Source organism: Theropithecus gelada, chromosome 13, assembly GCF_003255815.1.
Source record: "Theropithecus gelada isolate Dixy chromosome 13, Tgel_1.0, whole genome shotgun sequence".
Taxonomy (NCBI): domain Eukaryota; kingdom Metazoa; phylum Chordata; class Mammalia; order Primates; family Cercopithecidae; genus Theropithecus; species Theropithecus gelada.
This window is the reverse complement of record NC_037681.1, coordinates 88,051,259-88,123,347: the sequence shown is the minus strand read 5'-3', so window position 1 is coordinate 88,123,347 and position 72,089 is coordinate 88,051,259. Positions and strand designations below refer to the sequence as shown.

At 36.0% G+C, this 72,089-nt stretch overlaps 1 protein-coding gene across 1 annotated transcript; it reads right to left on the bottom strand.

Annotated features, from left to right (window-relative positions):
- Positions 1-37,042: 37,042 nt before the first annotated feature.
- ETAA1 (ETAA1, ATR kinase activator) lies at positions 37,043-50,287 on the bottom strand. Its single transcript, XM_025354931.1, has 6 exons — positions 49,955-50,287; positions 48,019-48,147; positions 47,689-47,765; positions 44,402-44,514; positions 42,122-44,148; positions 37,043-37,531 (listed from the first exon to the last, which is right to left on the bottom strand). The coding sequence occupies exons 1-6, from the start codon at positions 50,175-50,177 to the stop codon at positions 37,404-37,406; spliced, it is 2,697 nt and encodes an 898-aa protein (XP_025210716.1). The 5' UTR covers positions 50,178-50,287; the 3' UTR covers positions 37,043-37,403.
- Positions 50,288-72,089: the final 21,802 nt, after the last annotated feature.

Genomic DNA, 72,089 nt, shown 5'->3' with positions numbered 1-72,089 from the left:
CGCTCTGTCACCCAGGCTGGAGTGCAGTGGCACGATCTCGGCTCACTGCAAGCTCAGCCTCCCGGGTTTACGCCATTCTCCTGCCTCAGTCTCCCGAGTAGCTGGGACTACAGGTGCCCACCACCGCGCCCGGCTAATTTTTTGTATATTTAGTAGAGACGGGGTTTCACCGTGTTAGCCAGGATGGTCTCGATCTCCTGACTTGCGATCCGCCCGTCTCGGCCTCCCAAAGTGCTGGGATTACAGGCGTGAGCCACGACGCCCGGCCTGCAGAATATTTTAAAACTGGCCAACTGAGATGGTTTGCCAAGCCTTGGCATTCAAGAGGCAGATTTAGAAAGAAAACTCTTGGGACAGCCCAGAACTGACCCAGAAAACAACTCAGTGAAACTCAAATGCTGTTAAAACCTCACCATCCTATGATTGAGAGTAAGGTCACATTTAACAGTAACGACCAGTATTGCTGGAGTAAAGAAGGATTTTCTTAAAACAACATTACATAATCTAGTTCCTACAATTTTCTAACTTTTATATAACTAAAGGCAATATTAACAGTTGAGGTGAGTGAAAAATGAAAAAATACTAAAATATAGTTTAAACCTAAACAAAAAGGTTATTATCTTAATATAAAAGGCTACTATCTTCATCTATAGAAGTCCTTGCAAAAAAAGAAAACATTGATAATTGCAGGAATAAATGGACTACTGATAAAAATAAAACAGCTGTTTAACTAGCAATACAAAAGAAAACATTGAAGTAGTATGCCCTACCTCTTATGAAAATAAGTTGTTAGTACTCTGAACTGGGCAAGATACAGAGGGAATGGCAAACTCTCTTAGTTGAAAGATGAGAAATGAGATTTTAAATTGGAATGTTTCTAGAGGGCAATTTGGTAAGGTAAATAAAAAAATTTTAATGTGTATATTTTGCTGAGCAATTCCACTCCAGGGAATATATTCCAGTGAAGGAGTTGGATAAGACTATGTGTACATGTGTAATAATTTTACAACAATAAAATAATACAGGAAGGTTGAAAATAACTTTAATGTTTATTAGTAAAGTTTCATAAATAAAGTATGCTAGTTCCATAAAATGAAATACTATAAAGACATCAAAAGTATGAAGTGATTATTATGTAGAGTTTTAAAAATATAGGGGTGGTTCAACACTAAGAAATTGAGTAGTATAATTTGCTATGTTAACATTATACAAGAGTATATGAGCATACATATAAATATTTATGATAGACCCAATAATGGTCCTCCAAAGGAAATCCAGGCCATGTGAACATGGAGGCAGAGATTTAAATTATGCAGCCAAAAACCAAGGAATGCCAGCAGCCACCAGAAGCTAGAAGAGGCCAGGAACAGACCTTCCCCCGGGCACTCCAGAGGAATGCAACCCTGTCCACACCTTGTTGTCAACCCAGTGGATCTGGACTTCTGACCTCCAGGACTGTGAGATAATAAATTTCTATTGCTTTAAGTCACCAAGTTTCTGGTAATTTGTGAAAGGCACAGGACACCAAAATGGATTGTGGTAATGAAAATGTGATGCTGCTGTAATACATAAAAATGTGGAAGTGGCTTTGGAATTCGATAATGGGCAGAATATGGAAGAATTTTGAGGGGCATGACAGATAAAGCCTAGATTGTTGTAAACAGGCTATTGGTAGAAAAATGGATGCTGAAGATGCTGTTGGTGAGGACTAATAAGGAAGTGAGGAGCATGATAGAGAAAGCCTATATTATCCTAGAGAATACATATATTGTCATAAAGAGGATGTTAATAGAAAGATGAATGTTAAAGCTGATGCTGGTGCAGGCTTAGCAGGAAATGAGAAATATGATTTTGTAAACTCTGGGAAAGGGGATTCTTACTATGTAGTGGCAAAAAGTCTAACTGAATTGTGTTCTACAGTTTTGTATGGAAAGCAGAACTTAGAAGTAATGTCCTTTGATATTTAGCTGAGGGTATTTCCAAGAAAAATATTGATGGTAAAGCCAGGTTTCTTCTTGCTTCTTGTAGTAAAATGTGAGAAGAGATAAACTGACAAGAAAACTGTCAAATAAAGAGGGACCAGGGCTTGATTATATTGGAAATTCTCAACCTATCAGACTGCAAAGGACAGAAAAATTAGTATATTCACTATAGGGAAGGTGTGCTCTGGAGAGAAGGCCCAGGGTGTGACTGGACAACATTTTGCTGAAGAGATTATGTGTGTGACTCATGATTACCCTCAACTATCTCTGCAGAAGTGAAGAATGGAGATGGGGTGACCCAGAAAAGATATATGGGAGACCTTCTTGTCTAACAGTGTGAATCTTGTGATATATATAGGAGACCCACAGGTTTTTGAGAATGCTGTATCAACATTACCAGTTTTATAAACACCACCAGCTTGAATCAAAAGGAATAAAGGATGAATGGAGGAAGACTGCTTTATTCCCCAAATTCTACAAGCAAGAAACTGGCTGATGAAACTACTCAGCTGCAAATCTGTGTTACCCTTCAAGAAAAAGAAAGTATGACCCTTAGAGTAGAAACTTGGGCCCAGAGGGTGGAACCATAGAAATGTCTATTGTATAAAATGTGTAGATATTTTTACATAAATACTATTTTACATAGTTCATAAATAATATTTTACATAAAACAATACTTATGTAAAGATATCTGTTTTATTGAAAATTTTATCTCATTTTATTTCTTTTATTTAATTCAACACTGTGATTTAAAAATTCAAATGTATTAATATGAATGCATCTAATCTGATGTTCCCAGCTCCCAATACTTCTTAGATGTATATGTCCTTTATGCTGGTCAGAGAGAGTAGCACTCAATGGCAGCAAATGGTAGGATTGTAATTTCTGACCCCCTATTGTCAGGTGGACCATGTGCCTGGTTTGGGCCAATGAATTTTATAAGGAGCAACATATGTCATTTCTGGGCTAGAACATTTAGTTGCCCATGGAGGACCCCCACAAGTACATGCTTTTCCCCCTGGTACAGGGATGAGTCATGTTCAAAAAGGGCCTGCTTTACCAGCATAGTTCTAAAGAGACTGGACAAGCAGAGAGGCCTCTGCCAATGTGTAATGGAACGTGGTGTGAACAAGAAATTAACTTGTATTGTTCCAAACTATTGAGATTTGGGATTCTTTGTCTCACAACACAACTGAACTTATCCTGACAGATATATCTTCTAAGACACTTTTGAGGAATATATTTGGGATATATACTGAGGAGTGGAATTGCTATGTATATTTCTAGTTTACTGACAGATTGCTCTGCAGGATGGCTAGCCCAGCCTATACTTTCTATATCCCCTATGCCTGCCAACACTGGGCATTTTCCAGCTTCTAGTTTGTCAGTCTAATGAGTATAAATGGATATTTCAATGTTTATTTCTTTGTTTTTCCCTGATAAAAATTAAGTTAAGCAATTATTATGCTCATTAGCCTTTGGGGTTTTGTTGCCTGTGATTTTTAAAATTTATATCCCTTGTCCATTTTTCTATCAAATTTGCTGGGTTTTTATTGATTTGAAGGACTTCCTTTTATTTTATAGATTAAAAAATCCCTCCTCAGATTTAGAAATGACAAATATCTTTATTTCTGCCATATGTCATTAGAAATGACAAAGATTCTGTCATTCTGCCATATGTCTACTTATGATAACCTCAACTGAACAGAAATCTTTAATACTGATGTAATCCAATGCATCCATTTTCTGTCTCATTTTTTTTGCACTTCTGCAATTTTATTTAACCTCAATTGAACAGAAATCTTTAATACTAATGTAATCCAATGCATCCATTTTCTGTCTCATTTTTTTTGCACTTCTGCAATTTTATTTAAGGACTCCTTTCCCACTGTTAGGTCACAAAAATATGTATTTATATATTCCGTATTCTAAAGCCTAGTACACTAACATGTTAAAGTAGTAAGTGTTTGAGTGATATGATTTCTGGTAGTCTTGTTTTTTTATATATATTTTTTCAGCACTCACTATGTGTCAGATACTGTGCAAAATATTTATTTTATTTAATTCTTACAGGATTCCTTTAAGGAAGGTGCCATTAGAAATCCCATTTTGCAGAGAAGGAAATTGAGCCTCACAGAGCCGTGTAAAATTTTGCAATCATACAGCTAATAAGTGACAGAACTGGGATTCCAATCAGGTGGACTGACTTCAGAATCCAGCCTCTGAGCCATCACACTCAAGTGTGCTGTTCTCAACTATCCCATTCCCAATAGACACACCTTACTCCCTTGAGACCCCTCACGATTTCTGTGTGTGGCGTGCTCTGCTGAGTCAATGTGTCTTTGATATTTTTAGGGGCAGGGAAGTGCTTAAGCATGTCCTTTCCTCCCTACTTCTTGAGATAATTCCTTCTCATTCTTCAGTGAAGCCTACCCGAAATGACACTTCACTTAGAACCTTCCTTCCCCGGTCCCCCAACACCAGACAAAGTTAGTAGCTTGTGCATGGCTCCATGATAGCATTTTCTACAGTGTTGTTACAACTTCCACTTCTACAGGGCTTCCAGTACACCTCAAGTTCCTTGATATCCTGGAGAGAATATAAAACTTGTCTCGCTAAAATTTGTTTTCCCAACATCTACTATAAAACATCTATAAAAACAGGTAACTCTTTGTTGAGAACGCCACACACAACTGTGTTTGATGTCATTGTTCATAGATGTAGACAACAAAAAATACAGATGATAATTACAGGTTGTGATGAAAGCCACAGAGGAAATAAGCCAGGGGATGAGATTACCAATTAATAAAGAGGCCCCCTTGGGCAGGAGAGACAGAGCCTTCTCTAGAAGGCAGAGTTTGAACTGAGGTCTATAGGAGAGTAATAAGCCAGCCATTAAGAGGATGGGAGACAAAACATCTCATGTACCCCATAAATACGTCTATCTACTATATATTTAAAATTAAAAATAAAAAATTTTAAATTGAAAATTAAAAATAAATTAAAAATTTAAAAGTTTTAATAAGTAAATAAATAAATTTAAAAAAAGAATGAGAGACAGAACAGTGCAGGCTGAGAGAAGAGTGAGTGCCTGGAGAAAGGGTTGATGTTGATAAGGAACTAAAATGTGGTCATCGTGGCTGAACATAATAAGCAAGCAAGGAGGAAAGTGGAATAAGATGAAGTGAGTAAGGGAGACAGGAGTCAAATTAAGCCAGACCCTGAAGGTCGTGGGACTGAGTTTGGTTTTATTCTAAAAACAAAGAGAAACAGAGGACAGTTTACAAGTGCCCCCACTTGATAGGATTTGTAACTTTATAAGTTAGCTCTGGCTGCAGTTTGGAGAGTGGACTAGAGAGGAAGGAGACTGGAAGCTGGGACCTGTGAGAGGCTGATGCCATCAGCCAGAAAGGATAATGGTGCCCTGGGTATCAGCAGTTACAGTGGAGTCGGAGAGAAGAATATGGATTTAGGATTTATTTTAAAATTAAGAAAGACAGGACTTTGTCACAGATGTGCTGTGGTGATGAGAGGAAAGGTAGGGTTAAAGACGCCCCTCCACATCTTTGGCTTGAGTATCTGAGAACATTGTGGTAGCCAGCCCTTATTTAATCACCTGTATATGTTACAGTAATGGTTCATATTTATCCAGAGTTTAATGCGTGCCATGTATGTGCTTCACATGTATTATGCCATTCTTCACAACATCCCTATGTGAGGTAGGTCCTGTTATTATCTCTGTCTTAAGGATGAGGAAAGTACAGCTGAGCATTGTTAACTTCCCCAAGTTCCAAGGACTTGTTTGCAAGTGGTGGAACCAGAGTTTAAATGCAACTACTCTGAACCTGGAGCCTCCTTGGAAAGACAGTGAATAATCATACTTCAGGAACCTATTATTCCGTATTTGAATTGCCAAAATTTGTAATCCTAGCTTCTTTTTTGTCCTCAAGTTGATTCGGATGGTGACCATTTTGCTGCAGTCTGTATCCTCATCCGAGTCATAGAAGAACAAGAGCAGTATTGACAAGTTATTGTTCTATTTGTGCTAAAAAAAAAAAAAAAAAAAAAAAAAAAGTAGTGCAGATGAATTGGAATTAGAAGTGGAAATAAAATTTGAGGATTATGGTTGAATTGTATACATATATCTCTAATTAATGTAAATAAGATGTTTAATCATATATAAATTTAATCTACATTACAATAATTTTAGAGATCAGCACTTTGGGTGTAGTTTCTTTTTACCCATTACTAATTAGAGTTAGGAGAACACTGTTGACACGAATCAGAGTATATTATTTTTCTTTTTTTGAGACAGAGTCTTACTGTCTTGCCCAGTCGGGAGTGCAGTGGCACAATCTCGACTTACAGCAACCTCTCCCTCCCAGGCTCAAGCGATTCTCCCCACTCAGCCTCCCGAATAGCTGGGATTACAGGCACCCACCACCACACCCAGATAATTTTTGTATTTTTAGTAGAGACGGGGTTTCACCATGTTTTCTAGGCTGGTCTCAAACTCCTGACCTCAAGTGATCCACCTGCCTTGGCCTTCCAAAGTGCTGGGATTACAGGAGTGAGCCACCACACCTGACCCAGAGTGTATTATTAAATACAACATTACTCCTACTTAATTGGATTGTTTCTTTTCTGACACTTCTGGAACTTCTCCTTCTCCCCACTCAGCAACCCATGACCCTGCTTTCTCCACATTCGCTCCTGATTATCACCTGTTGTGTGACTTCAATTCTCTCCACCTACCGGGTCCTGACACCCTTTTTGCCTTGAGCTCTCTCAGAGTTCTGTGCTGCATTTCTTGTCCACTTAGCTCCAGGCAAGGGAAGGGGAAGAGAAAGAGTGCGCTTTAGGGAGGGAGGAGAGTAGGCATGGTGAGAGATGACAATGACAATGGTGATGAGGATGATGATGTTTATTAGCCATAAGAGGAGGAGAGCCAAGTCCAAATCCTATTTAAGATATTTAAGGAAAGTTTTGCCTGCAGTCTTTGTGCAGGCCCTGTGAGACAAATGAACATTCAGACTCTGAACACTGATCTGTTACTGGTACTGTTTGTAGATAGAGTTCACTGTTCTGTGCTCAATTTAATATTTGTAATTGAGCATGCATTGCTTAGGGACCATAATCCCTGTATCTACCTCTCTAAGTCTAAGTCCTATCCTTTGTATATAAAGAGAATAAAACATAATCTAGTCAGGTGCAGTACTGGAAAGGCCAGTACAAGTCACAGAGGTATGCTTGGCTGTGAGGATTTATAGGATAAAAGGGGGAAGAAAGTCTTAACTGAACACTCACAATTAAGAAGACCTCTAAACAAAATGGAGGTCAGATTAATGCCTAAAGGAAAGAAAAAAATTTTTTACACTATCTCCAATTCTCCTGACTCCCACCCCCTATACCAAGATGTCCCTTTTAGAGAATAAAACAGGTAGCAGGAACACAGAGCTAGAATACAGAGAGAATTAAAAAACAGAAGAGGGGGAGGAGTGAAAGCCACTGACTAATTAATCCTCCATTTCTCACACCAGGGAAAACCTTGGCATACGCTGATGATGAATCAATGCTGCTGACAGATGCATCGTGTTGGGATCCCAATCATCTAATTCCATCAACAGAAATGACAGGTAATTACCAGATTATCAGAAGGTTTAAAAAATGCAGGAGAGAATACCACACAAGTACTAGTACCATTGCTTGACTCATCCTGTTTAAAGATTTAGGACTATGTTCTGAACTGATCCACACCACCAGAGAGGGCTAGGAAGAGGGTGGAAGGAGTTGGTTAAATACTGCAGGTCAGTTCCTCTTAGGAAAGAACTCTTTTTTGATTAGCAAAACCAATACAAGCCAAAAAACCTCTGAAGGGTCATGGCAGTTGGGGAAAGATAGGTCTTAAGATGTGGCCAGTTATGAGATAAGGGTAAACAAGGACAGCACTGAATTGCTCTGCGTAAGACATTGGGAAGAACTTTTAGTTTCCAGGGACAGGCATAAGAGAGGGGCTGGGGAAGCCTAGAGATGAAAGAAGATGGAAGACCACCATCAAAAAGAAGTCACAAAATGAGAAATTCTCAATAGTACAAATAGCCAAGGAACTTTTTTTTTTTTTTTTTTTTTTTTTTTGAGACAGAGTCTTGTTCTGTCCCCCAGGCTGGAGTGCAGTGGCGTGATCTCAGCTCATTGCAAGCTCCACCTCGTGGGTTCACGCCATTCTCCTGCCTCAGTCTCCCAAGTAGCTGGGAGTATAGGCGCCTGCCACCACGCCCGGCTAATATTTTTGTATTTTTTTAGTAGAGACGGAGTTTCACTGTATTAGCCAGGATGGTCTCGATCTCCTGACCTCATGATCTGCCCGCCTCGGCCTCCCAAAGTGCTGGGATTACAGGCGTGAGCCACTGGAAACTCTTAAGAACATCAATGTCTAATATTAATCTTATCTGTAGTGTTATTACTCAGTGTGACTACTCACCAAATCAACAGTAAAAGTCTATTACGCATAGCTACCTTTGATAACTGTCTTGTTTGGACTATATTTTGAAGAATTAAAAACAGAGGGTTCTGTTCTATGTTGGGCCAACAAGAGAAAGAAAAGAGAGGTCAGAGACGAATAAGTTAAAAAAATCAGTTGAACCCAAAAATTCAAACCAGATATAATTATAAGAAATAAGTATAGGATCCTTAAAGATACTAGGTTGCACACTGCATTTTCCTCCACAGTGAGATGGAAACTCAGATTGTCTAAAACTTAAATGTTAAAAACCCTTTAAGCCTACAGGAAAAAAAAAAAATATAGAAGTAAAGAAAGAAAAATGTAGTAGTGATATGTTCTGTTTGTTGGTGTTACAATACACTGTTAAAAATAACTTATTTTTTTTGGTTTTCTGAAATGTATATACTAACTGTTCATTGCTTTAAAATGGAAACAATTGTTTTGACTTAAGAAGATGCTCTATCTTGTTTTCTGAATAAATGTGGAAAAGAAAAAGTAAATTATTCCCCAAAGGTGGTTTATGCAGACCCTGTACTGTGGGCACAGTTTCCTTAATGTTCACCCTAGACCCAACTGTTGATTTTGAGTTTTACTTGCAAAATAAACAGTGGGCCAAAAGCAAAACATTGATAAAATTGAGGTTGATCTGATTTATTCTAAAAGCAGAGACTTGCCTAAGGCAAAATTCCTTAGGAAAACATTCCAACAGCAAAAAGACGGCTATGAGCTTGTACTTAAACCAGGTGAATTTTCATTCATAAAATTCTTTCCTGCTCCTATTACAACATCATAAAAAAATGAAAAACTACTCCCTTGGACTTTCAATTTACTATTTATATGCTTTGTAGGAAATAAGTGACTGTGTGAAAAATGTATAAGACACCCAATTAATTTTTGTTCATGTGATAAGTTTTAATATATTTGAAATCACATTGAGCCAACATTGGAAATGAAGTCTTAATTTTAAAAAACAGATTTTGCTCTCTATCTCATACATATTTAGATATGTTTAGATGGAAGGTCAGGTTATTATTGATCTATGGTATATAAATTTGTTGTTGGTTTCAGTGTTTACTAGTGATGGATAAATTTCATCTCATATATCAAATCTCTCCTTTTCTATTCCAACCCTTTGCTCCAAGGAGGTCAGTCCACCAAAACATTTTTTCACAAGAGTAGTGCTCGTCTATTTCTATACAAATCAATGGTCTGGTTTTCCTCTTGCTAATTTATAGACAATATTTTTCTGTATTTGAATTATGGTGTTTTCAAAAAATAAGTTTCCAAACTTTTGAGAGAGAAAATAAAACAAATGCCCAATGGCTCCTTATCGCCTCTCACATTAAGTGCTTAGTACATTTTTCAATAACCTCGATATTCTACGTTCCCCACACTCCTCCACGCCACACTTCTTAGCCAACATACCTGTGTTTCCAGCCAGAATATGACAACATAGCGTTTCAGCCCCACTTCATTCCTTTGCTCATGGTGGTCTTCCCAACGCCTTGTTTTCCTTTCTTGGCCTGAATTTTCATTCCATCTCTCATGAGGTGGCAGGCAAGCTGGGAGCTGATGCTATAGTCATCTCTAGCCTTGACTGGTGTTAAGGAATCCCCTTAAAGCTCACTCACATGGTTACTGGCTGTTGGCCAAGGCCTCCATTCCTCACCACATGGCCTCTCCATAAGCTTCCCAAGTGTCCTCACATCTGGCTTCCTCCAGACTTATTAATGAGAGAGAGAGATGGAGAGAGAAAGGGGAGGAAAGAGTAAGGGAGAGAAAATAATTTTTAATGAGAGAGGAAAAAAAGAGAGTGAGAGAGAGGATAAGAGAAAAGTCACACAAGAAAGTGAATACCAGGAGGTGGGGCTTCCTAGGAGTCATCTTGGGGGCTGGCTACCATAGCTACCACACTTAGAAGCCCAGACTGAGGCCTGGCTTCTTGTAGTTCTTTAATCATTACTCTTCCATGATTTCTTTCTTCTCAGGACATCTTTAGAACAAATTCTCTGCCACAGTTATTTTTTAATGATGTCACTTTCTGAAATTTTAATATTTGTTTCACTTTAATCTTTTCTAGTGCAATATAAGCTCCTTAAGTACAGTAACTAAGGCTTACTTCAATTATGGAATACACTTATATCATAATTCCTATCTCATTTTTAGCCATATCAGGCTTAATAAATATTTAGATGAGTCTACTTAAGGGTAGCCTTCTTCAGTGGTTGTGAACACTGGATGGCCATTAAAGTTATCTGGGGAGCTTTTGAAAAATACTGATGCACAGGTGAAATTCCCAAATGGATATTGGTATTTGCTTAAATGCCTCCAGCATGATTCCAGTGGGCAGTCAGTGGTTTAGAATAAATACTTCCTGCTTCAATCATAAGATTAAAAGGAACCTATTTTCAATTATGTCTTTTTGTTCATTATCCTGAAATCTCACTAAACAAAATATTTGAAACTTTTTATGCAGTTCTCTTAATTAAAATAATTGAGATACTAAGTTTGCTTAAGCCCATTTGTGAAACCAGTTTCATTCAGATATATAGTTTTTTCTTCATATTATGTCAGAAATAGAAATTTGCATAATTACTTTGCTAAAATGTGCAATTACCATGTCATCTAATAGAAAAAGCAAATCACCAAATATAATTAAGAAACAATTGCCCAAAAAACAGAATCAACAAAAATGGCTATAGCTGCAGTTCAAAAATTATTTCCCATAGACAAAATTAAAATTAATAGTTTGAAGATTGCTTTCAACCCAGTCATTCAGGATCTGTCAAGAGAGAAAGTGTAAATTTCAGCTGAACTTCTCGGTTTTTTGGAGACAGAGTCTTGCTCTGTCGCCCAGGCTGGAGTGCAGTGGGGCGATCTCGGCTCACTGCAAGCTCCGCCTCCCGGGTTCACTCCATTCTCTTGCCTCTGCCTCCCAAGTAGCTGGGACTACAGGCACCCGCCACCAGGCTCAGCTAATTTTTTTGTTTTTTTTTTGTTTTTTTTTTTTTTTGAGATGGAGTCTCGCTCTGTCACACAGGCTGGAGTGCAGTGGCCGGATCTCAGCTCACTGCAAGCTCCTCCTCTTAGAGACGGGTTTTCACCGTCTTAGCCAATATGGTCTCGATCTCCTGACCTCGTGATCCGCCCGCCTCGGCCTCCCAAAGTACTGTTCTTACAGGCGTGAGCCACTGCGCCCGGCCCCAGTTGAAGTTCTTAAATGTCTTCCTTACTTTTACATTTTCCATAAGGCTTTTAAATTTCCCATCAATTCTGCATCCAAAAGCTCAAAGTCCACCTTCCCCAACCACAATCCGCAATCCTGAAAAGGATGAAGTAAAAGGAGCGGAGTCCTTCTGATACAAAAGAGTTTTTCAAAGACATGGCTTCTGTGGCTTGAGACCCCACAAGAAAAAGAGATTCTTTACTGCCTGGTTAGAAAAATCAGCTGTTTTCAATTGCTTATTTAATGGTGTTAGCCTTAGTTCTTTCACCACTCTAATTCTCATCCCCTAATTTGAAGAAATAAGTCATGAGCTCATTTACCTCTTAAGAATAAGATGTTTCTGGGCTAGAAGGAGTTCCTTTGAAACTGTTAACTAATTCAAGTCAGAGGCTAAGTTTTAAATCAATGATTCTCAAATGCGGTTCACATTCTTTACATTTTTTGTAAAGTATTTATCTAGGATCTACACCAGACCTAATCAGCATCTTATAAAGTTCGCACCTATGGGCACTGAGAGATTTTAAGACAGAACTAAGCTTTTCTCAGCATCTCGGCACCCAGGGTATTTCTGGAATCCTCTCCCTGTTCAGCATAAATAGATCAGACTAACAAAAACTGCATGACTGTTGAAAGCAAATCGAGACAAAGCAAAATTACAACTCTTAAACATAAAATAGAAATTCTGATTATCATTGGTGTTTCTGATTAGTAGATGAAATAATGCAGAATTATAGAGAGTTTATAATAGTGCTTAATAGTAGATCTAAACAGAACTCACCCAGAAAATTTTCTCCCGTATTACTAAAGGAATCCAAAAAATCTCCCTCATGCTAAAATGCTTAAAAGCCAAATTTCTGAACCACAGACAAAAATGAACAGGAATTGACATCATACATTTTGCCTTCTTTCTTACCTTATTTTTAGCCTCATGTCAAACTGTATCTCAGTTTCCTCTCATTTAGGCCAGATTCTTTTGGTCTCAAGTTATTGAAAGCTTAATTTTTAAATAGGGACTTTATGTATTACCTCTAAAGTCACTAGTTTAGCACTTTAATTCTTCTGTTTCTTGTTGGATTTTATAAAATAGAACAAAATGCAGTAAGTTGTTTACACAATTGTCAAAACATTCCTGCATAAGATGGCAATGCTGTCAAAATAAACTATTAGCCTGCAAGCAGATCCAGAAAATGAGTACCTCAGTTGTCCATTCAACTGATGAATGAAAATCTGTTGGGCAATTGTAGGAGTATTAATGTGTAATACATGAAAGTACAGGTTTTAAATATGCACCCTGCAGAGAAATTTTCCCACAATAGTTGAGATATAATTTGTTACAATTAAATGTAGTTAACCTGTTAACTAAATTCACTTATTATATATTTTATTCTAAATATTTGACTGGTTAAGAAAACCAAAAAGCAATTGTGACTTAAGAAAACTAAAAAACAGTAGTGAGATATCAGAGATATAACTAACTGAGAGTTTCTTAAACAGGCAAAAACAAATAGAAATTCAAATGGAATTGTGTTTGAAAAGTATATTTCCTGAAATATGTTTTAATAGTCTCAACTGGAGAGGTAACTTCTACAGTGTTAATATAATATCTCAAATGAATTGACATAAAAAATACAAGTGATATTGTAAAGTCAGTATTTTCTCATTTTCTTCCTGGAAATGACCAGAGAAAGAGATGTAATAAACTCTCTTTTTGGGGCAAAAGTAGTACCTAAAACCATAAACTAAAAAGTAAGCGTAGGGTTCCTGTAAGAGTGGCGATCAAGTAGAGATGCATGCAGAAGGGATAGGAGACAAAACATTACAGCTTCAGATCTAAGAAAGAGTCAACAAAATACACCTCTTAAAAGACAAGGACACTCTCTGGGGTGCAAAATCCAAATGCTTTGTTGAAAACAATGGGAATAGGATTCATGTACTGGAGACAGGAACTCCCCTGGACCTGGTTTACTTCTGAGAATAAAAAAGATGGCAATAAACCAGGAATTATGCACATTAACTGTATTTGCAGAAGGAAGTAGTGGGAGACGAAATTTGGCACTGTGAAAAACTTCCATAGTGCCTATTTTCATTGTCTTGAGAAAATTAAGGATTAGACAAATTCATATACAAAATTCTGGGTCAGACCCCAGGATAATTCTGCTAACATGGAATATAGCCCTGAAATCTCATACACAAAACTCCTGAAGATAAACCTACCTTGGATAAATTCATCCACTTTAATCATAAATAATGAAACAAGGAAGCATCACCAGAGCCACACAAATATATTGCAAGGAAAAGGAGGAAACAAATAAGAGAAATATCTTACAAATGAAGAATATTCAAAAAAAGAAGTTCTATTGTAGCAGAAAAATTGGGACCAAATTATCTACCAGAAATTTTAGAAGTTCAATCAAGCAATATCTCCTATGAAGAAAGAGGATGAAAAAGATATTTAAAAACTCAAGGAAGAGATCATAAGACAATAGGAAGAGATAAAATATAAATTCAGCTATAAGGTGAAAGAGAAAAACAACAAAACCATCAAGAAAACAAAGGCAAAATCAGAAGAAGCACAATGGAGAAAAAATGCAGAAAACACAATAAAACACATAAAAGAAATAAGAAAAGTAAGGAAATGAAATGGAAATTAAAAAGTAAAATGAACTAGAGGCAAACTGACCCAAGATTTGAACAGAGTGCTCTCTAAAAAAAGTTTTTTAAAACAAGTAATTTACAGTAGTTTAAGAATATTTTACTGAAATAAAAGATTTGGATTCATACAGTGAAAGAGCAAGCTTTGTCAAAAAAATATGTATTCAAAATAATAGGCCAGGCTCGGTGGCTCATGCCTGCAATCTTAGCACTTGGGGAGGCCGAGGCAGGTGGATTGTCTAAGCTTAGGAGTTCGAGACTAGGCTGGGCAACACAGTGAAACCCCATCTCTACTAAAATACAAGAAAAATTACCCAGGTGTGGTAGAGCGCTCCCATAGTCCCAGCTACTCAGGAGGTTGAGGCAGGAGAATTGCTTGAACCTGGGAGGTGGAGGTTGCAGTGAGTCAAGACTGCACCACTGCACTCCAGCCTGGTAACAGAGCCAGACTCCATTTCTAAAAAATCTTAATAATAATAATAATAAACAAGACACGTCCTAGAAAGCTTACAGAATTCTAATGAAAATGAAATGAAGATTTGGATAAAAAAACATCAAGGGATGGAGTGGGGTATCACAGTGTACTCAGGCTTTTCCACAGAGAAATTCAAAGCTAGACATTGCATAGGAATCCTACAACATCCTTAGGAAAAGAAAGTGGGTGGAAGGTGGGGAACCTAAGAATTTTATACCCAGTCAAAGTATGATTTTAAAAATAAAGCGATCTACTAAAACTGTAAGAACTCAGAAAATATTGTCCCCATGGGTCCTTCTTGAGTAATCACAAGAATAAGAACAGTTATAGAAAAGATGATTGAAGACAGCATTTGCTCTCTTAACATTGAGGACTAAGAGGTTAAAAAAATATGTAGGATTAGAGTTATAGGGAAGTACAAGCATCATAAGCTCTTACAGTATAGAAATATGTAACTAACAAAAATGGAAAAGGCAGGGAGAAAGAAGATGAGAAGTAGTATAAGCTTTCCTATTTCCTCGTCTTTAATAGCTGCAGATCAAAGCACATCACTGAAAGCTAACAAATCATTAGTAAAGATATAATTATAGAGACAGTGGTTAATAGCTTGAAAGATAAGATAATCAACCCAAGTCAAATGATACAGGAGAGGGAACGGAGAAGCAAAAAAGAAACATCTTTATCATTGCTTATGATAACAACTTAGCTATGTTTAAAGAAATGGGGAAATAGAAGATTAGTGAATTATATGATGTTATTGTCATAAAGATACTCATTAGAACAAAAATTAAAACGTTCTAATTATTAGGAGAAATAAATAAACATATGTATAAAGGGGAGCCTACATGAAAGATTTTTAACAGGCATAAAAGCAAAGAGTAAAACTTAACATGACAACTAAGACTACATCTATCATTCATCATAAGTATAAACAAGTTAACTCAGCCATTAAGAGAAAGTGATACCTAACTCTGTAGTGTAAAAAAGGAGACACCTGAAATAAAGAAGTTCAGAGGGAAAAATAGAAGGATGAGCAAAAGTTTTCCAGGTGAATACATGTAAAGAGAAAGCAAAGGTCACAATTTTCATATGAGACAGGATTGAATTTAGGTTCCAAATCACTGAATAAGTAGAGAAGTTTATTTTCTAAAACCAGAGGGTAAAATTCAAAATGGAAGTATAATAGCAATGTCTGTAAACCAAATAATATCATAAGTAGACTGTTCAAAAGACAGAAACTATTGCAACTATTCCACTTTTCTTTAGGATATAGGAAGTCACAAGAGCAAGTTTCTCTCATACTAAACATGAGATACAGCTGGATAATCTAAAAAAATACTTTTCTTGAACCTATCAGAGAGCTGAGGTTACAAGGCAACCTACTGAGTTGAATAAAAAACGTGACAAGTTCCTCACACACAAACTGCCTCACGTTTGGCACAGCAGGATAGGAGGAGGTGGCCTCCATTTTGCTATACTCTCTTTTTGTTATCTGTTCTTTCAATTTTTTTCTTTATCCGCCTTCTTTTGGATTGAGTATTTTTATGATGTTAATCTACCTCCAGTATTAGCTTTTCAGTTTTGCCTTTTTTATTTGAAAAAAAAAAAAAGTATTAGAGTCGGGCATGGTGGCTCACATCTGTAATCTCAACCGTTTGGGAGGCCAAGACAGAAGGATCGCTTGAGACCAGGAGTTTGAAATTGGCCTGAGCATCAAAGCCAGTCCTCATCTCTACAAAAAATGTTTAAAATATTAGCCACCCATGGTGGTGCTGCTTGTAATCCCAGTTTCTTGGGAGGCTGAGGCAGGAGGATTACTTAAATACAGGAGGTCAAGATTGCAGTGAGCTATGATGGCACCACTGCACTACAGCCTGGGTGACAGAGCAAGATCCTGTCTCTAAAAAAAAAAACATATTTTTATTTTTAGTTTTTCTTCTAGGTTTTTCAAGAGATATCTTTAACATCATATTTTGCTTAAATAATTTTGTATTATGTATATTATAAGAAACTTAAAACAGCATACTTTGATTTTCTCTTTTATACTTTATAAATTATATTTGAATTCTACATATTTTATAATCTCACAATACCTTGTTAATATTTTGCTTAAGATAGTCAATTATCTTTTCATGAATTTACCTAAAATGATTTGAGAAGACATAGAAATTCTGAACAAAGCAATTACCATATGATGAATAAAATTATTAAATAGTATTTAATAGTATTATTAAATACTCCAAAAGTACCAGACCATACAGTTTCAAAAATGAATTCTGTGAGGAACAAATTGTCTCATGCTATTTAAATTATTTTAGCATATAGTAAAGAAAGAAAGTCTTCTAACTCCTTTATAAAGTGTTCATATAATTGACGCCAATGTTTAAAATAGATTCCACACACGCAAAAACTAGTGACCAATGTCACCCAAAGAATCCCAAATAACATATTAGAAAACAGAATCCATCAAGGCATGACAAAAATATATCAGAGTACGATTGAGGGGGGTTGGATTATCTAGTACAGTAGGTTCTCATTTAGCATAATCAATCGGGTCTTGGAAACCATGACTTTAAGCAAAAGGACTTAGAACAACCAATTTAACCACAGGCTAATTGAGATAAACAAGAGTTAAGTTCTTACTACATATTTCTGTTCAAAAAACAGCACCAAACTTCTAAAACAAGATCCAAAACACTTCTAGTATTAAACATTAATATAAAAATGAGCTAGACATATATTTAAAAAAGATTAATACAAACAACTGAGATCATTTTTTACCCACTTACTCCAGTTCAAGGTGGCGAGTGGCCAGAGCCTATCTCAGCAGCTCAGGGTGCAAGGCGGGAACCAGCCCTGACCAGGACCCTCTCCTACGGCAGGGCACACTCACACCCACACACACACTCACTCCTCTGGAATCATGTAGACACGCAGATTCACCTAAGCTGCACATCTTTGGGATGTGGGAGGAAGCTGAGTAGAAAACCTGTGCAGCCATGGGGAGAACGTGCAGACTCCACACAGACAGTGGCCACTACTGGGAACTATTTTTTTTTCCTATTAGTGTTATAATGAAACAACGATGAACAAAATGACATTATTCCAGGACCTTCTATACTATAAGGATGTTTTAATGTTCAAAAATCTAATAATATAAATATAAAACTGAAAACAGAAAAGAAGAGATGACTCACAAAAACTTCACTTGTTGGTAATAAAAACTTTAAATAACAGTGGCTTACATAAAATAAGTTTACTTCTCTCTCCTAAAATAGATTAAGCATAAGCAATCGCTTAGTAAACAGTGGTACCTTAGTTTTGAAGAAATTATGGCACCAACTAAAATTAGTGGATGCTAGCAATAAAGGTAAAAAGAGATGATAGATATCGGGAGCATCAAATAGTATCTGCTGTAGTTATCTCCACTAACGAGGATAATAAGACATTTGAGAAAAGCAATATTTGCTTTTGAAGAAAAACTCAACGAGGTAAATAGTATAACAAAAGCTATTAGCAGTATAAAAGCCTGAGATGTAATTAAAAAGAAAACTGAAAGCATCTTCATTAAAGTCAGGAATAAGTGGCCAGGCGCAGTGGCTCATGCCTGTAATCCCAGCACTTTGGGAGGCTGAGGCGGGTGGATCATGAAGTCAGGAGTTCAAGACCAGCCTGACCAACATGGTGAAACCCTGTCTCTACTAAAAATACAAACATTAGCCGGGCGTGGTGGCGGGTGCCTGTAATCCCAGCTGCTCAGGAGGCTGAGACAGGAGAATCACTTGACCCTGGGAGGCAGAGGTTGAGCGAGCCAAGATCACGTCACTGCACTCCAGTCTGGGTGACAGAGCGAGACTCCATCTGAAAAAAAAAAAAAAAAAAAAAAAGGAATAAGTAGGATACCTGCAACAACCATACTTATTCAAGAATTTTCTTGCCAGTACTAGCCAATAAAAATAAAAATACATAAGTGAGAGAAATCAAATTTGTTAAGGAGGAAAATACTTTTAAGTTGTTTTTGGTTATCTATTGATGCATACAGCACCCAACTAAAAACTATGAACTTAAAATAACATGTATTATCTCTCATGATTATATGGGTTAACTAGGCAGTTCTGCTTTCCCCTCCAGAGCAATTTAAAGTTTCTATTCTAAATCGTCCAAATAGACAAAAACTCTAATATAAAATTATAATATTAGAAAATGTTTATTTAGAGAAACATTTTCAATGCAGGGTACATTTTACCTGTAGGTCTTTGAAGGTTTATGCTCTCACGTTCCCTTTTAAAAATTTTATAAAGTGAAGAAGTAACACAATATTTAGCTTATCCTCTTTTAACTAAATGATAGATAGGTTTCAAACCCAAGATTTCCATGGTTAAGTTTATAAACTGACTTTTTCAACTGGGTTCACAGTATTGCGACACATACATGGATTATTCTAGACACAGAACAGAAGCAGAAACTTGATCAAGAATCCAGCATTAGAGAAATGAAAACGGCATAAGTGCATAACTAAGACTGCCATGGCATGAGAAATGTGTGTTCTAAATATGTGAGCTTTCATGGGGAGGTTCTGAATGCATTTTAATATTTTCTGGCTGTCATGTGACACAATTTCAATTGATTATTTGTTATTTTAAGCTTAACGAACCAATTTTAGAACTTTTCCCAGACACATAGAACTATTCCTATGTTTTATCTCATAGGTTGCTTAAAGTATTTAGTTCTCCTTAATTTGGAATATATACAACTTCAAAGCAAAAATATGAGAATTATGTGAGATTTCAATAATACTTTCCTAAGGTAATCCACCCCTTTGATCAGCAGTATTGTCTTCTCTCAAATATAAAGACCACATCCAGCATTTCAAAAGAGGCAAACGTGTTTGTGATATGACATAGTTGCCTGGTGTTGAAAGGAACTGTGTTGTTTCTTGCTATCTCAGAAAACAAACAGTAAGTCTAGAATAATGGTAAACAGCTTTTTTTTTTTTTTTTTTTTTGGACAAGAGCTAATTCAAGAAAATAAAAATGTTACTTTTTTGTCAGTCCGTATTTCTTCTTTTTAGAAACTGCCTCTCTTTTAGGTCCATGATTCTGGTAGTGTTGTCAATTAAGAGGTCACTTCCCTGCCCCAAGGGTTGCATGTGAGGGAGCAGGAATAATCAAGGTTCTTGCTTAGTGAGGGAGATGGGAATAGAGTGGGGTCTGTCTTTTTGTAAGGGGTTGAGCTTGAAAATCAGGTAAACGTGGAGATGTTAGGATCCATCTTTCTCATTATATGGAGAGAACTTGGCTAAGATAAAGTCAACAGAGAAACAGATATGTGAGAGATAGAAGTACAGAGAGACAGATGGAGAAACTGACCCCGGGACATTATTTGAGCATTTAGATCAAGGTATACCTAAAGCATGGATTATAATAAAATAATTTAAATAATATGACAAAATGTTTAATTTCATTAAACTATTCTCAACTATTTTAGAAACAAAATACAGCTTTAAACTTAAATTTTTAATATGTAAATGCCACACATCAATAGGCCTATGACTTTTAGTATGCCACACTCATTAAAATTATACATATGTACCTTGTGAAAGCATAAGTCCTGTTTTGTCAGCATTACCATCCTTGCAATGTGGTGTTTGTGCAACTATTTGAATATTTTAATATATTTTGCCCATATTTGACAAAATTGAATGGAAAACTTAATAAAGAATGTGCTAATATCAATAGGTTTAGATCATTTTAAAATTTGAAAACAAAACCTCTTTTTATTTATTTTATTTTTTTTTGTTCTTTTTTTTAAGATGGAGTCTCTCTGTCACCCAGGGTGGAGTGCAGTGGCATAATTTTGTCTCACTGCAACCTCTGCCTCCCAGGTTCAAGCGATGCTCCTGCCTCAGCCTCCTGAGTAGCTGGGACTACAGACACATGCCACTACGCCCAGCTAGTTTTTATATTTTTAGTAGAGACAGGGTTTTACCGTGTTGGCCAGGCTGTTCTCAAACTCCTGACCTCAACTGATCTGCCCACCTCAGCCTCCCAAAGTGCTGGGATTTCAGGCATGAGGCACCATGCCCAGCCTCAAAACCTCTTTTCAAAGTTGACTATTCAATTTATAGGTCCTCAACTTTCACACGTATATCCTATAAGTTTTATGAGGAAAAATAAGGAATAATTGTAGGCAGTATTAAGACAATTAGTATAACACAAACTAAATAACCCAAACAAGATTGTATATGACAAATCAGTTACAAAACCAGACATACCAAAAAGCACTTTTAACAGCTACCATGCCCTGCAACAACTATATTGACATCAAAATGGTTTTGGGCTTGTTTTAAAAGAAGTCAAATTTGATTATATATTAGAGTAGTTGCCACAAGACTGAAAAGAAAAGCCTCCATGACAAGATAAATCAAAGGCTATGTATTGAAATAGAATGAGCATAAAGAGGGAATTACATTACACTGAAGTATAGCAGTGACTGCTCTGCTCATATAAAGAAGTGAGGGGGCAGGGAGAGAGAGAGCATCAGAATAAATAGCGAATGCATACAGGGCTTAATACCTAGATGATGGGTTGATAGTGGCAGCAAACCATCATGACACACGTTTACCTTTGTAACAAACCTGTACGTCTTCTACATGTATCCCAGAACTTAAAATAAAATTAAAAGAATTGCACCATCAGCAGAGACTTGAAAATGAAGGCTTAAGCAAATATTAACAAATAAAGCAGTAATAAAACAGGACAAGTCATAATTTAATTTAAAATAAATCTGAAATGATAGTAATATTTGTATAAACTTTTTAGTTGGGTGAAAGACTGAAAATGTTAAGTTTTAAATTTTTTAGGTTCTTTTTATATATATTAATTAAATTTATATATGTACATTAACAAAAGTCTTCTCTTGGTAACAGCTAATAATTCTATCAATAAAAGTTTATAGATTATTGCTACCACAAATTATGGCAATAAATGATATTATTTTTAATATTTCTAGCATGAAGCATGCATACTGTAATTATTCTTTTCGTGGGAATATAGATTTATACAAAAGTTAAATTAGTCTGGGTGTAGTGGGTCAGGTCTATAATCTCAGCACTTTGGGAGGCCAAAGTGGGCAGATCACTTGAGGCCAGCAGTTTGAGACCAGCCAACATGGTGAAACCCTGCCTCTGCTAAAAATACAAAAATTAGCTAGTTGTGGTGTCAGGCAGCTGTAATCCCAGCTACTTGAGAGAATCACTTGAACCCAAGAGGCAGAGGTTGCAGTGAGCCAAAATCACATCACTGCACTCCAGCCTGGGCAACACAGTGAGACTCTCTCTCAAAAAAATAACAATAAAAAAGTGAAAAGTTAAATTAGAAAGTGACTATCATAACAAACACGATCTTTACAGAAAACAATCCACACAATTCCTATGAATGTCAATCATCCATTATGAACTCTAAATATTATTTGGTATTATTACATTTAATACTTCCAGGAAGCCATCTATTATAACAAGTTAAATAGTGTAAGCCTTATAGTTAAAATGTTGGTATTTAATTGAAACATTATTTTCAAAACACATTAACAATAGTGGCACATATACACAAAACCGAGTGTATGTGTGCATGTGTGTGTATTGTGTAAAATGACATGACATATATACGAAACTCAAAGGAATCTACTACCTTTAGAGTCACAGAACCCTGAAGGGATCTTGAATATTAATCTTTTTTATTTTTTACAGAGACAGGGTCTGGTTATGTTGCCCAGGCTGGCCTCAAACTTCTGGACTTAAGTGATCCTCCCGTCTCAGCCTCCTGAGTGGCTAGTACTATAGGTGTGCATCACTGTACCCAGCTTGGATCTTCTTCATTTTCATAGTGAGTAAACAGATGTCCAGAGAATTTATTTAGGCAATGAATTAATGGTAAAACCAAAAGCAGTATTTTAAAAGTTATGAATGTTTTGTGTTATTTGGGGCCATGTAAAATATAATGTGTTTATCCTAGACTGGGGATCTCATGGGTAATCAGTATACCATTTCTTTCTATTCAAAATATCTAAAATTGGCAGTTTTGTCTCTAGTATCAAGATAAAGTACCTAATAGATAGTCTGTTAGATAACTAAAACCTGATCAAAATTAAAAGTTCAATTACTTTATGGCTCTACAGAGTCAAAAAAAGCAGGCAGATTTTGGAGGGGTGCTAAAACTTGGAGGTAGTAAACTGTAGAAAGAAAGATTCCCCTATTTGAGGTTTTGTGCTGAAGTCAAACACAACTCTGGCAGAGTGCAAAGTGGCTAAATGACCCAGAAAAAGTCTACCATCTTTCTGTTTAGAGGAACTAAGAGAAGCAGCCAAGGTAAACAGGGCTGCCAGAGAGAAAATATCAGAACAGACAGTGCCAGATAAGGCAAATTCAAAACTCCATGTAAAAACTCTGTCTAAATCTCTGGCTGACCCTTGAACAATACATATGCTAAGCCAACTAAAAGAAGTATGAAATCAGATCTGAACTTGCACCATAGTCAAGGCAGAATTTTTTTGTTTGAGTTCAGCCAAATTAACTGCCTACTAAAACAAAAACATCAGCACTCTTCAGAGGAATATAACCAAATCCAGTCTCCAGAATATAACCAACACAATGTCCAGGATACAATCCAACATGATCTGACATACAAAGAGCCAGAAAATGTGATCTAATCTCCAAGGAAAAGATAATCAGCAAAGGCAAACTCTATAGTGATTGAGATGTTAGAATAATCAGGCAGGGCACAGTGGCTCATGCCTGTAGTCCCAGCATTTTGGGAGGCTAAGGTGGGCAGATCACTTGAGGCCAGGAGTTTGAGACCAGCCTGGCCAACATGGTGAAAACCCATCTCTACTAAAAATACAAAAGTTAGCTGGGCATAGTGGCGTGCATCTGTAATCCCAGCTATTTGGGAGGCTGAGGCAGGAGAATCACTTGAACCCGGGAGGTGGAGTTTTCAGTGAGCTGAGATCATGCCACTGCACTCCAGCTTGGGCAACAGACTGAGACTCTGTCTCAAAAAAAACAAACAATCAAAAAAAAAGAAGAAGAAGAAGGAGAAGAAGGAGGAGGAGGAGGAGAAGGAGGAGGAGGAGGAGGAGGAGAAGAAGGAGAAGAAGGAGAAGAAGGAGAAGGAAGAAGAAGGAGGAGGAGGAGGAGGAAGAAGGAGGAGGAGGAGGAGGAGGAGGAGGAGGAGGAGAAGGGGAAGGGGAAGGGGAAGGGGAAGGGGAAGGGGAAGGGGAAGGGGAAGGGGGCAAAGACTTTAAAGCACCTAACCCCAGGCAAAGACTTTAAAGCAGCTAAACCGTGCTTAATGATGTACAAATATGTTTGCATACATACAAATATGTTTGCAATGAATAAAATGATATGAAATATCAGCTGAGAAACTATAAGAAAGATGTGACAATTTTAGAACTGAAAGTAAATGTCTAAAATTTAAAGAATTCATATGATGGGCTCAATAGCTGCATGACAATGACAGCATAAAAATTCGGTTAACCTGAGGATCATTTTAAAATATGCAATCTAAAGAAGACAGAAAAAATGATGGAACTAAAGTATAAAAATCCTTGGGTACTTGTACTACAAATCAAATGGATAACTGGAGTTCCAGAAAGAAAGGAGAAAAAGAATGGGACAGAAAAATATGTGAAACTAAAGAACCAAAAACTTTCCAAATTTAGTGAAAAACATAATTACACATCCAAGAAGTTTAGTGAGTCTGAAACTGTCTAAATACGAAGAAAATCAGGCCTACAAGTATTATACTTGAACTGCTAAAGACCAAGCCAAATAGTCTTGACCAAATAAAGTATTTAATGTTTGTTGATTTTAAAATAAATAATTCTGAAAATATAATTGAGGTAGAAATGCTTTTGCCTTAAATTTTTATTACATACTTATGCACAGCTTTAGGTAAATATAAAAAAGTCATTAAATAAATGTGCAGATAGAATTGTATAAAAAACTGAAGGAAAAAATCAGGTTATGAGCATCCTAAAAGTAACATAATTTACTAAAATATATAATAATAAAAAGAAATCCATAAAAGACTACAGGTATACCTCAGAGATATTGTGGATTTGGGTCCAGACCATTGCAATAAAGTGAATATTGCAATAAAGTGAGTCATGTGAATATTGCAACAAAGTGAGTCACATGAATTTTTTAGTTTCCTAGTACATGTAAAAGCTGTATCTATGCTATACTGTATTCTATTAAGTACACAATAGCTGATAGCAGTGATATTTTGAGAATGGAAAAATAATTTAAAAAGGGAATAAATAAGAACTTTAAAAAAGTATACACTAGCATTATGTCCAGAACGCATTGTACATGCATTTAATTAAAAATACTTTAAATACTTAATTTAAAAATACTTTATTGCAGCTGGGTGGGGTGGCTCATGCCTGTAATCCTAGCACTTTGGGAGACCAAGGTGGGTGCATCACTTGAGGCCAGGAGTTGATGGCCAGCATGGTTAACATGGTGAAACCCCGCCTCTACTAAAAATACAAAAATTAGCTGGGCCTGATGGCACATGCCTGTAATCCTAGCTACTTGGGAGGCTGAGGCATGAGAATTCGCTTGAACCCAGGAGGCAGACGTTGCAATGAGCTGAGATTGCACCACTGCACTCCAGCCTGGGTGACAGAGTGAGACTGTCTCCAAAAACATAAAATAAATAAAATAAAATAAAATAAAATAAAATAAAATAAAGTAAAATAAAATACCTTATTGCTAAAAAGATGCTAACAATTATCTGAGCCTTCAGCAAGTCGTAATTTTTTTGCAGGTGGAGAGTCTCCATGTTGATGGCAGCTGATTGCTCAAGGTAGTGGTTGATGAAGTTTAGGGTAGCTGTGGTTGTTTCTTAAAATAATAAAACAATGAAGTCTGCCACATCAACAGACACTTCCTGTCATTAAACATTTCCCTGTAGCATGCAATGTTGTTTGATAGCATTTTACTCACATAGAACTTCTTTCAAAATTGGAGTCAGTATTCTCAAACACTGCTGCTGCTTTACCAACTAAGTTTATGAAAATATCCTAAATCTTTATTGCCATTTGAATAATGTTCACAGTATCTTCACCCAGAAATAGACTTCATCTCAAGAAACTACTTTCTTTGTTCATCCATAAAAACAACTCTTAAACTGTTAAAAGTTTTATCAAGATTGCAGCATTCTGGGACACCTTCAGGCTCTACTGCTAATTCTAGTTATTTTGGCATTCCCACCACTTCTGTAGTTACTTCCTCCACAGAAGTCTTGAAGCCTTCAAGTCATCCATGAGGATTGGAATCAACTTCTTCCAAACCCTTGTTATGGTTGATATTTTGACTTCCTCCGATGAATCATATATTCTTAATGGCATCTAGAATGCTGAATCCTTTCCAGAAGGTTTTCAATTTTATTTTGCCCAGATCCGTCAGACGAATCATTATCTATGGCAGCTATAGCTGTGCAAATATATTTCTTAAATAATAAGAATTGAAAGTCATGGTATTCTTCACTGCTGTTCACCTGCTGTCAAGAAAAAAAAAAAGACACTTCACTTGATGACCATAATTAAGCAACAATAATTATTAATTTTATCAAATTTCAATCTTGAGTATACATTTCTTAATAGTCTGTAAGATCAAATGGAAAGTACACACAAACACTTCTACATATCAATGTGTCATGGTTATCTCAAGGAAAAGTACTTGTTGCATGCTGAATTAGCTACTTTTTTAAATATGAAATATCAATTTCATTTGAAAGAATGACTGGCAGTATCTGGTTATTTGGCCTTAAATATTTGGTAGACATCATCTCAAACATGAACAAAGTTAATCTGTCACTTCAAGGAGAAAAACTGAAATTAGTTTTTGGAAAGGATAAAATTCAAGCTTTCAAGCAAAAATTAAAATTTTGGAAAACTTGTATCAGCTATCATAAAGCTTGACAGTTTCTGAAAGCAGTAAGACATTTCTTGAGATCAGTAGTGATAGTAAATGTGATCATATTATGAAATGTGCCAACACTTGGAAGATCTGCATAACTCAGTGAACCAGTATTTTCCAAATGATAATTGCGTGAAGATATTTTACGCATATGTAAAAACCTATTTAAATAAAATATAGACCAATGAGTTTTAACATACCAGAGTATGAAAAGTTTATTGGTTTGGTTCAAATTCTACATTGCAACTAACTTTATTTTTCATAGATAGCTTTAACTGAGATACAATTGACATACAATAAATTTTACATATTTAAATTGTATAATTTGGCTGGGCATGGTGGCTCACACCTATAGTCTCAGCACTTTGGGAGGCTGAGGCAGGAGGATCACTTGAGGCCAGGAGTTCGAGACCAGCCTGGGCATATAGTGAGACTCTGTCTCTACCAAGAAAAAAATGTAATAAATAGTACAATTTTATAAGTTTGGAGTACGTATGCAGCCATAAAAACACCGAAATCAAATAGTCAACATATCCATCAACCCCCAAGTTTCTCTCCTTTGTAATCCTTCCCACTGTCCCCTCGTTTCTTCCCCCATCCTCAAGCAATGACTGATCTGCCTTCTGCCACAATCCATGGCTTTCCATTTTCTGGAGTTTTATATAAGCCTTAAAATTATTTTCACCATTTTACCTACCTAGAGGGAGCATATGAGAGTTCTAGTTCCTCCAGATTCTGCCAACATTGATACAGCCAGTACTATAATTTGAATATTTGGGCTTCCTTAAAACTCATGTTGAAATTTGATTCCCATTGTTGGAGGTGGGGCCCAGTGGGAGGTGTTTGGGTCATGGGAGTGGATCCCCTCTGGTGGGGGTAAGGGAGTTCTCTATTCGTTCCTGGTAGCCAAAGCTGGTTGTTAAAAAGAGCTTGGCACCTCCCTGCTCTCTCTTGCACTGTGATTTCTATATTTTTAGAGACAGAGTGTCAATCTGTCACAGGCTGAAGTGCAATGGTGTGATCACCACTCACTGTGGCCTCAAAAACTAGGATCAAGCCATCCTCTCACTTCAGCCTCCAAGTAGTTGTGACTACAGGTGCACACCACTGTGCATGGTTAATTATTATTTTTTGTGTGTGTGAAGATAGGGTCTCACAGTGTTGCCTAGGCTGGTCTTCAACTCCTGGCCTCAAGCGATCCTTCCACCTCAGCCTCCTGAAATGTTGGAGTTACAGGCATGAAGCACCACATCCAACCTGCCCTGTGATTTCTACATACTGGCTTTCTTTCCTTTTCTGCCATGAGTAGAGGTAGCTTGAGGCTCTCACTAGATGCAGATGCTGGCATTATGCTTCTTGTACAGCCTGCAGACCCACGAGCCAAAACAAACAAACAAACAAACAAACAAAAAACCCCCCCCAAAAAACCTCTTTTCTTTATAAATTACCCAGCCTCTGGTATTTCTTTCTAGCAATACAAATAGACATGTCTTTTTAATGTTATTCATTCTAATATGTGTGTAATGACATCTCAGTAGCCCTTATGGAGAAACTCTACTAAGGTAGTGTGGAGGGCAAATATGGGGTTGGAGCCCCCACACACAGTCCTCACTGGGGCACGGCCTAGTGGAGCTGTGAGAAAAGGGCCACCATCCTCCACACCCCAGAAGGTACATCCACTAACAGCTTGCACCATGCACCTGGAAAAGCCACAGGCACTCAATGCCAGCGCTTGAGAGCAGTCATGGGAGCTGAGCTGAGCCCTGCACAGGGCAGAGCTGCCCAAAGCCTTGGGAGCCCACTCCTTGCAATCAGAGAGGCCTGGATATAAGACATGAGTCAAAGGAGATTATTTTGGAGTATTGAGATTTAATGCCTACTTTGCTGGGATTTGGAATTGCATGGGGCCTGAAGCCCCTTTGTTTTGGCAGATTTTTCCCTTTTGGAAAGGGGGTATTTACCCAATGCCTGTACCCCCATTGAATCTTGGAAGTAACCAGCATGTTTTTATTTTAAAGGCTCATAGGCAGAAGGGACTTGCCTTGCCTCAGAGAGACTTTGGACTTGGACTTTTAAGTTAACACTGGAATGAATTAAGACTTTGGAGGACTGTTGGGAAAGCATGATTGTATTTTGAAACATAAGAAGGACATGAGATTTGGGAGGGGATGGGGACAGAATTATATGGTTTGGCTCTGTGTCCCCACTCAAATCTCATGTCGACTTGTAATCCTCAATGTTGAAGGAGGGACCTGGTGGGAGGTGACTGAATGATGGGGGTGATTTCTAATGGTTTAGCACCTTCCCCCAGTGCTGTCTTATGATAGAGTTTACATGAGATCTGGTTGTTTGGAAGTGTGTAGCACCTCTCCCTTTGCTCTCTTTTCTTTCTGCTCTGGCCATGTGAAGACCAAGCCTGCTTCCCTTTCACCTTCTGCCATGATTGTAAGTTTCCTGAGGTATCCCAGGAAGCAGAAGCCCAGATAGCTTGCAGAACCTGATCCAATTAAAACCTCTTTTCTTATGAATTAGTCTCTACTAGTTCTTTACAGCAATGCAAGAACAGACTAATACACTGTCTTTTGCCCATTAAAAAAATGGGTTGTTTTCTGTCTGAAGGTTGAGATTTGGAAGTAAGTTATGTATTCTGGATACAGGTCCTTAATCATGATGTAATTTGCCAAGATTTTTCTCTTATTCTATAGGTAGTTGTTTCACTTTCTTGATGGTATCTTTTGAAACATGAAGTTTTTGATTTAGATGAAGCTTTTGTTTTGTTTTGTCACTTGTACTTTTGGTGTTATAGCTAAGAAACTACTGCTAATTCAAAGTCATAAAAATTTACTCCTATGTTTTCTACTAAGAGTTTTACAGTTTTGGCCCTTACATTAAGTTCTATGATCTATTTTGAGTTAATTTTTGTATATAGTCTAACTTAATGCTTTGGCATATGGATATTCCGTTGTCTTAGCACCATTTGTTAAGACTTTTCTTTCCCCATTGAATGATTTTTGGTACATGCTATGGTTTGAATGTTTGTCCCCTTCAAAACTCATGTTGAAATTTAATTGTCATTTTAACAGCATTGAGAGGTGAGAACTTTAAATAGGCCATGAGGGATCCACCCTCATGGATGGGATTGGCGCTGTTATAAAAGGGTGAACTGGGCCCCTCTTACTCTGTCTTGCCCTTCTTCCTTTCTTCATGGGATGACACAGAAAGAGGGCTGTTGCAAGACGCCAGCCCTTTGATTTTGGACTTCCCAGCCTCCAGAATAGTGAGTCAACAAATCTGTTCATTATAAATTACCCAGTCTCAGATATTCTGTTACAGCAGCAAAAGCAGACTAAGATAGGAGCCTTGTTGAAAATAAACTAATGAAAAACATTAGTTTAAGGAATATTGGGCTATTTAGGTTATCATCTATTTCTTGAGTGAGCTTTGGTTATTTGTAACTTCCAAGGAATTTTTCAATTAATCTGTGTTGTCAAATATGTTGGCATTAAGATTGTTCATAATATTCACTTATCATTTTTTCTGTACAATCTGTACAATCTGCAGTGATGTCACCTCTCTTATTCTTAATATTAGTAATTTGGGTCTTTTTAAAAAAACAAAAATAAATGACAGACTTTTGTTGTCATTCATTTTTCTTTTTTATATTTCATTAAATCAGCTTTGATCTTTGTTTCCTTTCTTCTGCATATTTTTTTATTATGATTATTATTTTGAAATTGAGTCATGCTATATTGCACAGGCTAAACTCCTGGGATCAAGCAGTCCTCGTGCCTCAGCCTCCTGAATAGCTGGGATTACAAGTATGTACCACCACACCTGGCTTTGATTAATTTTAATTCATTTTTGTTTTTCTAGTTTCTTAGACTGAAGGCAGTTTGGGGCCTTTTTTTGGGATCTTATTTTTCCAGATAGGTATTTAGTGCTATAAATTTTCCCCTAAGTACTTCTTTAGCAGTACATCACATTCTGTTATGTTGTGTTATTTTCATTCATACCAAAATGCCTAATTTTTAAAAAAATTTTTATTCATGGATGATTTAGAGATGTGTACTTTCCACATATTTAAGGATTTTCTAGGGATCATTTTGTTATCAATTTCTAACAAAGTTCCACTGACAGCAGAGAACATTCTTTGCATGACTTGAGTACTTTAAAACTGAGAATTATTTTGTGGTCTGGAATATGGTCTAACTTGATAAATGCTTCATGTGTCCATGAGAAGAATGTGTATTCTATTGTTGGGTGTGGAGTGTTCTGTTATTCACATCAAGTTGGTTGATAGTGTTGCTCAAGTCTATTTTACCCTTGCTTACGTTCTGCTTATTTGTTCTCTCAGTTAATGAGAGGGCATATTCAAATCTCAGACTGTAATTGTGGATTTGTCCTTTTCTTTTCTATCAATGTCTGTTTCATGCATTTTGAGCTGTTGAGTACATACATATTTGAGATAGTTATGTTCTCTTGATTGACTACTTTATTGTTATGACATGGCTTTCCTCTCTGGAAATATTTGCTATAAAATTTATATGATATTAATACAATCAGTCAAGATTTCTTTTGACTAGCATTAGTCTGACAAATCCTTGCCACATTTTTACTTTAACCTACCTGTGTCCTTAAAGTGTACTTCTTGTAGGCACCATATAGTTGTGTACTCCTTTATTAAAATCCAATCTGCCAATCTCTGCCTTCTAATTGGAATGTTTAGATCATTTCCATTCTACATGATTACTGATATGGTTAGGTTTAACTCCTTCATATTTATATTGGTTTTCTGCTTCTTCCACATGTTCTTGTTCCCTACTTTTTCTGCCTTTTTAAGGATTTTTATTATTTCATTTAATCTTCTGTGTTGGACTACTAGTTATAACTCTATTTTGTTATTTTAGTAGTTGCTTTAGGATTTATAGTATATACTTTAAATTTATCAGTCTTATCTTCAAGTGATACCACTTTATGCATAGTATAAGATGTTGACCACATTATACAGGCTGTTCATGCCTTGCACATGAATGCAGGACCATAAAAATGACTGTGCAAACTGAAACCATTCAAAACAATCTTAATAATCAATAGGAAAATTTACAATTGTTCCATGACATTTAAAAATGTTTGTCAAAAAATGAAAACCTCTGTTTCAGTTGTAAATGTATTGAGAAATTAAAACTAGAAAAGCTAATATTTACAATATAAAACATTACAAATATTGAATAGTTTTTTGTTTGTGTAAAAAATTTATCAGGTAGTTTGAACAATGCTTGCCTTTTTCTTCCTCTCATTAACTTACAATATAAGGTGACCCTCTTTTCCATGGTATGATGAATTATACTCCAAGTTTGGTTCAGCTTACAATATTTTAAAATTTATACTCTTAATGTCTTAAATAGTCCAAAGTCCATTCAAAGTGAAGTTTTTTGCCAATGTCATTTCCTCTGGGACATCTTAAATGTTTTAGTCACAACCACTTTCCCCACTTATATTGTTTACCTTCACTAAGCAACTCTGACTGCATAGATTCTTGAAAGGTGCCAACATTCCCATCAACAGCTATTTTTCCCATACCTCCATTCATGCTGGATTTGAATTTCACTTTCGATGTTATTGCTTTTTGTTGTTTTGCTACACTTTCATCTTTATCGGTTAGTTCCACCTTTCAAAGATCCATCTTTATAAAACAGCACATGGGTTTTTCAGGAGGCATACAATTACAACCTTTGCTGTGTATGTAATGAATTACAGGTGTGCAGTGACCAATCACAGCAGACCTTGAATAGAAGTGACATGATTGGTCACTTATGATTCACATCTGTTATTTAGGTAGTGATTTGTGAACTGAGGAAGCTGTAAAGTCTGTACTTCATGCAGTTATTCACAGATAATATACTTGTGTTAACAGAAAGTTGAACAGTGTTGTTTGGGGAATAGTGTTAGGTAACCAAACCTCACGCATGTCAGAAGTGCAAAATAAGGAATGTCTATTCTTTCATTATTTTCCTTCTGGCCTTTATGCTATTGTCATGTACTTAACTTTGACATGTTATAAATGCCACATTATTATTGTTTAACCAGCCAATTATCTTTTAAAGAGACATAATAACTTTTTGAAACTTGTATATTTACCCATGTGTTTATCATTTCCAGTGTTCATCATTCCTTTGTGTAGATCCATATTTCCACTTTCCTAATTACGCTGATGTCCAGTATCTTGAAGTCCACTTTTTCATGTAGTTTGTCTTTTTAAAATTTGGTTATTTCAGCAAGAAGAATACATGGGTCCTTGTTATCGCATCTTGGAATGCAACTAATTTTTAAGAAATTACTTTTTGAGTGTTGGTGTAATATCAAAGAAGAATATCCACAATTATCTGAAAAGACGATCACAATACTTCATCCTTTCCCAACTACATGTCTGCATGAGACTGAACTTTTCTGTATACTTCAACTATAACAATTTTAACAAATTAAATGGCAAAATTTATGTGAGAATGCAGGTATCTTCTATACAGTCGGATTACCAAAGAGTTGCCAAAAAGTAATGCTATTTTCTTTGCCATATTTTTGTTTTAAAAAATGTTTTTCATAACAGGCATACTTGTTAACATCTAATGGCTTTTAAAATATACTAATAAATATATCACTTTTAATATGGTAAATATAAACAGATAAAAACCCCCTTAAGCAAAACCTTTTTGGAGTCCTCAACTAAAGAGTATAAAAAGGCCCTAGGACTTAAAATGTTTGATTACCAGTACTCTATATAGTGTGCATCTAATCAGAAACCTTAATTTTACTACTTGCATTGAAGTTTTATTAGCAGCTTGAGGTATGCCATTACATCTTGGACTAGGAAATTAATTTTTCCCCAATAGATTTAAAACCAGAACATCCAGAAGTTACTAAAATAATGATGTGAAATGAAGGCATTTTTAAGTAGCTATGCATTTTATGTATTCTCTATTCTTTTGTTTAATAGTTGAATGAAAAAAGATAACCTCTTTATGGGCTAATACAATCAAAACCTACCTACCCAAACACATAAAGTACAGCAATCATCTATAACAGAAATTGGGATTGGAAAAAGTATTCTCCTGGGCTATAAAAGACCTACAGAATAGTCATGGTATTTTTGGCATAAATGCCTCAAATGCTCTAATTGTCTCCTGATAATTTCCATAGGTAACTAGTTCTTATTAATTGTTTCCAGATGATAGTATATTCAGTGGCTAAGATCACAATATTTGGAATTAAGATTATTTGGGTTTAAACTCTAGTTCCAACTTCTAAATGTGGGATTTTTGAGAAAGTCAATCTGATTACTTTCCCTATTTGTAAAATGGGTGTAAAAGTATTACTTTATATGGTTGTTTTGAGAAGTAAATTAAATACAGTTGACGCCATTTAGCAATGTTATAAGTCTAGCAATTACATTTATTTTCAATAGTACCTGCTATAGCCAATGGGCTTTCAAAAGACACATCTGAAATTAAATCCTACATCTACTCATTTGTGAGGTCTAAGAGAAGGCAGGAGGACAAGTTTAGTTTTTGTTTTAGGATCCCACAAGTGATTATGATCACTCCTGGCAAGAACTGAAATCCATGGTCAGATTCTAAATAATTACTTAATGCTAGTGCTAGGCTTAAATTGTTCCTAGAAACATTTCCCAACCCTAAAACTGAGAGAATCAGAGTCAAATTGTTTTAGGTGGGGGAGGGCAGGATTTCTGCCACCAGATTCTGTCTAAATTCATTCAACATTTAATGAGTAACCACTGGCTATCAGTATCAGGTGGACAGAAATGAGTAAGGTGTCTCTGTTCTTGGTAACTTAAAACCTGGTCATAACAGGGTAGTATATAAGGCAGTGTTTCCCATGGTAGGATACATGTCCCACATATCACTAACTGTCTGCAGTAAGCAACCCAAATGTTCCTGGGATCAGGGTCATCTGTCTATAACCGAAAAAGATTAATGAGAGATAAGCTCCAATTTAAACAGGCTCTTTTTGGAAATAATGGCATTACGAACATCAGTCTGAGATGCAGAAACAGCAGCAGAACTTTAGGGAGAAATTGCCAGGCTACCAGTTGTCCCTTCTTCAGATTCCTGTAGGGAATCTGTCTCGAGAGATTCCCTACAGACTAGGAAAGAGTAAAGCCAGGCAAACTATATAGACAGCCCTCTGTATGCTCATTTATGGGCCATTCACCCCCTAATGTTTCCAACAAGGGCGAAAGGAAGAATCAGGATAGGAAAGGAGAGTGGTATGAACAGTAGCAGTGACCCTAAATACCAGTCATGTCGGGTTCAGATGTATAGGGCTACTACACCTGCCACCACCCAGAAGTGCTATAAGTTTCTTTTCTTTCTTTTCTTTTCTTTTTTTTCTTTTTTTTTTTTTTTTTAAAAAGGGAGTCACTTAGAGGAAACTATTATGTAACTAATACTATGGGCTATGTAAGAATTTGGCAGAATTACCAGAGACACAAAATGACAAATTATAAAATTTATACAACGAAACAATATGTAAGGCATTATAGAATTGTTCAGTGAAAGACACAATAATCAGTACCATTATGATCAGAGAGAATAATCAATTCCAGTGAAGATGGTTAGGTACGAGACTCAAAGAAATACACTTATTAGGCTGAGTCTAAATGAACGAACAGAATAGCCTAAAAGTACTCTTAGAAAAGCAAGCAGTAAGCAGGGAGGAGCTTAAGCAAGGACAGAGATATCCAAAGCATAGTCAGAACACAGTGAAGCCACTTTTAGTAAAAGATTCTCCACTCTTTATTTTCTTGCATAGAAACTACTTGCATTTATCTAGGTTATTATATATTCCTAGAAAAGTAATATAGGTTAGCTAAACTCTAGTACTCCACTGTATATATGAAAATACCATTTACGATGTACAGTCTCCAACTTAAAATGGTTGACTTAAAATTTTTCAACTCTAAGGTGGTGCAAAAGTGATATGCGTTCAATAGAAACCATACTTGAAAGTCTGATTCTTTCCCATGCTAGAGATATGCAGTACAACATTCTCACAATGCTGGGCATCAGCTCAACTGATACTCTACAGTGCGTCGTGTTGCCAGATTTGCCCAACTCTAGGCTAATATAAGTGATTTGAGCATGTTTAAGGTAGGCTGGGCTAAGCTATGTTGTTGGGTAGATTAAGTGTAGTAAATGCATTTTTAACTTAAGGTATTTTCATCTCATGATGGGTTTATTGGGACGTAACTCCACGGTGAGTTAAGGAGTATCTGCATAATTATAGGGCAGTAACTACCATATTATCACTGCTTTGAGACACCTGAATAGTGATAAATGCCACACCATGACAGGTGTTTCGTATCTCTAACTTTCCCTAGATCTCCTAAAACCATTTAAGAGGAATAAAGCATCCTCCCTGCCTTACGCCCTCTAGTTGGACTTCTATTATTGGTTTAGCAAATTCCAAATAGGCAAAACGGCAAAAAAAGAAAAAACAAAACAGTAATAGAGAAGAAAAGATTAGTAAAGTAAGTAAATTAATTGAGGGAAAAATTACACAGTTACAGAAAAAGTGAAAAGAAAAAAGATTATCATTTTTACATCCTGGAAAGGCTAATTCTTTAAAGCAAAATAAGGAAAAATGAGCATTATCAAACAGTCCTTATTACATCTTTTGTATTTTAATTACATCTTTTGTTTTATACTAGAAAATAACAATCCCTCAAGTTATTTTATGTACTAATACTTTGATGCAAATGGTATAATTGTTTAGGTGTCCAAAGTAATCATTCTAATCGTAGCACAGCATTAACTTACCTACGACTTTGAAAACAGTATTACATTTTCTCACCGACACAATAAAGAAGCTGGACCAGACGACATATGAAGTTTCTGCCAGTTCTAAATGTTAGTGATGCCACGTTACTTTTGTAGACAATTCACTACTTCTTTTCTTCTATGCTAGACTTCTAAAATCAGAGTTTTCCTAAATATGGTGGAAAGTTTCCAAAATGTGTCACATTTTAGAATTATTAAAATTCAAATCTACTTCTAAGAACTGAAAATAATTTCCTTACAAATAAAGTCCTTTATTTCATATCAACCATGCTCCTAGAAATATGAAAGTATTAATTAAAATCTCGAAGTGTATAAAAACCTTAAGCAACAGTTAATGAAAGTAAAACAACAAAAATCATCTCTACTAACTTAGAAAGTTGAAGTTTTGTATTAGGAAAACACTTTAGAATAGGAAATAACATAGATTACCTCTTTTTTGATGATCCTCTGCAATAATAGCATTTAAAAATATAACTACTTTCCTCTGTATAATATCTGTACATAATTGCTAACTTTCCTGAATTTCCAAAACTTATATGTAATGACTTTGAAATACATGTCCAAGGAAATGTTTCATTTACCATTGCAAACATTGATTTATTAAATAAAGTAGAAGTCCAGGCTTTATAAAAGTCAGCATTACATTTCTCACAGAGAAATCAAGAAAAAAACATGTCCTATCACAGATAGTTATCAGCAGTCTTTGTGAAATCTTCCAATATTTCATTAAAGAAATGAAGTGGGAGCTGCATTTACAGATGAGGCTCGTGCTTTAGCCATTCTCCGAACCAGCGCTTCTTGTCTTTTTCTCTGAATTTCTTCAGGAGAACACTTTCTATTTTTCTCTTCTTCCTCTAAAAATTCAACAAAAGATGAGTTTACTTTTATAGCTTATAAAGTCATTCAATATGTGCTTTAATTTTTGTTTTAATCACCTAGATTTGCCATATTAGTTGGCTATTAAACTAAACTACTAAATATAAAATTCCAAGTACATAATACAGATATAACACTCCAGTTCAAAAGAAAATCAAGCACTGATGGATCTGTCTCTATTTGATACGTTCTTTTCACAGTGTGATAAAATCCAATTTGATAGAAAACTGACTACCCACCAAATAATACTTGTGGACAATGACATCTAATTTATATGACCTATGAATAAATATATCTTTAAAAAGGATACATTGGGATTTTAAATGTTATATACACTTTAATAGAAAAATAGTCAAAATATAAGGAATTAGCTATCAGTATCTCAAATAGTGTATATTTACATAAGATGTTATATTAATATTCACATCTACTTTTCCCTTTAAAGTTTTCATTTCATCCACTGAGGAAATATATTTTAGAGTGATTAAATGAAATCTCTCATGTTAGACTGGTTTCCTGTGATTCACTGTTAGAAATTATATTTTTATTTGGAGGATGCATTTTGGAGAAACTTTAAAATAATCTCAATTAAGTTGAAGCTTTGTATTAGAAATCACTTTCTCATTTAAATGATATTTTAAGTTTAAGATTATCAGCCTAATACATATTTAAGTAAACTTTCACCAGTAAAACCGTTTATGTTGTAAAATATGCTTTTTAAGAAAGAAGAATCTGTAATATTGACAGAAGAGAAATATCATTTATTCTGACATCCAGAAAAAGATTCACAATTTATGAGATACTTCTCTTGTTAACTAACAGAGGCATTTTCCAAAACATATAATCTGCCTCCCTTTCCTTTCTTGGTATAATCAAAAATGGGAGGGAGTATTCAGCTTAATAAATATATATTTTGAATAAGTTTCCCAGATGATTTTGATGGCTTTTATTTCCTAAGCTGTTTACCTAACAGACTGTAGCTATTTTTCCCTAAAGAAAGACACCAGAAGATACTTTCTAATTAGCATGACTAATTATCTAATACTTTAGTATCAAAGCTGAGAAACACAACAAACTCAGACTACACATACAAAGACTTTACACTGAATTTGTGTGAAAACAGGTTAATAATCTACAACAGCAGAAAATATAATTTCCTAAAGTTGCTCTTACAATTTGCTTGGTAATATTATAGCAAATAATTTCAAATGATAATCAGGTCACACCATGAAAATTTGATTTAGGGACGCATCCATTTTTCTCATCAGTCTTCCTTTAACTCAGTCTATAATAAAAATACACAATGAAGTCTTAAAATATTGTAAAGTACTAAGCAAAAGCTGCTCTTCTTAACCTTGATCTTACAGTGCAAGGGTCAGTAATTTTTTTTTTTTCCTCCTGTAGAGTCAGAAAGCAAGAATGTTAACTTTTGAGTACCTTGTTGCAACTGCTCACCTGTACCATTGTAGCAAAAATAGTTATGGAAAATGTATAAATAACTGATGAGCTGTGTTCAAATAAAACCTGTTTATGGACAATGAAATCTGGATTTCATATAATTTTCAAACGTCATGAAATATTATTCTCCTTTTGATTTTTTCCCAACCATTTAAAATGTAAAAATCATTTTTAGTGTGCTGGCTATACATAAACAAGCTGCAGGCTAGATTTGGACGGATCATAGTTTGCCAACTCCTGCCTGAAATCAATGAGGGAGTTCAGTGAGTTTTGTTTCAGAGATACTTCCCTGGAGAGCAGCTTGCTACATAACAAAGTAAAAGGAAGTAGAAACAACAGAAAACATCAACAAAGTTAATAGTAATTAAGAGACTCGGTACTATCAATAAGCTTAAAGAAAATATTCATGAGATAAGCAAAAAGGCAGATTATCCATGAAAAATGCAGACAGATTGGTAGATAGGAGTTTTGGGAAAACTCAAATACTCCAGGAGGTTTAGTCTTTATAGAATTATAACTATAGTTGACCCTTGAACAACATGGGCTTGAACTGGCAAGTCCACTCATTTGTAGGTTGTTTTCTGCATCTGACACCCTTGAGACAACAAGACCAACTCTTACTCTTCTTCCTTCTCGGCCTACTAGACATGAAGATTATGAGGATGAAGACCTTTATAATGATCCACTTTCACTTAATGAATAGTAAATATTATTTTCTCTTCCTTATGATTTTAATAACACTTTCTCTAGCTTATGGTAAGAATACAGTATATAATACATATAAGAGCATACAAAATATGCATTAATTATTTGTTATCAGAAAGGTTTCTGATCAACAGCAGGCTATTAGCAGTTAAGATTTTGGGGGATCAAAAGTTACACACAGACTTTTGACTGCAAATCAGATCAGTGCCTGTAAACCCTCCATTGTTCAAGGGTCAACTCTATCTGTAAATAAATTCATGCTGGGAACATGCTTGAATTAGTTACAATATACTCACTTTAATACAAATTTAAATACTTAAAATTATTATAGATTGAGAACAATTTTTAACATTTCAAAATATCTAGTTTGGGCTATCATGTAAAGAAAGCTATCCAACCTGCAGCCCACAGGCTACCTGCAGCCCAACACGGCTTTGAATGCAGCCCAACACAAATTCATCAACTTTCTTAAAATATTATGAGATTTTTTGTGATTTTTTTTTTTTGTTTTTAGTTCATCAGCTATTATGAGTGTCAGTGTATTTTATGTGTGGTCCAAGATAATTCTTCCAATGTGGCCTGGGGAAGCCAAAAGATTGGATACCCTGGGTGTAGAGAATCATTTATTGTCAGTGTTGACAAGATAAATTGGTATAACTGCTTCAGACAGAAATTTGGTGGTATCCATCAAATTTTAAAACTTTCTCTTGTAGCAATTTTTTAGGAATTAACAGATATAATTATACAAGCATGCAGAAATTTATGTAGAAGGATATTTACTGGAGTATTGTTTGTAATTGCAAAAGACTGCAACCAACCCAAACTTCCATCACAGAGAAACAGTTAAATTATAATACATCCACTATATATATCACTTAGTCATTAACAGGACTAAAATAAATTTAAATGTACTAAAAGGAAAAGACAGCTATATTAAGGCAAAAGCAAGTTGCCAAATAGTGGGTATACAGATTTATTAATATTTAAATAAATCTGCAGGTATATATGCATACACATATATATGTATATACACACACACATACCTTTTTATATGCATAGAAAATGCTACATAATGTATACCAAACTATTAATAGTGGTTTTCCCTAAGGGATGGTTATGAGAAAGGAGAAACATAAGACTTAACGTTTTACTTCAAATTATTCTATACTGTTTTACTTTTCTTTTTAAATAACTAGCATATTACTGTTGTAAATTTTAAAAAAGTCACTTAAATAGGAAAGTTGTAGCAGTAATGCCAAAAAGACAGAGAAGAGTCACTAAAAATTTAATTGCAACTTGTGATAAAAGCAATTAAGAAATAAAAAATAAACAGGGAGATTTAGAGACTCTTCAAGGAAGGCCTCTGTGAGAAAGTAGTAATATATTGAGATATAAGAAAGCACCAACAAGAGTGGAGGAGGGGTCACATGTTGAAAAGAAGTAGTTTTAGTCAAAGGGAAGAGCACGGTCTACGTTCCTGGACAAGGAAGAAACATAAACTGTTTGAGAAACTAAAAGACAGCTGGTATAGCTGAAGCTTAGTAGGTAAGGAAAAAAGAGGAGATGCAGGTTAAAGAGAGAGAATCCACAGCTTTGTTGCTGACAGTATACAGTTTGGATTTTATCTGAAATATGATGGGCAGCCACTGAAGGTTGTTTTAAGCATAGAAACGTCATTTTTGCCCATCCAGTTTTAAAAGGCTATTCCACTATTTGGAGATGAGAATTGAAAGGAGATAGATAAAAGAACTGCAGTAGTCTCGTCAAGAAATGTTAACTTGTTGTAGAAAGAAAAATGGATAGTTTGGGGATACAGGGTTTTTGAGATAGAAACAATGAAACTTATTGATAGAATGGAGAATTAGAGAAAAGAGGAACTGGAAGAATCAGAAATGATAGCTGTTATCAAATAAGTAAATCATAATTTTAACCATCACCACTAGCACATTTATGTCAAATATCACACTAGTAAACATGTTTAATTAGAATGCTCTAAATTTCTAAATATTATTTACCTCACTGCTCCATCATCTGCTTCCTAGAAGATTACTCAAGTTTTAAAACAATTTAGTAAATACAATCTTAAAATGAACACTGTAATACATTTATCTAAAGGTATGATTTTCCAAGAAACAATAAATCATTCAAAAAATATTTACTGAGTACCTACTATATGCCAGTCATTGTATTAAGTGCTGGGAAAGAATTCAATGTAATATTTTGAAAAATAAACCAACTACTCTTTGTATAATGCAGTGTAATTATTTCCAAGTATCATTTTAAGAATTCTAGTTAAATGTTATAGTTTTACCTTATATATTACTCACACTCAAAAACAACAAATAATTATTTTACTACTTTTTAAGATACTTTTCAAAGAAAACTATTTCATATTTCATACATACCTTTTGAAGACTGTTTCAAAGATTCAGAAAGTTTCACCAAAGATTGCTGTTCAACAGCTTCCTCTAGCAATGGGTTGACACTTTTCTTTTTCTCCACACCCTGTGTAATTTTGGTATCAGACATACTTCCAGTTATACAATTTTGATTAAACTGAGAAAGAATCTGAGAATTTTTCATCCTTGTAAATGTAAACTTTGAAAATCCAACTGTTTTGTTATGGTTGCTCTGAGATTCATCTGTTATACTCTTATGGCATAGCTGCTTAGTACTCAGTTTCTTCTTGTAAGTAGCAATTTCTGTATTCATATTATCTGAAGTTACACTTGAACTTCCTGAAAGAACCAATTTGGAACTATTCACTTGTATTGGAACATCAGTGTTAGCATAAGGCACATGCAGATTATTTATCTGACAGTTTGAGATCTTAGAATACATAGTCAAATTTGTGGCACCTAAAAATCTTGGAGAATTTCCATACATTTCCCCTTTCTCCATTTTCATTGGCTTATCTGTTTGTGAGCTATTTGTCAAAGATGTCTGCACTGAAATGCTGTCTGGATTCAAATGCTTTGATTGTACTAAATTACTTCCTTGTTTAGATATAGTAAACATGTTTTTGGCTCCATGTTCAGAATTATTATTGATCTCACATATACTTTCTGATGTCTTACTGTCCTTTCTAATATCTTGTTGCTGAGTTAGTCTTTCAATATCATCACATGCTTGGTACAACAAATCATCATCTACATCATCTGCTTCCCAGGTATTATCTAATTGATGACACGCTTTAATAATCTCATTGGCAAATGAGGGATCATTCCAATCATCAAAGAAAGAACCTAATTTTGATGCACTAGTCTGATTTGGGTTACTAACACTGGTTTCATTGCCTAGATTTGCAGAGCCAAAAAGATCAGTATTAACAGGGGCTTTAACAGCTTGATTTAAAATGCACTTATTTTTCTGCTCATTAGAATATCTTGTGTTCAAAGCTGACTTCTTTTCAGAAGCATATACAGTAGATTTAGTAAGAGTATCTTCCTTTATTTTTGTCAGATTAGATGTAAGTATACAATCTTGAATTTTGTCTTGAATAACGATTTTATTGGAAGAGTTCTCAAATTTCATTTTATTTCTAGTGGATGATAATTTGTTTGATTTATTTGGATTTGGTGAAAATTTATATTCTGCACCTATTAATTCTCTGTCAAATATCTTTGAAGAAAGATCTTGTAATACTTTTGAATCTCCTAACCTGGCATCTGGACTTGTATTTGCTCTTGACATATTTTTAACAGTTTTACTATTAAAGGTACAAATTTCCTTTTGACCAGTAACCTGGGCTGTTTTACAGGGGAAGAGTTCAGGCATGTCGACATTTTGCATAGCAAAAGGTTCATTACCTAGTAAGTTTTCCCAATCATCCTCAAAATCACTGGTAGTAAATGCATCAATGTACCTCTTAGAAGTTTCTGGCTTCTTAGTACAGGAAGTCACACATGATTTTGTCATTATGGGAGTATCTACTTGAGAAGAAAGTGATCGTGGGGTTTTATTTGACAGTTTTTCAATGACCAGAGTTTCATTAGTAATGATTTTCTCCTCTTTCAAAGCATTTGTCTTTACAAAGGTAGTATTACTGGTGCTCCAAAAAGCTTCTGGCAGTTCTTGGCTTAACTGTCCGCTACATTTCTGAGTAGAACCATCAAAAATAGCATTAAAGGCTGCTTCAGCAGTTTGGTCAAATGGCTTCTGACTGCTATTTTGATTATTTGCCACAGATATCTTGGTGTTTCCTTTAATTGGCTTCTTTTTTGTAGCATTATCTATTTCGGGAACTATATTATGTAATGACCGCATCTGTGTATTATCTTTATGATTACTTAAAATCTCTGTTTCTGAAATCATCTGGGTAAAATCATAATTCCTCTTGTTTTGCTCTTGAATCACATCTAGCTCTTCCATATTTTTATCAAATTGTTTAGCCAGTTTCATAAGTTCTTCTTCTTGATTTTGTGTTTTTAACCTATTAAACAAGATTTAAAAATTATAATTAAAAATGTTCTGAGACATAATATCCAACTGTTATTTAACATATTTTGATGTTAAAGCTCTAAGATTTTAACACTTACAATTATTTTAACTCTAAAATTTGATAGATCAAAACTGTGGAAATTTTATTAACAAAAATTTTGATATATTCACAAAACAAAAATGGAGTATTATCAAAAAATATTTGCTTCACTGAATTTCAGAAAAGCTGAAAAGTCTTAACTTACTTTGTGCAGCTGATTTTTGCTCTTGATTTTCCTTTCACTACACTGGGAGTACAAGGAATAGCAGTTTCACCAATCCACATGTCCAGCATAGAACTTGTTGTTGGTTTTTCATCCTTTGGCAGATAGGGAACAAAAGAGGTATAAAGTACCAATGTAGCACCCCGCCCCCTTCCAGAAAAACAAAATAAAAAAGAAAATAAAAACTACTTTGAATTAATTTCCTAAATTCTGGTGAGGTAAGTTACCAAACAAACTCAAAAACAATAAGAAGTTGGGAGATAGCAATAATAAGCTACAAGAATTGATCCACTTGTTTCAGAGAATGAAAACATTCAGAATTACAAATTGCTTATTTAAAAAAAAAATTGTTTTAAGAATTAAATTTATCAAATGTACATTTCATAACAAAAGCACGTTTTTATTAAAAGAAAATTGACATTTTAATTGCCCTAAGATTCTTATACTTTCTGTATCATCTGTTTCTCCAAATTTTCTTTATCCTTATTATAACCTTTATATAAAGTTGGACAATCCATGTTGACCTAAATTGAGAACACTCAGAATTGAGGTCAGGACTGAATTAAGAGGTAAGAGCAAGGTTAGAACTAAGAATGAGACAGGAATAAGAATAAAAAAATAGAGAAAGCAGAAAAGTTTACCCAGATAATATATAGAAAAAAGCCATTTTAGACTTGGATATTTTTGCTGTACCTTTCAGTCACTTGATCACACAAAAAAATTACAGAATGAGCTTTAGGCATTAATTGCAAACCAAACCAACAAATCAAATCAAATAACCATTTTCACTCTATTTTACAGTACCTAGAATGAACATAAATATCACACAAGTTAAAAAATAATATTACTACTAGATTATAGGCTACTCAAAGGCAAGGACTCTTCTTAGAATAACTCAGCATTCAGCACAATACTGGGCATAACAGTGTCAGTTTACATTTATTTACTAGAAGATTTAGATGAAAAGATCCCTACAACTTGGTACTTCAAATCCTCAATGAATCAAAAAAGTTTTCTTAGTGTCGACTTGAACCTAGTTGCCTTTAACTTTGCAAATACTCAAGAAAATCAGTAATTTCACTTTCAGACTCAATATATATTTTCCCTTTTATTTCAACAATCTTGAATTTAAAGAAAATAATAGTCTTAATTATGAACTCTGCCATTTACCAAAGTAATTTTAAATTTGTTCAATTTTCAGAGGACTAAATTATGACTTTATGTACCCAACTTTACATATACATGGGTCCTATGTATGTTTGTATACTATTTGTACATATTACATATTTCTTCCTGAATAATTACATGATTTATTGATTTTCAACCATAATCCAGGTGCTGTATAAGGTATCTAAATGCATTACTTCATTTCATTATAAAAGGTATACTGTGCAAAGCTGTATAAATGAAGATATATACCATCTTCAAATAAACAACACTGTATAAAAAATATCCCTGCAGAAGGTGAACTGACTGTCCAATCAAAATAAAACCTCGTATTAAAAAAAAAATGCTATCTCTGAAAACGTTAAAAGAAAATTAAATAATGATTTGAGAATGACTCACCTAAAAATAAACAATATAAATATTTGTCATTCTGAGAACATGACAAGCTTTCAAGCAGACCTTGAAACTGCTAAAGATTTATATGCTTTAAAAGTACTCAGTTTAAGAGGGTAACATTTTAAAGCTACTAATTTCACTATTTTTTTTCTTTTTATATAAGTTACCACTTGCATACTGTTGGCATTTCTTTATATGAGCTATTATTTCCAGCTCAGTTAGGTAAAGGGTCTAATAATTTATTCACAACTATCTTTTTATCACTATTTAGACTGGCCCGCCCAAACACATTTTATTATGCTTCTTTCATGTGAAACCCACAATTAATGAAGATCTATTGTTAACTTATAAAGTATTATTATGGCATAAATGCTATTTAACTAATGAACTGTAAGTAAAATAAGTTTCTATGACATGCTACACATGGAATGTAGAGCTAGTAGCAACAGAGTTGTTTTGACTGTGCTAGGTGTAATTTTGGATATTTTATAGCTGCTAAGAAAAACTTCATTTCCTGTCTCTTCCACCTGAATGATAGTAATTCTTCAAACCATGTTTTGGGCCAGTGCCATCTATTGTTTATGGTCAACATACAATAACTATTCAAGGGCATGTTAAGGAAAAATGGCATACTTCCTTTAGAGAAGACACTAAGCAAAAACGTTCTCTGGATTTAAATGTTGTTAAATAAGAAAAAGAGAACAAAAAGTAAAGAAGTTCAGAACAGTTTTATGTATTAAGCCTTTGCTTCTTAGTAATTGTAATATTAGAGTTATTGGACTGCTTTGTGTCAAATGATTGACTTGAACATGTTTCTATTTCACTCCAACAGTACAAGAACAGAAATGAAAAAAAGAAATGAAACACTCAAAATTTTTTTTTCAGAGATGGGGTCTTAAACTCCTGGCCTCAAGCAATCTTCCCCTTTCTCCTGGCCTCAGCCTTCCTCCCAAAGTGCTGAGATCACAGGAGTGAGTCACCATGCCTGGCCAAGAAAAAAAAAAAACCTTTGGAGATGGTTCTATTACGGTAACAACTTTAACATAACCTTACAATTATAGCACTCTATAGTTTACAAAGAATTTTTATCTAGTTTAATCTTCATAATGATCCAATGAAGAGAGCAAGAGGAACATAATAATTCTAGTTCACAGCTGAATGAAATGAGGTGGTGAGAGTTTAAATAACTTGCACTGGGTCACACAGCACAGGAGGCTGAAGGAGAAGACTAAATTTGAATTCAGTACTCTCCGCTTTTGTAAGTGTTTCTTGATAATCTTGTAAGTCAATGAGTATTAAGAAGAATAGTTTCAATGGGGAAATGTTATAGACAGTAAATACCAATCACAAAACAATCTTAAAAGTTTAAATTTTTTGACTGCCTTATTCTATTATTTTAGCAACTTGAAAAATGAATGCCGTATGTTGTTAAGCACATTACAGATAAACACAATGCCCTAGTCAAAAATTACTCTAAAAAATTAAAACAAGATATATACTTAAGAAAATATCTTATATTTTATATTATGTTCCTTTTCTCAAAATATGCATTTCAAAAGTAGAAAAGGCAAAATAGCAATCTTTGCTGCCTTATTTTTAGAAAAAAGAATTATAAAAGACAATACTTTTCATTTAAAGAAACTACAAAAACTTAGTGGCACATTCTTCACTGTTTTAAAACAAACTATAAAACTAGTGATATTTACCTGAGGAGCAATACGATTAACAATATGTGAAATCTCATCACTATCTGTGGTATAAATCTGTTTTTTTCTTCCTTTACCTGAAGAAAAAGAAAGACATTTCTATAAATTTTAAACAAAAAACCCTCAATTTTAAAAAATAGCTGTCACTTCTTAGAAAATAATTTTAATTAGTGCAGCTTAGAGCATTGTGTGTTTACATCACATACTTATGCAGATAAAATCATGTAGATTCTCAGAGGTTCCTGATGCTATTATCTGACTAGAATTCTAGTTAAATCTGAATCATTTATCAAACATTTACTCACATAAATAATGTTAATAATGAATTACCTAACTGCTTTGTCAATGGAGAATTCTGATCCCAAAAGATATCATTCTGTCCATCCGGATCATTAGGAGAACTAAAGGAAGATGACAGTAAGTCCATTTTCAGCACTCTCTTTGGTGTTTCATACCTGTCTATATAAAATATGAGTAAAATAACAATTGTGGCATTTTAAAGCATTACCTTACTTCATAAGAACCCAGGGTCAAATAATAGCTTAGACTAAGTTTCATAGTCCAATATAATTTTTTTTCCCAGAGATAATTACCTGAACCATAACTGAAATGCTTGTTTCATATAAAAATCCATGCAGCACTTCACAAACTTCACATTGTAAATAGCAAGCACTTTTAGATAATCCAGAAGCTCTATGAATGCATAATACAATACTGTATAACCTAAGTCATTCTATTTATTGTCATTGAGACCTGGAGGCTTTGAGGAACCATCTGTAATTTATAGGTACATTCAAAAATCCAAAGTCACCCAACAGAAACCTAAATATGTTTAGCCCCTTTTCACCAGCTCTAATCTACATTAATTGCGATTCTTCAAACAGCGTAAGTGATCCAATGCTTGGGAATTTTTGTCTAGAATAACTTTCTTTTTTTTTTTTTTTTGAGACAGTCTCGCTCTGTTGCCCAGGCTGGAGTGCAGTGGCACCATCGCCGCTCACTGCAAGCTCTGCCTCCCGGGTTCACGCCATTCTCCTGCCTCAGCCTCCCGAGTAGCTGGGACTACAGGCGCCCGCCACCTCGTCCGGCTAGTTTTTTGTATTTTTTAGTAGACACGGGATTTCACCGTGTTAGTCAGGATGGTCTCGATCTCCTGACCTCGTGATCCGCCCGCCTCGGCCTCCCAAAGTGCTGGCATTACAGGCTTGAGCCACCGCGCCCGGCCAACTTTCAAATTTTTATAAAGATTTTTGTTCATTCCGGAATTGCTTTATGGGGGAGTATTAAAGACATGTAAGGTGGCCGGGCGCAGTGGCTCACGCTTGTAATCCCAGAACTTTGGGAGGCCAAGACGGGCGGATCACGAGGCCAGGAGATCCAGACCATCCTGGCTAACACGGTGAAACCCCGTCTCTACTAAAAATACAAAAAATTAGCCGGGCGTGGTGGCGGGCGCCTGTAGTCCCAACTACTCGGGAGGCTGAGGCAGGAGAATCACTTGAACCACGGAGGCGGAGGTTGCAGTGAGCCGAGATTGCGCCACTGCACTCCAGCCTGGGCGACAGAGCAAGATTCCTTCTCAAAAAAAACAAAAAACAGAAAAAGACATGTAAGGTTAAAAAAAGCACTATTTCAAGAACATGCTCCAGAATAAAGGCGTTTGTATGAGTTTCAATTCCAACTAAGATTTACTAGAAGTCTTTCAAAAAGTGCACCCAAAACTAATAGTGAGGAAAGGGATCCTTAGTATCTTATTTGGAGGGATGTTACAGACAGCAACTTCCGGTTTATTCATAATGAGGTGAGACATCGCCCAGGCTTTGAGACAAACTTTAACTTTTCATATGAACTCTTCTCTAAAGCAGGTCCGGGGCTGCGGGGGGGAAACAAGGTTTAACCAGAAATAATTTCTCCGAACATAAACTGAGGTTAGTGGGCCTATCAGCTCTTCCTCCTCGCTCCGCCACCGCTGCTGACCCGAGGAGCAGCCTGGAAAGCAGCCGCCCTCCCGCAAACAGGTAAACCGCATGACCTATTCCTGTGGCGGAGGCAAGTGGATGGTCAAACCTAACGGGGTAGTGCTCAAGCTCGGGGACAGAAGCCCATCGGGGAGTGGTATAGGAGTATTTTTGGACTCTCGAGGGGTGAATCCCAGAGACACAATACACACTCCAGACTCCACCCCCACCCCAGATTTCCCTGTTGTAAGCTGGGCTGTGGGGATGCGGCGCCGAAGCCAAGGCAGGCCGCGCTGCCGACGTCTCACCCTCGGGGTTACTTTTACTGCACAAGGCGGCTGTTGGAGGCTGCTCTCGCTGCCGCACTGGCCCGGGAGGCCCCTCTCTAGCCCCGCAGGGCCACGAACCGCGGGCCGACCTCAGCCGCCTCCTCCCTGACTCGACCACCGAGCCGCATTCCTCAGCCGCCACGGTTTTGTGCGGCGTTTTCTTCGGGCTAGGGCTGTCATCATGTTTCCGTCGCCGACTCATTGCCTATGGCCCGCCTCCACCAGTCGTTTCTTCTTTCACATTTTGGAAAGGGATGAGTAGGGCAACAGCACTACAAACCGGACTCAGCACCAACGGCAGCCGCCATTTTGGCCGGTGGGGCGCGCGCAAGAGGCGGCCGCTGATTGGCTGGGTCCCGGAGAGGGGCGGAGCTGTTAAGGTGCCGAGGGCGTGCGCACTTCCGCAGCCGGGACCGGAGGCTGCTCTGGAGGAGCGTCTGGGCTCAAATTCCTCTAGACTGGTGGGGATAGCAGGGGTAGTAGTCAGGTCCGCGTAAACTGAGAGTGGGAGCTTGTGAGATGGAAAGGAGATTTAATACACTAGCAGCTTTTTATTGAATGTATAATGAAAATTGCACGTTAGTCAGATTCAGATTGAGGGTCCTCGAATTTGTCAAGAAAAGGAAATATAGCTAATTTTTCATAGATGGTATGTGCATAGAAAAATCCAAAAGAAAGTAGAAAAAATTACTAAATTAATTTAAGAGTTGCTGGATACAAAGTCAATATTCAAAGGTCAATGTGTTTCACTAGATTGGCAACAAATATAAAATTCAAGTTTTAAAGAGATACTATTTATAATAGTACATGAGATAGCAAGTAACTAGGAATAAGTTAAAGATTGTCCTTCCTACAGTGAGAACTGTACAACATTTTTGAGATCAGGCACAATAGCTCACGCCTGTAATCCCAGCACTTTGGGAGGCCGAGGCAGACGGATCACGAGGTCAGGAGTTCAAGACCAGCCTGGCCAGCATGGTGAAACCCCGTCTCCACTAAAAATACAAAAAATTTAGCTGGGCCTGGTGGCATGTGCCTGTGGTCCCAGCTACTGGGGAGGCCGAGGCAGGAGAATTGCTTGAACCCGGGAGGCGGAAGTTGCAGTGAGCCGAGATTGCGCCACCGCACTTGCAGTAAGCCGAGATGGCGCAACTGCACTCCAGCCTAGGCAACAGAGGGAGACTTCGTTTATAAATAAATAAATTAATTAATTAAACAAATACAAAAATTAGCCAGGCGTTGTGGCGGGCGCCTGTAATCCCAGTTACTCGTGAGCTGAGGCAGAGAATTGCTTGAACGTGGGAGTTGGAGGTTGCAGTGAGCCGACATTATGCCACTGCACTCCAGCCTGGGCAATAGAGCAAGACTCTGTCTCAAAAAAAAATTTTTTTTTTTGAAAGAAAATGAAGACCTAAATAAATGGTTATACTATACTCATAGGTTGTGAGACTCAATATGTTACAATGTCAGCTATTTCCAAACTGACCTATAGATTCCACATAAATACATACGAAGGCCCAGTGTGTGTGTGTGTGTGTGTGTGTGGGTGTAACATGACAAGTTTTTTCTAAAATTTATATGAAAATGCAAAGGACCAAAAATATCAATAAACTCTTGAAGATCTCTCGAAGAATAATGAGGGTGGACACCTACCAGGTATCAAGACTTATGTAAAGTTATGGTAATTAAGACTGTTATGATGGTGACAGGACAAAGATGAAAGAAACGGGATAGCACAGGAACAGAATTCCATATAAATGAACACGATTTAAGACAAAGGTGACCCTCCTGAGCAATGGTAAAAGGACTTTTGAAATTAAATAGTGCTCGGTCTATTTGATATTCACGTAGAAAAAGAAAGAAACATGACTTCTACCTAAAACTTTATCCCCAAATCACGTGCATATATATTCATTATAAATTTAATTGGAAAAGATAAAATAATGTTTTAGGAGGTATAAATTGTTTTCATGACAGAGAATGTATTTGAAATAAAACAAAGATCACCAGGCATAATTACAAATGTGACTACATAAAATTAATAATTTGAGAACTTCTGTCCATTGAAAAACAACATTAAAGAGAATGCAGGGCAAGGCACAAATTGGGAGAAAATATTTATAAGATATATTTAAGGGCCCATATATAGGTTATATGAAGAACTGATACAAATCACTAAGGAAATGATTGACCATCAAAACCCAAAGTGGATGAGACACTTGAGCAGGATCTTCACAAGATAAAATATTATCAACAAACTTATGGAAAAATCAGATTCATTTTTAATCAAGAAAATACAAATGAAAACCATATCAGAATGGCTAAAGTTAAAAAGACGACAATATAGGTAAGTACACCAATGAAAGCTGTCATGTACTGCTGGTGAGAGTATAATTTGGCACAACCACTTTCAAAAACAGTTTTTGATCTAGCAGTCCCACTCTGAGGAATATTCTCTGTTTAAATGCGTGGACTTGTTCATCAAGATGCAGTTTATAAAAATGCTTTGGTGGGATGCAGTGGCTTATGCCTGTAATCCCAGCACTTTGAGAGGCCGAGGCAGGTGGATTGCTTGAGCCCACGAGTTTGAGACCAGCCTGGGCAACATGGCGAAAACCCATCTCTACAAAAAATAGAAAAAATTAGCTGGGCATTTTGGTGCATGGCTGTAGTCCTAGCTGCTAGGAAGGAGAATCACTTGAGCCCAGGAGTTGAGCTGCTGTGAGTCATGACTGTGCCACTGCATTCCAGCCTGGGCAACAGAAAAAAAAGAAAAAAAAGAAAAGAAAAATAAAAAATAAAAAAATAGAAAATGCTTTTAGCAGTAAAATTCAATTCAAAATTACTTTGTACTGTAAGTGGACCAAATGCTTTTTGATAGTAGAATGATAAATATATTGAACTATATTCACACAACAAAATAGCAATGAAAATGAAAACTGCAACTCTGTGCAACAACATGGATAAATCTCAGAAAGTTGAGCAAAAAAGGCTAGACCTCCCAGCCTTCCTCCATAATATTAAATAATCCCATATAAATTCCCTCAGGCAAAATTCTACTATATTGTATAGAGATGTAAGCTTTAGTGTTAAAACGATAAAGAAAAATCTAGGAATGATTACCACAAAAGTCAGGATAATAGTTACCTTTGGGAGGGGGAAGGGACAGTGATTAGAAGTGGACAGAGGGAGGAGAGAATTTCATGTATTTATTGGCTTTATTTTCATGTTCTAGTTGTTAATTACAAAAATATTTGTTTTGTGGTACTCTACCGAGCTGTACATTTTGTTCACTTTCTACACACGTTATATTTATCAATTAAAATGTTTAAAAATGTTAATGTAAGGCAAAGATCTTAGTTTCTACTGAGGAGCTGATATATTTCTTCTATCTTGTAAACTATTCTGTTTTTACTCTTCAGTTTGGCTGACAGAAATCCTAGAACTAAATTTGAGATTCAGGTCTAGCAGTTATATAAACCATATAAACCGTTGTGAATAGATATTTCCATTATTTTTCCTCAGTGTTTGACCTTCTACTAATACTTTTTATTTCCATAATTGTTTTTTACCTACGTGTATTTAAACCATTGTTTAGTTTTATTTATTTATAAGCAGATAAGACTGTTTGGAATACAAGTGATGTTACATCTTTTAAAATTCAAATTAATTACTTGAACCTTCACTTGTATAAATTAGTAGGAATATTATTATTTCTCTCAGGGATCTCTCCTACGTCTCAAGTGACCAAAAATCCTAGAAGCATTAAAAAAAATTTAAAAAGAACTTAATTTACCCAAATAAATATCCAACTCACATTTAGAAAGTAATTAAGGAAGTTTAAAAAATTTAGTGATGTTTATAGGAGAAATAACCATGTAGTAATCCTTTAAAACATATTAATGCTGCAAATAAAATAACAGTGCATACTTTACCATAACTCCAAATTCTATAGTGCCCAAGTAACCATGGTTGAAATGAACAACTTGAGCCTAAAGGACAGACGTGGTATGTTAACACACCTAGGATGGCTGTAACCTGTAATCATTATGTGGTAGGAAATTATAGTAAATTTTAACTTGAAAAATACTTACTTTACATAATCTGTTACATTTCTAAATGTACTTCAAATTAAATTTACTTCTTGAATATAACTCCTGAAATAAGTATAGCACAATTAATTCCTTAATAAAATGTTTTTAATATGAAATAAAAGTCTTACAGACATTTGAATGCAATATGATTCATAACTCAGCATTTCCAGGCATTTGAATAATTTATACATATAAATAAGGTTTACTGCAACTAAAGACTTTAATAAACCAAAGTAAAACTTTTGCTTGTTTCACTTATAGGGATTATTTATAAACTTGACAATAATTATTAAGGCAAAAATTGCGACACTGAAGGTCTGAGTTACTAAGGAGCTTCTCTGCCAGTGATTGCCTCCTCACATTACAATGATGGGTCAATACTACTGGATCAATGGCTAACTATAAGCAGTCTTCCTTTCAAGAAAAAAAAAATCCATAATTATGTGAATTATGTTTATATTTTATATAGAGCTCCAGCTCCAAGTCTATGAGGGTGCATTTGGCAGAATCTGAACAAGCAACAAAATGATTAGAGGTTTTTGTTTTTTTGTTTTTAACAGTTTTGTTACGATGTTTCCACCCCAAAATGTACCTAGGTAAGTGCTGGGCCCATTTTTCCTTATTAGTGACCTACCTGTAATTGTATTAGCTAGAACCACATATCATGCCTAGCTGCTCCATCAGGAGCCTCTGCTGCCTTGATGACCATGTCTGGCCAGACGGGCCCAATCAGGTAAAAATGACTGGACTAGACATGGGCACCTGATTTTAGGAACCAGTCCATAGCCTGCTTCTCCACCTCTGACTGACACAAAAAGAGGCATTGAGACAATCATATTCTTTCTTGGAGATTTGAACTAAGAATTTGCTGGAGGACCCTGTGCAAAACCATGGCAGGCAGAAACTACGAAGAAGCTTGCTCAAAGTGAAACTGAAGGAAGTAGCAGAATTATGCAGACTGGGGACCAATGGAATCAACATCTGTTGACTCTGGATAACTTGAAACCCAACCACCATTCAGCTTCAATGTCCATAAAACCAGATTTTACTGTGATACCAGTCCTTTTTTCTTTCAATGTGAGCCTTTACAGTAAACTTCCTTTGTTAGGCAGGGGCTAGCTAATGCCAGTTGGTCTCTATTTCTTACATCTAAAAAGAAACCGGAACTAAAACATAGAACAAACACCAGTATTGGGTCAAGGGTTGTAGTCTTATTGTTTCTCAATTAAAGGAATATTATTTTTAAAAGTTCAAAATAGAATGAAACAAAATCTCATTTAAAGATGGAACTGGTAGTTAAAATATTTTGGTGACTCCTTTGCACCTGAGACAAATTATACTGGAGACTAGCTGTCATCTGAAATCACTTTTTCTTAAGTTTTTTGGTTCAATTATTGCATAAAGACCTAAGAGTTAGAGAAATAAGGAATGTGTTTTTATTTCTCTGTAGCCCCATACTCCTGGGGATGACATTTCAACCTTTGCTTTATCAGTTTCTTCAATTTTCTTACCCTCTGAAGCTAGCAATACACTTTTCTTACTAGGCTCCAGCTTTGGCTCAATCATGCTATTTATTTTCTCAGCTGCTGAGCTGTTATATTGGAAAGAGTCTTAACTGCACTAGCATGAACCTATAGTCATCAGCTGAGCTTTCAATGGCACATGACAATGTCACTGACCAGCTCATGCTTCTCTTCTCCAAAGTAGAGAGTCCAAATTTCTAACACTTTCTATAAATCCCCTTCCAGCTCAGGTTGTTCCTTTTTTAAAAAGTTATTTGCATCCTACTTCCCAGAAAAAAAAATTGACCTATGAAATATAAAATCCCTCATTAAAATTATGAAGTAGATAAGGATGTCTGTCATATCTAATTTTTCTCAGGGTGGAATATAGCTAGCTTTAAAATCAGCCAACTGACCATGAATTAACTACAGTTCTAAGCCTTTCTTACAAGTAAAGGGGTCCACTTTACAAAGTTTTAACTAAAACCCATAAGCGGAAGTCGCTAGGTGGAGCTTTTGGAAAAAATCTTTCTTCCTGATGGAAACAAGGAACTGCAGAGGTCATGATGGGACTATGAGGCGTAAAGCCACACTCTAAGGACAGTAGAGCAGAAGAATTCAAGGAGTCAAGGTTCCCAAGGTATCGTGCAACCACAGTACTTGGCCTGGGTGGCCTAACTCTATGCCATCAATCCTTTACCCTTTGATATTCATCAATCCCTTACTTGTTTAAACCAATAATTCTCAAACTAGTAGCATCAGTATCACCTGGGAACTTGTTAGAAATCCATATTCTTGGGCCCCATACTGGATAAGAAACTCAGTGTAGGTTTAGAAATCTGAGTTTTTATAAGCCCTCCAGGTGATTTTGACTCATTTTAATGCCTGAGAACCTCTAGTTTAAGTCGCTGTCTTTTAAGTCTTCCTAAAAGCCAAATAAAAAATGTATTTTTGTGCATATATGGGGCTGGAAAAACTGGCCAGCTTTAAAAAAGTAACATTCTTATTTTTAATATATTAACAGCTAATATAAAAAAGTAAAAGATTTGTATAACAAAATAAAATACTTATACCATGGTATGGAAGAAAAGCAAGTTATGCATGTCGTATCTACTATTCATATGCACATGAGTATGTACAAATACCCCCACACATTTCAAATGAGATATTCCAAATATTGACTATATGTTATCTCTGGGTTGTGAGATTTAACTAATGCTTGTTTTCTTTGTTTTTTTTTTTTTATTCCAAATTATCTACAATGAAGATGTATTGCTTTTAAAACCAGAAAAATATGCATAGAATATTATATATGAAGCATGCAAATAATAGGTTTAAGAATAGACACTAGGTGAGACATAAGGATTTAATTACTAAGGATAAACTTAAGAGAAATTGTACTAAAGCTCATAATGGGATAAATAAAGTTGCAATGTTTTTTGGCAATCGTTCTACAGTACCAAATACACTCCCTGGAATCTTCACTACGATCAAGATAATGAACCTATTCATCACTCCCAAAAGTTTCCTTGTGCTCCTTTAGATTACTTTTGTTTGTAATAGGTAAGTTGACATAATTTACTTTTGATTCATGGCTGTGTTAGACAAGAAGCTCGCAAAATTACTCGAAATTTAATAATCAGCTCTTACAAGCTAGTATGAACTGGCTACAGCACACTACTTATTCTGTTACTGCTCATTCTCCTTTCTCCAGTTTATGTAACCTCAGTTTCTTTGACATTTCCTCATCTTACCTGTTTTTTCCAGGCTTTCATCAATGTTAAACCTCTCAATTCAGTGGTTGCGCTCAGACCTGGACCTAGAGAGACCTATACTCTAGGTTATAGGCTTAGAAATGAAGCCAAGCAGTAAATGTTAAAGAAAAAGAAAGCCTGGGGCAGTTTACAAGGGCTGAGAAACTGGAGGGTGCTGGGAAAAGCAGCTCTACTACAGAAAGGGCCCCTTTCTAAGTAAGTCACCCTTGGGAGTTCAGTCTGTGAATGTCAGTAGGAGGTTGAAGGGAAGCAGGTTACCCAGTTCTGATGTGGGGCATACTATTGCACACTGCTTTCTGCAAGCACCACTTAGTAGCACTAATTGAATCCAACCCCACTGATCATTTCAGATACCAACCCCCATCTGGCCTATATCTACTCAGGAATAATGGCTGTGGGTGTCATAGAGGTAATTTGAAAAGACATTTTCCTCTGCTGCTTTAAGTGAAACCTTAAGAATATTAAAAAAAACCCTCAGCAGTCCCAAAATGTCTTATTCAGGGTTAATAACTTTCTTTCCACTGGCCATAATGGAATTTAGTCCTCATCTATGTGTTTTTGCTTTTATGAATCCCAGAAAGATGGCCTGATTTTAAAGCTTGTCCTTGACTCTTCTTCAAGCAGCAGGATCCAGATCATTCACTCTGTCACCATAATTTTAACATAAAACACTCCTAAACTGTATCTGAGACTATTACAAATTTCTTTATCTTGCAATAAAAGTAAAATCTCAAAATTTTTACAATTCTTAATAGTATTTAGGTTACCCTAGCCAAGTGCAGGCCTAGGAATGCTGGGAATGTCCTAGATGCAAATAGTTTTTTGGTGAATAGTTATTTATGCAGAATATTCTGGCCCAAGCTGAAAATGGCTTTTGATTGTTTAGAAAGGAAATTACAGCATTTAAAACATATTAAAGTTTAAAATAACATTTTTGAGCAATTAGGATATAAAATAATAGATGGGGAAGAAATTAGTTAAATTGCAAAACCCGTAAACAAAACTAACACTGCTCGTTTGTTCGAAGCCTAAGAAAATTTTCATTTCAAGAAGGCTTTTCCTATCTTGCAGACTACTGGAAAAAATGGTTGGTTCATTTCACATGAGTGTAACAGACTCTTTGGCTTTGGTCTGGTATTAATGATGTAAATGACAGTGTGAGGGAACACTGGGCCTGGGGGTTATTCCATTGGCAAAAAATGTATGAAAAACACAGGAACATTTATTCTGCTAAACTATTTTTATAAGCCTGTTGTGGCTTCTAATTCATCAAGAGGAAGGTTCCTTTACTTGCTACTCTTCACATTTCCAAATCCTCCCTGTCTTTGAATAATTGTTGCTATTCAAAGTGTTGTAATATATGGAAGAGCAACATGGATATCACCTGGGAGCTCATTGGAAATGTAGAACTTGGGCCCCAGACCTGCTGAAGCGGGATCTGCATGGTAACAAGATCCCAGGCCATTCACAATCACAAGAAAGTTCCACAGGTGACCATCTGCAGAGACTATCTCTAATAATTTTAGCCTGCAATGTTTAATGCCTCTTTTCACTGAACTTTTATCTTACCTTCAGTCTGCTGTATGTAATTTAGCAGTTGATTATATAATCTTACATTTCTTAATAATTACTGGAGGTATGCAAATCTTATTTACAAGATTATGTAAGTCTCTGTTACAGAGGTTTGCAATCACTGCTTATTATTCCATTGTTTGTTAAAGCCCTATTCTATTCCTTTCTGCCTTATGTTCCAAAACATTTTGAGGTCAGGTTTAGGAAGAACTATAAAAAATTATCCTAATATTAATAAAAATAAATATTTACATGCTTTAGAAAGAAGCTGTTAATAAGAGTGGAAGATTGTAGATAACTTCATATATAGTTTTTATTTTCTTATGAATGCCAAGACATAAAAGTAAACTGTGCTCTTGGCAAAAGGTTTAGAGTATAACCAATCCTTGATTTTTCATTAAAATCATGTTTGTAGCCTGTAATCCCAGCACTTTGGGATGTTGAGGCAGGAAGATTGCTTGAGACCAGAAGTTGGAGACCAGCCTGAGCAACACAGTGAGATGCTGTTTCTACCAAAAAAAGTAAAAAAAAAAGCTGGATATGATAGTGCATACCTGTAGTTCTACCTACTCAGGAGGCTAAGGTGGGAGGATCCCTTGAGCCCAGGAGTTTAAGGTTGCAGTGAACTCTAATTATGCCATTATGCTGTAGCCTACAGCCTGGGCAAGAGAGCAAGAAAGACCCTGACTCAAAAAAGAAGAAAGAGAAAGAGAGAAAAGAAAAAAGGAGAAAAGAAAGAAGGAAGGAAGGAAGGGAAGGAAGAAAGAAAGAAAGAAATAAGGACTCAGTATGAGTACATTAACAGCAAAAGAATTAAAGGTACTATGGCACAGTAGTTAATTTGAATTTTTTTTTTTAAATTATGCTTTAAGTTCTAGGGTACATGTGCACAACGTGCAGGTTTGTTACATATGTATACATGTGCCATGTTGGTGTGCTGCAGCTATTAACTCGTCATTTACATTAGGTATATCTCCTAATGCTATCCCTCCCCTCTCCCCCCTCCCCACAATAGGACCCGGTGTGTAATGATCCCCTTCCTGTGTCCAAGTGATCTCATTGTTCAATTCCCACCTATGAGTGAGAACATGCGGTATTTGGTTTTCAGTTCTTGCAATAGTTTGCTGAGAATGATGGTTTCTAGCTGCATCCATGTCCCTAGAAAGGACACGAACTCATCCTTTTTTATGGCTGCATAGTATTCCATGGTGTATATGTGCCACATTTTCTTAATCCAGTATGTCACTGATGGACATTTGGGTTGATTCCAAGTCTTTGCTATTATGAATAGTGCCACAATAAACAGACATGTGCTTGTTTCTTTATAGCAGCATGACTTATAATCCTTTGGGTATACACCCAGTAATGGGATGGCTGGGTCAAATGGTATTTCTAGTTCTCGATCCTTGAGGAATTGCCACACTGTTTTCCACAGTGGTTGAACTAGTTTACAGTCCCACCAACAGTGTAAAAGTGTTCCTATTTCTCCACATCCTCTCCAGCACGTCTTGTTTCCTGATTTTTTAATGATCGCCATTCTAACTGGTGTGAGATGGTATCTCATTGTGGTTTTGATTTGCATTTCTCTGATGGCGGGTGATGATGAGCATTTTTTCGTGTGTCTGTTGGCTGTATGAATGTCTTCTTTTGAGAAGTGTCTGTTCATATCCTTTGCCCACTTTTTGATGGGGTTGTTTGTTTTTCTCTTCTAAATTTGATTGAGTTCTTTATAGGTTTTGGATATTAGCCCTTTGTCAGATGAGTAGATTGCAAAAATTTTCTCCCATTCTGTAGGTTGCTTGTTCACTCTGATGGTAGTTTCTTTTGCTGTGCAGAAACTCTTTAGTTTAATTAGATCCCATTTGTCAATTTTGGCTCTTGCCATTGCTTTTGGTATTTTAGATATGAAGTCCTTGCCCATGGCTATGTCCTGAATGGTATTACCTAGGTTTTCTTCTAGGGTTTTTATGGTTTTAGGTCTAATATTTAGGTCTCTAATCCATCTTGAATTAATTTTCATATAAGGAGTAAGGAAAGGATCCAGTTTCAGCTTTCTACTTATGGCTAGCCAATTTTCCCAGCACCATTTATTAAATAGGGAATCCTTTCCCCATTTCTTGTTTTTGTCAGGTTTGTCAAAGATCAGACGGCTGTAGATGTGTGGTATTATTTCTGAGGGCTCTATTCTGTTCCATTGGTCTATATCTCTGTTTTGGTACCAGTAGCATGCTGTTTTGGTTACTGTAGCCTCCTAGTATAGTTTGAAGTCAGGTAGCATGATGCCTCCAGCTTTGTTCTTTTGGCTTAGGATTGTCTTGGCAATGCGGGCTCTTTTTTGGTTCCATATAAACTTTGAAGCAGTTTTTTCCAATTCTGTGAAGAAAGTAATTGGTAGCTTAATGGGGATGGCATTGAATCTATAAATTACCTCGGGCAGTATGGCCATTTTCACAATATTGATTCTTCCTATCCATGAGCGTGGTATGTTCTTCCATTTGTTTGTGTCCTCTTTTATTTCACTGAACAGTGGTTTGTAGTTCTCCTTGAAGAGGTCCTTTATATCCCTTGTAAGTTGGATTCCTAAGTATTTTATTCTCTTTGAAGCTATTGTGAATGGGAGTTCATTCATGATTTGGCTCTCTGTTTGTCTGTTACTGGTGTATAAGAATGCTTGTGATTTTTGCACATTGATTTTGTATCCTGAGACTTTGCTGAAGTTGCTTATCAGCTTAAGGAGATTTTGGGCTGAGACAATGGGGTTTTCTAAATATACAATCATGTCATCTGCAAAGAGGGACAATTTGACTTCTTCTTTTCCTAACTGAATACCCTTTATTTCTTTCTCTTTTCTGATTGCCCTAGCCAGAACTTCCAACACTATGTTGAATAGGAGTGATGAGAGAAGGCATCCCTGTCTTGTGCCAGTTTTCAAAGGGAATGCTTCCAGTTTTTGCCCATTCAGTATGATATTAGCTGTGGGTTAGTCATAAATAGCTCTTATTATTTTGAGATACATTCTACCAATACCGAATTTATTGAGAGTTTTTAGCATGAAGGGCTGTTGAATTTTGTCAAAGGCCTTTTCTGCATCTATTGAGATAATCATGTGGTTTTTGTCTTTGGTTCTGTTTATATGCTGGATTATATTTATTGATTTGTGTATGTTGAACCAGCCTTGCATTCCAGGGAGGAAGCCCACTTGATCATGGTGGATAAGCTTTTTGATGTGCTTCTGGATTCGATTTGCCAGTATTTTATTGAGGATTTTTGCATCGATGTTCATCAGGGATATTGGTCTAAAATTCTCTTTTTTTGTTGTATCTCTGTCAGGTTTTGGTATCAGGATGATGTTGGCCTCGTAAAATGAGTTAGGGAGGATTCCCTCTTTTTCTATTGATTGAAATAGTTTCAGAAGGAATGGTACCAACTCCTCCTTGTACTTCTGGTAGAATTTGGCTGTGAATCCCTCTGGTCCTGGACTTTTTTTGGTTGGTAGGCTATTAATTATTGCTTCAATTTCAGAGCCTGCTATTGGTCTATTCAGGGATTCAGCTTCTTCCTGGTTTAGTCTTGGGAGAGTGTAAGTGTCCAGGAAATTATCCATTTCTTCTAGGTTTTCTAGTTTATTTGTGTAGAGGTGTTTATAGTATTCTCTGATGGTAGTTTGTATTTCTGTGGGGTCAGTGGTGATATCCCCTTTATCATTTTTTACTGCATCTATTTGATTCTTCTCTCTTTTCTTCTTTATTAGTCTTGTTATCAGTCTATCAATTTTGTTGATCTTTTCAAAAAATCAGCTCCTGGATTCATTGATTTTTTGGAGGGTTTTTTGTGTCTCAATCTCCTTCAGTTCTGCTCTGATCTTTGTTATTTCTTGTCTTCTGCTAACTTTTGAATGTGTTTGCTCTTGCTTCACTAGTTCTTTTAATTGTGATGTTAGGGTGTCAATTTTAGATTTTTCCTGCTTTTTCTTGTGGGCATTTAGTGCTATAAATTTCCCTCTACACACTGCTTTAAATGTGTCCTAGAGATTCTGGTATGTTGTATCTTTGTTCTCATTGGTTTCAAAGAACATCTTTATTTCTGCCTTCATTTCATTATGTACCCAGTAGTCATTCAGGAGCAGGTTGTTCAGTTTCCATGTAGTTGAGCAGTTTTGATTGAGTTTCTTAGTCCTGAGTTCTAGTTTAATTTCACTGTTGTCTGAGAGACAGTTTGTTATAATTTCTGTTCTTTTACATTTGCTGAGGAGTGCTTTCCTTCCACCTATGTGGTCAATTTTGGAATAAGTGTAATGTGGTGCTGAGAAGAATGTATATTCTGTTGGTTTGGGGTGGAGAGTTCTGTAGATGTCTATTAGGTCTGTTTGGTGCAGAGATAAGTTCAATTCCTGGATATCCTTGTTAACTTTCTGTCTCGTTGATCTGTCTAATGTTGACAATGGGGTGTTAAAGTCTCCCATTATTATTGTATGGGAGTCTAAGTCTCTTTGTAAGTCTCTGAGGACTTGCTTTATGAATCTGGGTGCTCCTTTATTGGGTGGATATATATTTAGGATAGTTAGCTCTTCCTGATGAATTGATCCCTTTACCATTATCTAATGGCCTTCTTTGTCTCTTTTGATCTTTGTTGGTTTAAAGTCTGTTTTATCAGCGACTAGGATTGCAACCCCTGCTTTTTTTTGTTTTCCATTTGCTTGGTAGATCTTCCTCCATCCCTTTATTTTGAGCCTATGTATGTCTCTGCATGTGAGATGGGTCTCCTGAATATAGCAAACTGATGGGTTTTGACTCTTTATCCAATTTGCCAGTCTGTGTCTTTTAATTGGACCATTTAGTCCATTTACATTTAAGGTTAATATTGTTATGTGTGAACTTGCTCCTGTCATTATGATATTAGCTGGTTATTTTGCTTGCTAGTTGATGCAGTTTCTTCCTAGCATCGATGGACTTTACATTTTGACATGTTTATCAATGGCTGGTACCTGTTGTTCCTTTTCATGTTTAGTGCTTCCTTCAGGATCTCTTGTAGGGCAGGCCTGGTGGTGACAAAATCTCTAAGCATTTGCTTGTCTGTAAAGGATTTTATTTCTCCTTCACTTATGAAACTTAGTTTGGCTGGATATGAAATTCTGGGTTTAAAATCTTTTCTTTAAGAATGTTGAATATTGGCCCCCACTCTCTTCTGGCTTGTAGAGTTTCTACTGAGAGATCTGCTGTTAGTCTGATGGGCTTCCCTTTGACCATAGTATTATTCTTTAATCTCTATGTGCTTATAAGATTGCAATCTAATATCATAACAAGTCATCCCTTGTGTTTAAAGTACAAATCCATCAGAATTCGTTCCCAGATTGTATTAATTCTTTAAGAATTAAAATAACTATTAGCAAGAGAGAAACGAAAAATCTAGGAAATAGAACAACATAGCATATATATTGTACGCGTGCACACACACACCCACTCACACAGGCTGGCCTGTTGACTGCTCCAGGCAATGTTGGAATGGGAAGTACGTTTTCTGTTGAGGTTAATATTTTGTGGATTTTTTTAAACCATTGTAAGAAAACCTGCAATAAACTTAAGAGTAGAAAAAATACTTTTGCTGTTAGGAAAGATAAAAGAAAGTTATCATATATTATGCTCTATAGATTGTTTCTTTCGCTGGTACCAAAAGAATTGGGCCATGTTTGAAGATCTGAATTTCATTAAGTCTACACAGAATATAGTTTAAAGGTGTGAAGACTTTGCTATTAATATGATAAATAATTTTTCTTAAGACATTGTTTATCTACAGAGAGACCACCATATTCAAGATTTAAGGTAGATTATTTTTGTTCACATCATTTTGAGCTTAGGTTTTGCTTGATACATTCACAAGAAGGGGGCCTTTAATTTATATATTCTGTAAGAATAATTAATAGCTAATTTGCAGATTAAAAAGAAAATCCTGGCCAGGTGCGGTGGCTCACGCCTGTAATCCCAGCACTTTGGGAGGCCGAGGCGGGCAAATCACGAGGTCAGGAGATCAAGACCATCCTGGCTAATACACTGAAACTCTGTCTCTACTAAAAATGCAAAAAAATTAGCCAGGCCTGTTGGCATATGCCTGTAGTCCCAGCTACTTGGGAGGCTGAGGCAGGAGAATCACTTGAATCCGGGAGGTGGAGGTTGCAGTGAGCCGAGATTATGCCACTGTACTCCATCCTGGGCAACAGAGCGAGACTCTGTCTCAAAAAAAAAATTCCGTTTTTGTTTTTCCACAAAAATTATTTTCTATGTTTTCCTTGAAGGTTTTCCAAGGAAAACTTTGGAAACCATGTCATTTCCCCCTCCCTTGGATTACTTTTAATAATCTCAAGACAGTGTGGATTGGCTTGCAAAGACTAATAGTTGACTTCATGTCCCAGAAACATCAGAGAATGTTGATCATGTTGAGAGCTGCCCCTTTGTAGGCATCTACTGGGTTTCCTGGAAGTGAAAACTTGTAATTTTCAAGTATGGCATGGGAATAGTTGCTCTGAAATACATTCCAGAACTGTCAAGATTAGGTCTTCATAAGAAGTCAGGTCTGAAGAAGTCATTCATTCAAGGTGATGTTTAGTTAGTAGAAATCAGTGAAGGCAATTGCAGAGGTCTAAGATCATGACCCCACGTTCTAATGACTGGAATTGTAAATTCAGTAAATAATCATTATCATTCTTAACTATTGTCCCTCTTGATCAGAACCTAGTTCTAGGTATAAGAATAATGCTACAGCACAATCAAGGTGGGGAAGAGCCATTTTGGCCTTGCGGTCCAAGCATCCATTGTAACAAGACAACTCATTCTGATGTCCCATGATCATGAAAGGAGCCCATGGTAGGATTGAATGAACACTGGTCTCTTAGAAATACTTAGGCTGAATCATGAGGGCCAGGGCCCAAGCCTTTAGTTGGGCCTACTGCTTGAATAGGGCGGCCTTATACAACCAAAATGGCCTAGATTTCCAGCACATTTCCCTGATGCTCTGCAATATTTATCTTTTTCTTGCAAGAGCTCATTAGCAAGATGGAAGATGTTCAGGTTACTCATGAATGTACATATTATAGACTTCTCTTTATGAGTGTATGTGTCAGTTCATTTTTGTATTGCTATAAATACCTGAGGCTTGGTAATTTATAAAGTAAAGAGGTTTAATTAGCTCACAGTTCTGTAGGCTGTATAGGAAGCATGGTACTGGCATATGCTCAGTTTCTGGTAGGGCCATAGGGAGCTTTTACTCATGGCAGAAGGCCAAGGGGGAACAGGCATGGTGAGAGAGGGAGCAAGAGAGAGAAGGGGGAGGTCCCAGACTCTCTAAGCAACTAGGTCTATCGTGAACTAACTGAGTGAGAACTCAGTCATCACCAAGGGGATGGTGCTAAACCATTCATGAGAGATCTGCCCCCATCATCCAATACCTCCCACCAGGCCCCACCTCCAACATTGAAGATCACATTTCAACATGATATTTGAAAGGGACACACCTCCAAATCCTATCAGTATATGAATTATGTTGAAATATACTTTTCTGGGAGAATATAGGGGAGGTAGGGCCCGTGGTTTGCTCATAAAAATATTTCAAAAATTGTGAAAGCTATCATTAAAAATTAATTTATATATAAACCTGTACTAAATATAAGATCTTAAAAACAACGTTTGTAAATAATCAAAACTCACCACTTCATAATTATTTTACTACATTTTACTAATATCTATGCTTTTGAGTTTGTGTCTGTTGTGTCTGTATGGAAGAAATATTCTATGGTGGTCTGCTATTGTCATTATATATCTTTTCTCAGTTCAGTGTATTCAGTGATGTCACCTTGGAAGCTTGAAATTAGCCATGATGGGAATAGTCACACCATGGAAACTGGTGAGCACTACAAATAAAGGCTTGATTTATTGTTTGTTGATTGCCTAGACCTTAGACAGTTCCACAGGAAATACACATTAAACTTAATGTTTAATTGACTATAACCAGCACGGTGTGAATGGACCAAAAAATGAGGAAATACTCTTCAAGTATTCAAAAACAATTCTCTGATAGAGCAAAGAAGTCACTTCATCATTGAGAAACTATTGAAGTTCCTGTATTTATCTTCATTGTTTCACTTTCTTGTTAACCAACATTTATGTCAGGACTATACTGTGGCTCATCAATTGCAGCCATAGGTTGGCTGTGAATGCAACAGTTTAGTAAAAACAAAAACATTCTGTGAGATTCAATTAGCTATATAGAATTCACAGGAACAAATATTATGTCTTTTATTATTTGCAAATCATATGCTAAGAATCCTTCATGTTAGTCACAATTTATAATAATTGTATGTATGTGTCCATCTATCTATGGCTATATTACTTGTTTTAAATGAGAGATGGTTGTTAAATATTTTCCAGAATACTACTCATTGCAACCTATGGATCTAACCTTGTCTGATGTCAGTACTGCCCCTAAGGGTTCTGGGCTTGGCCATTGTGATATTTTAAGTCCATGGAGATGCCACATCACTAGTGATTAAAGCCAAAGAGGTGAAGCTTGAAGACTGAAAAATAAGAGTGAATGGTGACTTAAATTGGAGGCACACACTTGAAAAGGGACAGAGAGTAAGTCAGGATGGGAAACTAGACAGTCAGAGAAAGAATGAGATGAAGGATGGAGGTGGTTCCTGAATTCTCTCATTAAAAGAGGCCCATCTGATGTGAGGCTGCCAGATGATTTATTGTTCTGGGCACACGTGTAAAGGCATGTGTATTTTATGTATATGTACATACATTCACATTTATATACATATGTATATACACGTATGTACATATATATATATGTGTAATTGTGAATCCATCTGAAGTTCAATTTTTTGTATGAAGGGAAGACCGGGCTTAATTTATTTTCTGAAAGTCTACCAAATTTTATTAGCATGTTCATCAGTAAAATACATTTTTAGTGAGACAGACACTTGAAAAACAGTGGCTTAAACCAGAGCTCTCAGACTTTTAAGCAAGCATCAGAATCTCCTGGAGGACTTGTTAAAACCCAGATTGCTGGACTGCTTCTCCAGAGTTTTTGGTTCAGTAGGTCTGGAATGGGGCCAAAGAATCTGGATTTCTAACAAGTTCCCAGATGATACCAATGCTGCTGGTCTGAGAACTACCTTCAGAATTACTGGTTTCAACAAATAAAGGATTGATGAATATCAATGGTGATATGGTTTGGCTCTGTGTCATGGGAGAGACCCAGTGGGAGGGAATTGAACCATGGGGGCAGGTCTTTCCCTTGCTGTTTTCATAATAGTGATTAAGTCTCACGAGATCTGATGGTTTTATAAAGGGGAGTCCCCTGCACATGCTCTCTTGCCTGCTGTCATGTAAAACATGACTTTTCTCCTCCTTTGCCTTCCACCATGATTATGAGGTCTTGCCAGCCATGTGGAACTGTGAGTCCACTAAATGCTTTTTTCTTTATAAATTACCCAGTCTCAGGGATGTCTTTATTAGCAGCATGAAAATGGACTAATACAAATGGATATAAAAAACTGACTGTCTAGAGGTAGGCCACGCAGGGTGTGGTGGTTGTGTGATACTTTGGGAACCTCTTGTCCTTGACTTTTTCTCCCCAGTAATCCTGAAAGTGTGGCTTTAGGCCTCATGGTCTTACGTGGCTCCTGCAATTTCATGTTTCTTTCAAGAAGAAGAGGAACAGCCTCCCCCTAAACTCCCCTCCCCTTCCACTTCTTCAGCCCCCATCTGGGGATTTCTGCTTACAGGGTTTTGGCTAGAACTGTGACACATAGCGACTTTTACCTTTAATAATGACTTGAAAATATAGATTATTTTTGCTTTTCATTTTCTTAAACTAGATACATTTCTACCCAAAACAAAACTGAACATGGTAGACATTTATGTGTTCTTAGTAATTTCAGTGGCAGTGTTTCTAGTGTCTCATCATTAAGATGTTGGCTTCTCATATAGACAAAGATTCTCTCTTGACCAAATTCTGCTTAGGCCCCTGTGAACTCTTTCAGCTAGGCCTCAGTTTTTGGATTTTCATGTTCATCTCTGCATTGTACAGTTTTAGCAAGAATCCTGCCAAGCCAGTTTAACTAAAATCCCCCACCATCAATATCTGATCACCTTCAATATCTAATGGAGTTCCTTCCTCATCCTCCACCATCCGCATGGTGATATCTGAATACCTTGGCCTGCCTTGACAAGAATTCTGTTAAGTTTGTTCGGCCAGGATCCCCTCTTACCCCTGATGTATTCTCTTACTAGCGTTCCATCCGCTGACCCACACTCTGCTCCTTGGCTGTAGATTCCCACTTGCTCATTCTATATTTGGAATTAAGCCCAGTTCTATATTGAAGTCTCATTTCCTGCATTGTAATAGTCCTGAATAAGATCTGTTTTTATTGCTTTAACTACTATCCAGCTCTGTTTTTTCTTTGACAATATTAAGGAGATATCTTACTTTCCTTTCTCACTAATAAAACGATATCAAGGCCAGGCATGTTGGCTCATGCCTGTAATCCCAGCACTTTGGGAGGCATAGGTGGGTGGATCACCTGAGGTTAGGAGATCGAGACCAGACTGACCAACATGGTGAAGCCCCATCTCTACTAAAAATACAAAATTAGCTGGGTGTGGTGGTGCATGCCTGTAATCCCAGCTACTCAGGAGGCTGAGGCAGGAGAATTGCTTGAACCCAGGAGGCGGAGGTTGCAGTGAGCTGAGATTGTGCCATTGCACTCCAGCCTGGACAACAAGGGCAAATAAAACTCCATCTCAAAAACAAACAAACAAAAAACAAAGGCTATCAAGAATAGGTTCTTTAAATGTGATTATATGCTTTTCTTATTTCATGTATTTATGTAGCTGGACTCATTGCATTGGTACATGTTGTAATAATAGATTATCATTGTATTTATATATGATTATTTTCTTATGATGTATTCAATTTTATTGCATATATTTTGTTCAGATTTTTATACTGTTTTTCATTAATTAAATTGATATGTAGTTGACTTCAGAGTTATATTTAACAGTTTTATATCAGAGTTATTCTAGCTTTACCAAAAAATAGCTATTAAGTGTGTAGTGTGTCCCTGGGAATCTACTAAGCTGAGGTTTATATGCATTATCCCTTTTAAGTTTCACAGCAATTTTATGAAATCTATGCCTTAATTGTTATTCTGTTTTAGATAAGAATATTGAGTTTGAGAGAGCTTGTCTAAGGCCACTGATCTAGATATTCTAAGGCTCTTCTTCCCTAGATTGATTTTTAATTTATTTGTTTCACTAGGAAGCCCTCCATCTTTTGTTGCATTGTAGAATAGTTTATGTCGTGTGGAAATTATTGACTTCTCAGATGATTTAAATAATTTATCTATAATATAAATCCAAGTATTTATTATCTGATTCTGTAGTCATTTGAGGAATTTTTTTATGATAATTTAGCATTTTATTTACAGTTGAACTAGATTTTCAATGTCTTCCTTGTCATTGAAATTGTCAAATTTATTAGCACAGAGTTGAACACAAAATACACACATAAAAATCACCTCCGTAGTTGTCACAATCTCTTTCTATTAAAATTATTAAATTATTATAATTACATTATATTTTCCTCAAAGAACTAGACTATGGCTTTATCTATCAGTTTTCTCTATGTTCTAATTCACTGTATTATAAATATAGGATCATTACTTTCTACCTCCTGCCTACCTTAAATACTATTATAGTTGTTTCTTCCTAATATCTTAAAATAATTAGCTATGGCTTAGTATATTTTGTGTTTCTGTAACAGAATAGCTGATACTGGGTAATTGATAAAGGAAAGAGATGGGTCAGGCATGGTGGGTCATGTCTCTAATCCCAGCACTTTGGGAGGCCAAGAGGAGGGGATAACTTGAGGCCAGAAATTCAAGACTGGCCTGGCTAACATGGCAAAACCCCATCTGTACTAAAAATACAAAAATTAGTCAGCCATGGTGGTGTACCCCTGTAATCCCAGCAGTTACTTGGGCGGCTGAGGCATAAGAATTGCTTGAACCCAGGAGACAGAGGTTGCAGTGAGCTGAGATTACACCACTGCACTCCAGCTTGGGCAGCAGAGTGAGAGTCCCATCTCAAAAAAAGAAAAAGAAAAGAAAAGAGATGTATTTGGCTTACAGTTCTGGTGACTGCAAAGTCCAAGGTTGGACGGTTGCATCTGTTGAGGGTCTCATGGTTTTTCCACTCATGGTGGAAAGTGGAAGAGGAGTGGGCGTATGAAATAGAACACATGGTGAAAGAGGAAACAAGAGAGATAAACCGAGAAAGCCAGATTCTTTCTTAGCAACCCACTCCCAAAGGAATTTATCCATTCTTGAGAGAGAGTGAGAACTCATTCACCCATGAGAGGGTATTAATCCATTTACAAGGGATATACTTCTGTGATCCAGACACTAGGCCCCACCTCCCAACATTGCCACATTGGGGATCAAATTTCTACATGAGATTCTGCTGGGACAAACCACATTCAAACCATAGTAATCTAGTTTCTCTATATATTTTATTATTTTAAAAAATTGATGCAAGTTTTTGAGTCTATCCATGTATTTTCAAATATGGCTACAGTTTGAATTCCTTACCTTTTTGTATATGTTAGTTTCCTTTTCATTGTTCTCTGTTAGTCTCTCATTTTGCATTTGATTTCTTGTTTAGTCAACAGTTATTTAAAAGAAATTATTGAAGTTAGTAAAGGGCTATGAATATTTGTCTGATTTTTTACTATTAACTTTTAGTTATTTTGTGTTTTGTTTTGTTTTATGTTATGATTAGAGAAAACCAGTACAATTTTCATTTTCTAAGTTTACTGAGGTTTTTTTTCTAGAAAATGATGAAATTATATTTTTCAAGGACGTTGTAAAAAAAGACTATATGTATTTGTCATAGATAAAACTATGTTATATAACTTAGTTTTCTAAATGAATTTGTCAATTAAATATTTTCCACTTGATATTTCATAGACTTATAGTGGTTTATTAAGAATCCCAGTAGAGCCTATTTCTGTCCATTTCTTCTATTTCTGTCAGTATGAACTTTTTATATTATTGTAACCTGACAAAATTTTATAACTCTTATCTCTCCTTTTAGTCTTCTACATTCATTTTCTT

Bases quoted from the DNA above. Each gene is read 5' to 3' on its own strand.
- ETAA1 (XM_025354931.1), bottom strand. From the start codon at position 50,177: ATGAGTCGGCGACGGAAACATGATGACAGCCCTAGCCCGAAGAAAACG. The intron at 48,148-49,954 runs GTGAGACGTCGG...TATTTTATATAG, and splicing joins CAGTAAAAGTAACCCCGAGG to ACAGGTATGAAACACCAAAG. The intron at 44,149-44,401 runs GTAAGTTAAGAC...CTTGTTTAATAG, and splicing joins GCAAAAATCAGCTGCACAAA to GTTAAAAACACAAAATCAAG.